Genomic DNA, 72089 nt, shown 5'->3' on the forward strand with positions numbered 1-72089 from the left:
TCTTCAGGCAAGCATATCATATTTATGTTCTACACGCATAACCCTCTGAGGCACTTATGTATTATATAGCTTCCCTTCTGGACTTGCAACTTGGTGGGACTGCTATGCTATTACTGGTGCCTGTCCTTGTGTTTCCCTCCTATGTCCCTATAGATTGTAAGCTTGCAGCAGGGCCCTCCTACCTCCAAGTCTGGCTGTTGTTACCCAGTTTGTGCTATCTCTGTCTACAATTGTAAAGCGCAACCGAATCTGCTGCGCTATATAAGAAACTGTAAATAAATAAATAAACAAACAAAAACGTAAATGACTCATGTCAACCTTTTGACTGTCAAGCCTTCCCATTGTCGACCTAATGCTTGTGTCAACCTGTTCCAGGTGCCGACCTTCAATGGTTGACGTAATGCATGTGGACCTTAACAGGGTCAACCTAATGACAGTATCCCGTAGTAACAAGACGGTAAATAATACTCCAACCTTTCTTTGTAGCAGCCAATGACCCACAGTAATTAGTCTCCATTTACAGAAAGAAGCGATGACTGAATATCTAAGTTACCCGTTAGCAACAAACTATAGGAAGGAAACTTGATTATACAGCACATTGTGGTTTTTAGAATGATTTCATAACTTTTGTTTGCAATATAATGGTTGAATTCCTGCTACATTTTGGTTTCCTTTTAATAATCAACCTGTGGGTAATAAAGTTAATGTTGGTCATGGTCTGTGACATAACATTTAATACAATTGGTGCTTGGACAGACTTAATTTAATGAAGGTTGATGGTATTTGCTCAATCCTTTTTGGTTCTCTATTAAAGTGACAGATTAATTGGCAGTTGTGACCAGGAGCTAATTACCTCTAATAGGGAACTCAGAATTTTTTTTTAGCCTCCTACAGTTAAGAGAACTCAATGAAGTAATACTTATTAGCACATTATTATAGATTTTTCTATCAACATACTTCAAGGACTTACAAAAAAAAAATAGATTTCATTTTCTGTGCTGCATCCGTTGACTAGAAGGTAAGATTTGAAATGTAACAATTTTCAAAGGAAATGAGTATTTGAAGTACAATAAAACCTTTTTCACATGTCAAGAGGGGAATGTTCAAGGTAACTACATGACGATCTCTCACAGACTTGTCGTATTTAATAACCGACTTTTCTGTTTGCCTGGAATAACTTTCTTGCAATAGTTAGTAAATAAATTGTCAGACAACTTAACACATTCAAGTGACACTGAAATGATTTGTGCAGGTAGACGTGCGTTTTCCAAGGTGGTCTTACATGGTTGACCGTAATGTATAATTTTGTACAGTGGTTCCCAAACTTTCCCTCGGTGCCGGATGACTCGTCAATAGTCGGGATCCTCATGGTCAGTGTACCAACACCGAAATCTCGACTGCTCAACTGGCGGACAATTGAGATCCCGACTGACAGGGGCTATTCTTTCTCGTGGGGGTCCAAGACCCCCCTAGAGGCAGATTAGAACTGGTGGCAAGTGAAGTGAGCCACCCAGCCCGAACCCAACCCAACCCCCCATGTCGGAGTACTGGCGGCCAGGATTCCGATGTCATACCATAACAACTGTAAGTTTCCCTAGAGCAGGGATTCTCAAGGGATTCTCACAGGTGCATTCATTACTCATCAACAAATTTTAAAAGATCCACAAGTGGAGATAATTTTTTTACTTGTGATTCTGTGAGGAGACCTGCAAAACGTGCACTGTGTGGGGTCCTGAGAACCGAATTTGAGAACCTGTGCCCTAGAATATCAGCTTTTTTTACAGGACAAAAATTCTTTATTGACAAATTTGGAAAAAATATGACATTAAATTAATTGTGATTTCCTTTTCTCCCCAGGTTCAGCTATGTGGTGGTGCACCGTTATGCTTCTCATTGTCCATGTGAATTGCTGCCACTAGCACTCGTTTTGCCCCATGGCTTTGACAATAAATGATGTGATTTGGTTCTGGACTATCAGCCAGAGGTGCCCCTGCAAGAGCCTCCTGGGACCCCAGAGGGCCTAGACACACAGTTGGAGAACCACTGATTTAGTATAATTTGGGACCAATCTCATGCCACTATCCGGCCAGGTGTCAGTGTTTAGATGTTCAGATCAACAACAGGTTTTCCTAGTCCCAAAACTTACCATCACTGGCCGAGCGTAGATACTGTCTACCGGAGTATATACATCAGTGGCATTCTACTGTCTACCGGAGTATATACTCCAATGGCATTCTACTGACACTACTAATAACATCTACATGTAAATGTATGTACAGTAAAAGTATGCACCATGCTAAGGGACCATTTATTAACAAATAACAACATCAGCAGCATATTCCTTTCAATGTCACTGTAATACCAACTGCCCCCCCCCCCCCCCCCCCCAGCGTAGCCATGCGAGGGGACACCTTATTACAGTGTTCATGTTGACATACGTCGACATACTGTAGACACACAAAAATTGAAAAACTCATTTTGACCTTACTCATGTCGACCACGTCCATGCTTACATAAATCTTGTGTTGACCTTCGGTCTATGTCGACCTAGGGCATGTTGACCAGTCTTATGTGTTGACCTAGTCACTGTCGACTATTAGCAAATGCTAAAAGAACCATGACATCATTCTGTGTCTTCATTTTTTAAAAATGACGGTAAGCAAGGAGACATTATCATTTATGGGCACATGCAAAATGTTCTTCTATAACAAGTGATGCAGCTACAGTAGCTACAAATGAGTCCCTCCCTGACAGGACACTAACAGCCAAAGCAGTATGACACCTGGGTGAGATGTATCAAACCTTGGAGAGCAAGTACCAACCAATCAGCTTCTAACTGCCATTTCAAAAGCTGTATTTGAAATATATCAGTGAGGACTTGAGTCATGAACTAATCATTGTTGGGATCTTTTTTTGCTGGAGAAACTGCTACCACTTTCTGTTGTAACCAAAAATAATATATAAGAATAATTTGTCAGTAATACCACTTTCACATAGCAAAATGCAGGGTCGCCCCGGGAATTTGAAACTGTGCAGTCCCGGTGCGACCCTGTATTTTGCACTGTTCAATCAATATTGCTGGTACACTGATGTCCTGCTGGGGCGGGGCAGAGCAGCAGAGTGGCATCGGGTGTGGAGGAGGAGGCAGCGCTTCCAGCTGGTGCTGCTACAAGCACTGCCTCCTCCATAGTGCAAACGGGAAATGGGTCGCTTGAACCGATTAACCCGCTCACACCACAAAAGCAACATGGCACCGAACCATTAAGAATCAGCTTCTAACTGCCATTTCAAAAGCTGTATTTGAAATATATCAGTGAGGACTTGAGTCATGAACTAATCATTGTTGGGATCTTTTTTGCTGGAGAAACTGCTACCACTTTCTGTTGTAACCAAAAATATTATATAAGAATAATTTGTCAGTAATACCACTTTCACATAGTAAAATGCAGGGTCGCCCCGGGAATTTGAAACTGTGCAGTCCCGGTGCGACCCTGTATTTTGCACTGTTCAATCAATATTGCTGGTACACTGATGTCCTGCTGGGGCGGGGCAGAGCAGCAGAGTGGCATCGGGTGTGGAGGAGGAGGCAGCGCTTCCAGCTGGTGCTGCTACAAGCACTGCCTCCTCCATAGTGCAAACGGGAAATGGGTCGCTTGAACCGATTAACCAGCTCACACCACAAAAGCAACATGGCACCGAACCATTAAGAACCCTCCTTTTTTACCAGTTTGGATTGCTGCGTTGCTACCGGTTTGCTGGACCCGGTAACCCCTTTTACATCACACCAATTACCGGGTCGAACTAGCATGAACCCGGTTATTAAGTGCAATGTGAAAGGGGTATTAAAGAAATCACTCTGTAAATTAGCAGTAGGAATGTGGCAACAATGTTTCAAGTTTAGTATCAACATTAACAAAAAAGTAAAAAGCAGACTTGCATTACCGTTATAATTAAAAAAAAATCCTAAATCCTGATTTATGTGCACGTTAATTTCATAGGGTAAAACAAGCTGCAAGAAACTTTAGTAAATGTCTTTTAGAGTTAGGAAAATGGGCATAATGCATTGTCCGTACTCACCGAAGCAGTGCACAATGCAGCTGTTTTCAATCTATTTGGCATGTGTGGTCTTTTAGAGCACAATAAGTTTCCTTATAAAATTACTAACTTGGGTGAAAATAGGGTAATTTATGCAGGTGTCATTATCTGAGAATATATGAAAGACTTAAAGATGTGCAAGTCAGATTGTATTCATCCCCAACCCTAATCATAAATTAGTTTATTTATAACACCCACCAGCTATTGTAAATATCTCCATTAAAGTGTACATCTGTGTGCGTTTGAAATACAGTGAAACAGCTGTGCAGATATTTCCACATAAATCAAGATAATTCAGTTCTCGGGGAATGGCACCTTTCAAAGGAGACTGCACCAGTGGAACCAGAATGCTGAGAATGAGCTTTGTTGTGTGCAAGATAGAAGCTGTAATTATTAACGAGAAGTTCTAATTTGCATTCGGGCATGAAGAATAATATATGTCTACAGTATTTGCTAGTTTGCTGCTTTCTCAAGGGAATCGAAAGTAACAATGTTTAAAACTATGGGCCTTATTTTGGTTCACTCTTTCTGACAAAATCCTTCTTAGATGGACAAAACCATGTGCACTGCAGGGGAGCATATGCAAAATGTGCAGAGATAATTAGATTTGGGTGGGGTTTTACTTCAAAGTGAGATCTATATTGAAGTGTAAAAATAAAGCAGCCAGTATTTTCCCTGCACAGAAACAAAATTACTCACCCAAATCTAATTCTCTCTGCACATGTTACATCTGCCCCCCTGCAGTGCCCATGGTTTTGTCCATCTAAGAAGTATTTTGTCAGAAAGAGTGAACCAAGGCCCTACAGTATATGTATGTATAGTGAAGTAGAGCTTTCGTTATTTTGGGAGATGACTATAATTGACACTACAGCAGGTGATCCCTACCTTGGTCCTGAAGGCAAACAAAAGGTGCCCATACACTGCCTGCAAGGTCTCGCAGCAGTGTACGGACACCCGATACCCTGCGTGCCGCCGGGACCTTCCCGGCAACAGGGACGCATGCGATCCGCTGTGATGGATCGCAAGCGTCCCTGCTTACCGCCCGCCTCGCCACATGGAGGAACGGATGGTCGGATGGCCTGTTGATCCGTCCACCTGGTCGGGTCCGATGCGCACGTCCGATGCGCACATCGGACCTGACGGCATGTCAGGGAAAGGCGATTTGGTCCGATTGTTCACAATCAGCCGGAATTGGACCAAATCGCCTCGATGTATGGGGGCCTTAAGGGCCTAATTCAGACCTGATCGCTGCTGTGCGACTTTGCAGCCGCCCAGACAGGGTGAAAACCATGCCTTGTGCAAGTCTGTAAATGTTCTGCAAATAGAACGGTGATCACCGGCCATCTGAAAATCCATTCGCAACTCACTCACCATCGTATGGGCATACGGTCACTGGGTCACCAAGCATTAGGTCGACATGCATTAAGGTCGACGTGACTGAATGTCGACGTGCAGGAAAGTCGACATGACTGAAGGTCGACATGAGTTCGGTCGGCGGGGTCATAAGGTCAAAATGGGGAAGGTCGACAGGGTCATAAGATCGACATGGGTTTTTTCACTGTTTTTGAACCATGTGCCGACAGGCGGTATTTCATGCCCTACCATCCACTAGGGCGTGGTGAGTGCAGCGAGCCATGCGAGGGGATGCGGTGCTATGTTTCAGTGTCCATGTCGACCGCGTCGTCATTCGGGTGGAAAAAACAGTAAAAAACTCCAGGTCGACCTTATGACCCTGTCCACCTTCCCCGTATCGACCTTATGACCCTGTCGACCTAATGACCAAGTCGACCTAACCCATGTCAACCTTCAGTCATGTCGACCTTAATGCATGTCAACCTAGTGGTGTCGACCTAATGCTTGTAGACCTAATGCTTGTCTGTTGAATGATTCCAGCGTCTGTACAAGTGTGTGTAACCCTGACCCCTCCACAGCTCTGTGACAGAGACAGGAGGATCAAGGCCGACGCTGACGTCACACACCCTCCCTGAAACCACCTGGGCTCACCTGTGTCTTTTTCCACACACCAAAAAAATGTCCGGGGACCACCCACAAATGCTTTTAGTCAGATTGCAAGGGGATTGCGATTAGATCATTGCTGTTTAGCCCCGTGCACGCACACTATGACCCGTACGCACGCGTTCCGTTTATAATCGATAGGATTAGGAATTCTCACAATAGCGATCGATGTGAATAGGGCCATTAAGCTGATTACACGCTAGATTTTATAAATAAAGTTGCTGATAACGACATGTTGTTATGTAAAATTCGTAAAATTTCCAGTGTCTACCCACTGGATGTGGGACCATTTGTAGACAACAATTACATAGACAGCCATTAGGTCGACACCATTAGTTCGACAACTCAATAGGTCGACATGCTTTTAGGTCGACATGCTTTTAGGTCAACATACCATTAGGTCGACATGTCATTAGGTCGACATACCATTAGGTCGACATGTCATTAGGTCAACATGTCATTAGGTTGACACTGCCATTAGGTCGACAGTGTCTAGGTCGACAGTCAAAAGGTCGACATGGTTTTTTCACAGTTTTTGGTCGAAATGTCGACACAGTCGACATGGACACAGTTTGAAGTGAACCGCAGCCCCTCGCAACGCTCGCTTCGCTCGCAATGCTTCGGGCACGGTGCCTCGCTGCGCTCGGCACACTATTTTATTCTCCCACCACGCTCTAGTGGATAGTAGGGCATGAAATACCGCCTGTCGGCACATGTCGGCTCAAAAAACAGTGGAAAAAACCATGTCGACCTTTTGACTGTCGACCTAGACACTGTCGACCTAATGGCAGTGTCGACCTAATGACATGTCGACCTAATGGCATGTCGACCTAAAAGCATGTCGACCTATTGAGTTGTCGAACTAATGGTGTCGACCTAATGGCTGTCTATCTACTTGTTGTCTACAAATAGTCCGGATACCCTACCCACTTCATCATTAGCTAGCGACATCCCCTGGCATCAGTCGCTATTGATTCCATGATGCCAAATGCCCTTGCCCCCCAACACCACATTGACTGCGCTGGAGTCTCCGCACTGCATTCAGTGACATGGAACAAACAGGCATTGTGATGGCCACCCCTTCCTTCTCTTTAAGTCATCTCCTCCCAGCCCATTACAGAGAGCCGGAACCTTTTGTTCCCTGACGGTGCCTCCTGAGGAAGCCGCTGACGTGAGAAGGCGGAGAAACACGTAGAGGGGGACGGGGACAGCTTGTGGCGACTGGAAACAAACCTGATGAGAATATAGCACTCAGACATGACCGCAGAGAATTGCTAATAATTGGGTCGGAGCAAACTTTCAGGTACCAAGAGCCGGATCCCCACTCTTCAAAAACAAACCCTCAATAAGAGTGATCCATATTCCACACTCCCTACCTCCCTGGACTTTCCCTGCTAGAATATTACCAGAAAGCATAAATATCAAAGTGCTGCCATCTAACACAATAGTACTCCTCCATAGTATTCCAGGGTTTTGAAGTAGTAGTACACATTGCCAACATGTTCATTACTTAGCCATAGTACACTATACTGCAATACAGGGGGATTGGTACGAAATCTCGACGCCGGAATCCCGACCGCCGAAATCCAGGCAAGGGGTGGACGTGGATTGCCCCCCCCTTGCGGGATCACTGTGCTCGCCACACAGCGGCCCTGGTGCCTCGCCACACTCGGCACACTAATTTATTCTCCCTCTATGGGTGTCATGGACACCCATAAAGGGACAAAGTGACGGGATTTCGGCGGTCGGGATTTCGGCGGTTGGGATTCTGGCATCGGGATTTTGACCGCCGGGATTCCAACTGCCGGGATTTCAACTGCATCCCAATACAGAAAGTCTTCATGGCTACTGCTTTTGATGTTTTTTTAGTATTTGCATTCAAATGCTCACAGTCACAGACACCTGCCCTGGCTATAAATGAAATCATATTAGGGTTGCACTGATCCACGGGATGCAGTTAAAATCCCGGCGGTCGGGATCCCGGCGTTCAGAATCCCGACCGCCGGAATCCCGACACTTTCTCCCTCCGTGGGTGTCCACGACACCCCTGGAGGGAGAATAAATTAGCGTGCCGAGCGTAGCGAGGCACCGGGCCCACTGCGTGGCGAGCGCAGCGAGCCTGCAAGGGCTGGCGATCCACGTCCCCCCCTTGTCGGGATTTCGGCGGTCGGGATTCCGGCGTCGGAATTTTGAACGCCGGGATCCCGACCGCCGGGATTTCATACTGAATCCTGATCCACAAGGGTCTACGTGTAATCATACGTGTGTTTCTGTGTCTTTGTCCGGATGTCAGCATCTGTCAGTGTGTAGCTTAACATGAATAAGGAAGACTACTGTGTGGGGTATTGTGAGTAAGAGTGTGCTAATGTGTGGTGTAATATGAAATGTCGGTACTATTGTGTGGCCAAGCTTTTTGTGAGACCAACCCCCCTTTTTGCTGCGGTATGGGACAGAGTGCATAAATGTATAGTTTGCAGGAGGGTGCCAAACACCCTAGCACCAGCCCTGCACACCCCTACACATAGGCATATGGGTCCCTTTCATTTCATCCCCCAGTGAGCTCTTCATGGACCTGTCCGACACTAAATCATATCCTCTTAAACATTAGAAATACTTGCTAATGCTCTAGGACATTTTGGTGACTGTAATAATGGATTATGGTATATGAGTCGGCAATGTCTAGGTCCACAGTCACTAGGTCAAACAATATTGGTCATCAGTGACTAGGTTGATACCTGAAAATGGTCGACATACCACAGTCCGACATTGACAGTAGTTCGACACAAGCTTAAGGTGGACAGGGACATGGTTGACACTCAAAAGCTTGACATGAGTTTCTCATGTTTTTGTGTGTCTATGTCGACATATGTTGACATGGACACCATATGAGTGTACCGCGTCCCCTCGTATGGCTTGCTGCGCTTGCCATGCTTCGGACGTACCTATATTCTCCCTCTATGCCCACATGGATAGTGAGGTATGAACTGGTCTAAAGTTGGTCTAAACAAAAAAAAAAAATAACATGAAAATCTCCTGTCGACCTTTTGAGTGTCAACCATACCCATGTCAACCTTAAGCTTGTGACAACCTTTAGCCATTGTCAAACTAAGGTATGTCGACCATTCTAAGGTGTCGACCTTGTCGCTGTCGACCTAGATATTGTCAACCCAGGGACCGGGTACCATAATAATGACACATGGGCAGGTTATTATGGGGGTTATTCTTGTTGATTCACAAGGCTTCAAATTCGCAGCCTTGCGAGTCCACCAAACCCCGCCCCGCGAATGCCAGGCCGCCTGCCCCCACCTGGCAGCATGTGCCTCCAATATAAACATCCATTTTCAGGCTGCGTGGGAACACCCAGATCATTCGATGGTCGCTGACCATCGAATGATGCGGAAGGCACACGCACATCTACGGTTGCTCTGAGGTAACCTTAGATGTGCGTGGGCATTCTGAAGGATGTGGGCACTCAGCTGATATCTAGTGAGCTGCCCGCCACCGGCACCCACGTCACCAGGCCATTTCCATGGGAACGCCCAGCATTTCCATGGGAACGCCCATGAAAGGCTGGGCGCGCATTCCCATGTGCGAGTCCCCCTCCCCACCGCCCCCTACCCAGAGCCGGCCCTAGCCTAAATGACGCCCTAGGCAAGATTTTGGCTGGTGCCCCCTAGAACCGCCACTAGTTCCGCCTCTGACCCTGCTCCCCTTTCCCAGCACCATCAACCCTCATCATAGCAGTCATCGTTTTGGTGCTCCTACCCGCAATATTTTAAATAGAAACAGCGCACACATTCGGTGTGCAGCCCAAACAGGGGTGTGTTCTTGCTGGGAAGGGGCATGGCCACACAATTTTACCTCCAATTTAAATTATGCCACACAGTAGTGCAACTTTATTCGGTACTTGTGTAGTTTAACGGCGCCAGCATGTGCTACTTCTGGCTTCTCCGCTCGCCACAACTATCTAAAATAAACTAAGTTAACTCCATGTCAACATGGATAGTTCATACCCCCACTATCCATGTTGTCATGGAATTGATTTTACATAGCGTGGCGAGCGTAGCCAGCCAACGAGCCCGCAGCATGGGCGAGCGAAGCGAGCCATGCTGGCGCCGTGAAACTACACAAATACCCTTTATTCACATTATATCATGCGATGGTGTTCCTTATTCACGTTACATCACAATGTACTACCACTTTACCTTATATACATTACTCCTCACATTATTCACATTATACCTGTGCTGGCAGAGATGAGCTGCAGCTGCTGTTGTCACTTAAGGGGAGGGGGCCCGGGGCCCCCACTGGGCCCTTCCATCAGACTTTGGCCTGGGTAATTTGTACCCCCTACCCCTTTCTCTCGGCACCCCTGATAATACCACACAGTAATGCCCCTTACACATGACACACATTATTAATGTCCTTATAACCACAATGCCCCTTACACATTATGACACACATAATGCCCCTTACACATATGTTGCACATTATTAATGCCCTTATACACATGACACACATAATGCCCATTACACATATGTTGCACATTATTAATGCCCTTATACTCATGACACACATAATGCCTGTTACACATATGTCACACATTATTAATGAATTTATACATGACACACATAATGCCCCTTACACATATGCCGAAAACTATTGCACAACCAACCCACCCGCAGACAGCACTCGCACAGCCGCTAACACTGTGACCTCTGTCTCTGCTTGGATACAGATGTTTCCTCATAGATCTTGCCTCAATACACCATGCAGCTCCTGGCCAGTTCTGCTAATGTTGGGTGCCTTTTTTGCTGAAAATTCGTCTTATTTGCATTGTTATGACCAGCACACACAAGGAGCTTCCGATGATTAAAATGATATGTGGCATGAATATATTTTGTGTGCGACTCACACACAGAATATAGGCATGCTGCATATCATTTTAATCAGCAGAAGCTACTGATGCCCTTAGGCATTCCAAATGCCCTAGGCAATTGCCTAGTTTGCCTATGCCTAAGGCCGGCCCTGCCCCTACCCCCAATGTTGGATGTGTGCTCCTAGCGAACAGTTTGTTCTCTGTGGCCGCATGCACCCCCTGCATCTGCACATGCGCAGAAATGCATCTGCGAAAACATGCGAACGAAGGGGCCGATGCAAACGAACCAGAATAAGGTCCAATGCTCTCTCCTGAATCATCTTTTTCTCTTCCTTATTAAAGAAATTAGTGGTGATTTCTTGTACCTCCAATGTATAGGCATATTTGTGCAGAACAATCAGCTGCTTTATAAAAGACCCTTATTGTGTGACCTACAGTAACTACATTTATTATGCTAATGAACCCCGATGGCGCTGTTACTTTTATAAGATATATATGCTTTCCTGATGCTCAGTTATCAGCGTTTGCTATAGCAATGCAGATATAGCCCATATACAAATGTGCTTAAAGCCTTTTACTTTTTATCATGTTACCGCTCAATGTCCCAGGACTCAATAATGTGCATTTCTGGAACATTAATTGACAAATTGGCAAAATGCTACACATGATTTCTTGTGTAACAATGAAGCCACGTCTTCGAAGAATAGAGTGCTTTTGGTTCCAGGTTCCCTGCAATGGCACTTCATTGATATAAGGCAGCTGCGTAAATCACTTGAATTGAAAACGGCATTCTATTTGGATGACTAGTCCTGAATTAAAAGCAGTTAAACAAAAATAAAGCTACAAGAGTCCTGCAAACCTAGTATTTCCTCTTTCTCTCTGTCCCCGTGGGTTCCAAGGGAGGTGATAGGGCCTCTTTCGGCTTATGATAACCTATCTTTGATTTTGCCTTGCTTCTGCCTATTATCTCTTTGCTGCAGATTGCTATTGTCAACTGAAGACAGGGCATGTTTAATTGTGTGCAGGATAAATAGTTTTTTATCTGTATTGAACATGCCTGAGCGCCGCAGATGAGGACCGGAATTCGGACTGCAAAAATGTTCTTCTGTGAAATCAAAATCGTACTAAAGAAAATAATTGTGAAGAGGAAAGAGGGAGTGGGGGATACAAAATGCAGGAACGTGTGTGGATTTTATTTATCAGGAACTTACCAGTGCTGGAATTGAAGCTAGTTTAGTCCTTGCAATTAAAATCATCCTGGACAATTTTTAAATATCATTAAATAAGTTCATTGAGAGACTGGACGGCTAGTGGTGCCTGGTTGTGTAATATTTAGTGAAAATGTGTGGAAAAGTGACATTTTGTATATACTATAATATACATATTTATTATTTCATTAATTGACATATACTCAAATACCCCTTTCACATCGCAAATGCCGGGTTGCAATCTTGGATTTGAACATGGGTCAATGACGTTATCAGGGGGCCGGGGCGACAGCGCATCATAGGGGGCGGAGAGGAGGCGGCGCTTGGAGCCAACGCTGCCTCCTCCCTATAGTGTGAACTGGACCTGGGTCACTCGACCCAGGTTACCTGCTCACACTGCCCAACAACCCGGGTCTGACTCGAATAAATCCCTTCTTTTAACCTGGGTTGGATTGCCGGTCGTCAACCAAATCAAATGATTCAGAATATTTTCTAGCAATTATCTGTGACTGTGAAAAATGATAATCCTCGCTCATACTGTATACTGAAGGATTGTTTCATCATCTGATATGACTATGATTTAGTGTATGGACAGTTTTTATCCAATATCCAAATTGGTGATGAAAGTATAATTGGTGATAAGTAAATGTAACTAATTTAAATTTGTACCTTTGTTTAATAATCCTTTAAATTGTAACCCCCTATACCGTATGTTGGTTAATTTAATATAAGTTCATTTAATACAGGATATTATAGTCAAGGATGTTTTATATAGGGATGAGTAGGTTCGGATGTCCGAGATCCGAACCCCCCTGAATTTCCCGATCCGAGGTGGGATACGAGTCTGGCTCGGGTTTTCCCCCAAAAATCAGATCCCAGATCGAGGCAAATCATCATTATCGCGCTGTCGGATTCTTGCTGGGTTTTGGATCCTATCGATCGGCGCCATCTACACTCGAGCATTGGAGATGGTAGAGGACAGACCTCTGGCTGGCTGTCTGCAGGTGGTGTGGGGAGGGCGCTGGGTACAGGGGTGCTGTATAGGGTGCTGCTGTCCTCCTGTGCTGTGTAAAGGAGTGTTGTGCTGTGCTATTCAGGGGTGCTGTAAAAATAAAGGTGCCCTGTCCTGTGTGCTGTAAAAATAAAGGGGTGCTGTCAGGAACGCGGCACATGCACGTGCATCTTACCCACACGTTGGTCTGTACTCTGCTGCAAATCCGTTGCTGGCACCCCTGGCAGTGCAGTGGGCTGGCATGATGTCCCACTGTCACCTCATCACTGTGGTCCAGCATGCAGCTTGGCATCCCATGTGGCCGTGCAGCTATATGGTGCACCGCCATGTCACCCGGGGTCAGCTGACGCATGCACTCCAATCCTCAGTGTGTGTCATGTGACTCAAGTCCAGTGAAACCTGTCTGGTCCCATGCTCCAATCCCTGCCCCTGCTGCGGTCACATAACAATCCACCAATCAGCTGCCACTGAGGGGGGATAAAAGGAGTCAGTCTTGTTCAGTCCAACACCTTCAAAATTGCTGGTTCTTTCATCATCTGCCGGATATTCTGCTAATATCATCTGAAGCTTCCTGTATAACCATCGGTCACCAGAGTGCAGCACAGGACGTCAGTACCATCGGTTCCCAGACCAAGACAGAACCATCGGTTCCCAGACCGAACTAGAATCATCAGTTCCCAGATTGACCCAAGAACCATCAGTTTCCAGACTGACAAGAACTATCGATAATCTCATAATCGATGCTCATACCATCGATACCTACCAAGTCATCCTAGGTATAGGATAGAAAGAATTTGTTACTGAGCAACCCACAGCGCAAACAGTGACACTCTGCCCAGGAAATACAAAAAAAGCTTTCACCAAAAAGCTCAAAAAGACATAGGATACAACAAAATTTCTTTGTAAATCCACTGGGGAGTTTTCACACAAAACAAATGTATAAATCACTTACACAAGGATTAATACACTCTATAATGGAGTTTTTTTGGATCTAAAAGAAAACTCAAACAGAAAAAAGACCATAGTGCAGCAATGTTTAAACGTGAGATAATGATGTTCTTTATTCAGTTCACTCACATTCCATAGGAATAAATGCGCATATCAATGGGTCTTTTTCCCTTTGTCAATCCAACGTGATCCTCCAAACACACGTTCCCTAAGGACTCGATGAGAGATATATAGTGCAACAACGTCTTTTAAAGTTTAAAATTACATTTATTTATTACACTCACATGTGGTCGATAAAAACAGGCAAAATACCCCTCAGGGTGACAGGATCTATAAACTGTGCCGCGGAGTATCACGCAAAACCCTCTAAGCAGCCGACCAGCGGTCCTCAGCAGGGATACAGCTTCCTCCACTTTATCTGGCTGGAATGGATTGAGAACGTCTCCATTATAGAGTGTATAAATCCTTGTGTAAGTGATTTATACATTTGTTTTGTGTGAAAACTCGCCAGTGGATTTACAAAGAAATTTTGTTGTATCCTACATCCTAGGTATAGTTAGGTACAGAGGACAGAGGCCTGTGAACTGCCCACCTTGGTTGCAGCGAAACCCATATTTCCTTGCAGAGGTCCATGGAGAAGACCACTGGTGGGTTTGGACTCCAAGCCTCTGATCAGAGTAACATCAACACTCTCCATAGATATGTCCTCAGTTCCAAGTGTCTTTTTGTGCAACTTTTTGTGCTTGAAGTACGCTGAACCCTCCACTGGCTCACTGCTGCCACAACTGGGGACACCCATTATCTGAACCTGACAGGCGCTGCTCTGTGTGCTGAGTAAATATAGGGGTGCTGTCCTGTGCTGTAAAGGGGTGATTTCCTATGTGCTGTAAATAATAAAATTAAAGGCGCGCTTTCCTATGTGCTGTAAATAATAAAAGTAATGGGCATTGCCCTGTGTGCTGTAAATATAAAGGGGCACTGCCCTGTCCGAAAAAAATAAAGCGGTGCTACCCTGTATGCTGAGTGATAAAGGGACGCTGTCCTGTGCTGTAAAGGGGTGAAGTCCTGTGCTGTGATGGGGTGCTGCCCTGTGTGCTGAAAAAATAAAGGGGTGCTGTTCTGTGAAATGAAGAACAAAAGGAAAATTTGAAGGAAAAATAGTGAAAGATCAGGAACCATTCCCTAGTGCTGAAGCTGCTGCCACTAGTGATGACAATGCAATTCCATCAACGTCATCTGCTAAGGCCGATGCCCAATGTCATGGAGGGCTTGTAAAATCGAAGAAGAAAACTAATAACCAAAACATGTTTTTAATTATATAATGAAAAACGTAAAATTTCACGACATGAAGTGGCAAGCCTATGTTTATGATGAGTGGTTCAGCTTCTCATGCAGATGAAAGCCCTCCTCCTTACCAAAAAGCTGGCAAAAGCACAGGAAAAAACTGCGTTATACAGAGATATCACAAATCCCCAAGGAGAGTCCAAGTGTGTCAGCGGTTGCAATGTCTAGGCCTGACCTTCCCAACACTGGATGGGAAGAGGATGCTTCTTCCACCATTTTAACACCCTTTGCAATTGCTGGAGGAACACCACCAGTTCAGTTGCTGATATTGAGGATGTCACTGTAGAAGTACAGCAGGATGAGGATATTGGTGTAGCTGGCGCTAAGGCGGAAGTTGACAAGGAGGATTCTGATGTGGTTTGTGGTTTGTTTTAACAAGGTGCAGGTGGAGACTGTTGTTGGTAGCGGGATGGGTAGAAGAAAAATACCTCCTCTTTGGTCTGGAATTATTTCTATCCAAATCCGCACAACAACTTTCTTGTCATAGGGGTAAGGATACTAGCCACCTAGGAACATTTATCCTGTATGATGAAAACTGAGATAAAAATGGAAGCCATTCAAAGTTTGTTGTGACCCTTTACTGTGTGGTCTCAAATAAACCTTATGGGAGCGATATAGCACGTATACCAGTGAGTTGGGATACGCACCATGTAACTTCTGTGGTGACAGTCCTTTGGTGGTTTTAAAGATACCTTAACATGAAAGTACAACATCTGTACATTGTGAGTTGGGGTACGAATAGATCAAAGATACCTTGATATGCTTCAATAACTTTGGGCGGTATTCAATGAGCCTGATTCGCCAGGTTTTTATGGCGAATTTGTGCTGTTTGGCGAATTTCTGACAAAAACGGTGAATCACCCTATTCAATGACCACATGGCGAATACATTTGAAGGTTTTTTTCGCCATGATTCACCGAGTAGCAATCGCTATCTTTTTATGGTGAAGTGGAATGTGAACTTTTAAAATAAAGTGTTTTGTTTTTTACATTTGGTGTCAAAAAATCAGGAATTTTATTCTGAGGAGGGGCATGCTATTTTTATTCATGTGCTGTAAGCACATGAATATATATTTAATTTTAAAAATAATATTTTTTTTTTTTTTTTTTTACACAGCAGCCAGCAGGGGGCGCCGGAGCCGAGCCGCTCATTACATAGTCATATATTCACTGCACGATCATTACGATCGTGTGTAGTGAATATACGCCCCCCTGCTGGCACCCCCGGGGGGGCAACCTGTGCTGCCTGGCACCCGGGGAGCCCACCTAACCCCCCACAAAGGTCTGGGCTAGGCAGAGAGACTACCATCTCTCTGCCTGGCACCGTCCTCAGGCTCCCTGCGGCAATCGCCGCAGGAGCTCATATTCGCCAGTCAGGGGCTCGCTGCCCCTGACTCGTTGAATACCGGAGCCCGCCGGCTCCGGAACGTGGCGAATGTTCAGCGAATCCAAAAAAGGATTCGCTGCACCTCGCAGGTATTCACATTGAATACCGCCCAAAGTTGATGTGAGTTGGGTATGAGATCCATTTTCAGAATACACCTGGTGGAAGGAAAAGCTTCACCGCCCCCATCTACCTACACAGGTGTTAACCAAATGTTCATGTGGACGTACTTCACTATATGATGTGTGTTTCTATTTTTTACATGGACAAATATATATGAACATTTGGCTGTGAGGATTCACTTACGACCACTTGATGAGCAATTTGAACATCATACATAATTAAGGGAAGTATTCTGTTCTTGTAAGCGCTGGAGAGTCTCCACTTGAATTTGTGTGTAGTGTTTGGTTATCTGGGAAGTGGTGTCTCCCCATCAAGTGTTTTGAGACAATACCAGCAGCTGCGCCCGAGGGTGATCCATTTGTTTTTTTACCTTGCACTTCTACTACATTAACTAAGCATTGACTGTCCAATAGTCTTTTGCAAGGAAGATGAAATATGACAGCAGTCACCCTGTTGCAAAGCAGATTACAGAGGCCATAAGAGCTTTGCTGGTGTTAGATGTGCAGCCGGAATCCGCCATTAGCGCCATGGGATTTAGACAGTTGATGGAGGTTGATGGAGGTACTGTGGCCATTGTACCAAATCCTATTTAGATTATATTGAGCAAGAAACACCTACCAATAAGCATGTAGGTAAGTGGCACTAATGTGGCAGAATATGTAATAGGCATTACCTTGTGTGGTATAATATGTAATGGGCATTATGGTGTGGGGTATAATGTGTTATGGGCATTATGGTGTATGGCATGATGTGTAATGGGCATTACAGTGTTTGGCACAATGTGTAATGGGCATTATGCTGTGTGTATTCCTGGCGCAGTGTGTCTAAGGGGCTCTATCTGGTACAGTGTGTCTATGGGGCGCTAGCTGGCATAATAAATTTAAGTGGAACTACTATTGGTATTATTATGTGACCACGCCCCTTCCCCACAAATCCACAATTTTGATGTGTGCCTTAAGGTGACCATACACCTAGAGATTTATCTTCAGATCTAGCTGGTTGGAACAAAACCATGGTTATGGATGAGTGACAGTTTGACAGTTTTCCAGCATTTCCAAGCAAATGGTCAACTGTCATTTGCTCTCATCCATAACCATGTTTTTGTTCCAACCTGGCAGATCTGAAGATAAATCTGTAGGTGTATGGGCAGCTTTAGACACGCACTGTCTTTATTTTTGGAGTGCCAGGTTGTTTTGCCGGTCCCAGTCAGACCTCCCCCTATCCAATAGAAAAGCAAATTATGCGGTCAAGTATTTCTATTTGCTTTTCTGTGTGAAATAATATGTGAATGCTTGGGTTTAATTATGATAAGAAGTGGATTGATGACTAAGATATTGCTAGAATCACACCCTGAGGCCGGTTCCACGCACTTTGGAGGTCGAGTCTTGATGCAAGTCATATTGGAGGTTATTCTGATCGGAGCGGCCAAACGTGCGTACGTTCACTATTAACGTACGCTCTCCGTACGCGGCCGTTGGGGTTAAGTCCACCCACAACTCAGCCGCATACGTACGGCCAGAAACAACATCGAAGGGGAGTGGTGTACAATTGAGCGTACGCCAACGTACACGGACGGACCAGCCCTTACACTCCGACAACTGGCGTACAACAGAGCGTACGCCACCGTTTACGGACGTCTCTCGTCCGTCTTCCCACCGACTTCTTGCGGCTATCTGAGCGTACGCCAGCTTGCACGGACGGGTCCATATTGTTTTCAATAGAAAACTCAGCTTATGTCACCGCTCGTGAGAGTGAGCGTACGTCCGTGCACGCTGGCATACCCTTCACATATATGGACCTGCAAATCTTGCCTTTCAACTACAATTCTGACAATTAATTAATTATTCTAATTGTTATACAATTATTGTTTTCTATTAACTCAATTGTCTACCTTAATAAAGACCCTAATAAAACAACATTTTAACCCTCATTACATGTATATTTGTTATGTTCTAATGTGGCATTTTAATCACTATCTATGTGTCCCCACATTGCTTTTACTTGTAAATAAATTTATGTTGGTGTTTGTGTGTATGTACTAAATTATGTCCCTAATTAGTTTGATCTGATTTTTTTACCATGTATACCTACCCTGATGTTATGTGTGATGTTTTAATCGAACATTCATGCATTTTCACTATGTGTTATTTAACTCAAAAACAAACACATTCACACAGCAATCGTTACCCCTCACCTCAAATTACAAATATAACTTACATTACACATCTGTATGTACCTACCCTTACAAACCCTATAACATATTTATGATTAAAAACACAGCCAACTTCTAACTCAACAAAAACTTTTATTTAGTACAAACATAATAAGGGGGGGGGGGAATAAAAATAAATTAAATGAGGGCCTCCAAACGTAAAAAAAGAATATTCAAATAAAATAACGTCAGGAATATCTCCCGCAAAATGTTGTCCACCTCCTCCTGGTGCTGTTCAGTGTCTGTAGTGAAGGGATAAAAAAATATATATATATAATATACACAAATGTTTGTTGTATTTGTACATAATAAGAAGTTGTGAGTTATGTGTGAAGGCCACATACATTTTTTAACTACATTGAAGATGGCACAAGGGGGGTGTAGATCTGCACAGACTGTAAATTTGATAATTAATAAATTATTGAAACCAACGGTTATAAACTACTTGGGAAAAAAATTTCTAGTAGTTATGGGGTTGGCGGTGCGCCCGGCGTTTTGAGATCAATGATTATACACTGGGATTTTTGTCAGAGAGAGACTGACAAAGAGAGAAAAAAACGCTTTGTGGGCGCACTCCTTTTGTAGTTTACATACAATAAATGGTGAAGTTTTCTTTAAAACATAACTTTTATTAAAGACTCTTTGTTAATATAAATGGCACATTATAATGGGAAAAAAATTACATTTTTTTGAAAAAAATCTATAATTGTATACTTTAGAATGTGGTGTGAACCTTGAATTGTAATTGTCAAGGAATATTGAATCACACGTTAATTTGTCATTCATGCACTGATTGGTCAAAGGTATGGTTTACCAGTGATCATAGGCAGATAAATGATTCAGTTCCCGATAGGAATAGTATAAAATCTTGTGCTGAAATTGCACGCTAGGTATGCCACAAATGGTTTACCGAATAGTAAAAAGGCCTCAGAAAATATGATTGGTATACAAAATATGGACTCTCTCTGACAGTCATATACACAGAAAATAGATTTGAAGTAACGATTCACCTCCCTTGTGTTTATATTGCCACACCTGGTCTTCCCCAAGGGTCTCCCACCTGGGTACTGTCCTGGCCCTCCACTGCTTGGCTTCCAAGTTCGGGGAGGGTTTGGGCAGTCCAGTGGGGTATGGTGGCAATATAGTGGGTTAATTCGGTGCACTTCAATCAATTATAACTGTTTGACTACAGATAGATATGCGCAAGATGCGCCATATCTATCTGTAGTCAAACAGTTATAATTGATTGAAGTGCACCGAATTAACCCACTATATTGCCACCATACCCCACTGGACTGCCCAAACCCTCCCCGAACTTGGAAGCCAAGCAGTGGAGGGCCAGGACAGTACCCAGGTGGGAGACCCTTGGGGAAGACCAGGTGTGGCAATATAAACACAAGGGAGGTGAATCGTTACTTCAAATCTATTTTCTGTGTATATGACTGTCAGAGAGAGTCCATATTTTGTATACCAATCATATTTTCTGAGGCCTTTTTACTATTCGGTAAACCATTTGTGGCATACCTAGCGTGCAATTTCAGCACAAGATTTTATACTATTCCTATCGGGAACTGAATCATTTATCTGCCTATGATCACTGGTAAACCATACCTTTGACCAATCAGTGCATGAATGACAAATTAACGTGTGATTCAATATTCCTTGACAATTACAATTCAAGGTTCACACCACATTCTAAAGTATACAATTATAGATTTTTTTCAAAAAAATGTAATTTTTTTCCCATTATAATGTGCCATTTATATTAACAAAGAGTCTTTAATAAAAGTTATGTTTTAAAGAAAACTTCACCATTTATTGTATGTAAACTACAAAAGGAGTGCGCCCACAAAGCGTTTTTTTCTCTCTTTGTCAGTCTCTCTCTGACAAAAATCCCAGTGTATATACATTGAAGATGGGTCTGATGTAAACACAGTACTAAAAACTACACACATACTGTACATAGTAAATAACATTAATTAAATTACTCCTTTATGGATGAATGTGTTCTGTATCCCAATTGGTAGTTTTGTTTTGGGGGACTCACCTCTAACCTCATAATTAGGCTGTGCTATTTAAGGGTTATGACATTGTTGCGGCTTAAGCACTCCTTAATATTTTAAATTTAGGACATTGCTGTACAAATTATAGGCCTAAAGCTATGTTTGTAAAGCATGCATCCGCATGGCCTCACACACTATGAACAAAACAATCTATAAATTAATGTTGCACATCATGCTGGGAAGTGGAGTTACCCAACACCTGGACCCACATAACTACAACACCACTAATGTCGGATATCTCATTGGATGTACTGTTATGTCAATTATTCAAGGGGTGAGCCATGGCCACACTCCAAAAAACCACCAAGGGGACCCTTGTTCCTGGAGAAGGACAGGCCACACCTCATGGTCGCCCTGCAGTGATATGTTGCAACTAATGTTGATGTTGGATACACATATGTGGTTGTTGTGATTGTTTATGTGTAGAAATATGTAGGTAAACATTAGACACATTATTTACTTACGGCTAGTTGAGCCATCCTGCTCGCCGCTGGTTGGGTGTGCGGTGGTTGGGGGGGTCAGGAGCAAGGGGGATGGGATAGGACTTGGGATACTGGTAGTGGGTTGGAGTGGGGATTGGAGAGGTTTGGGGGTGGGTGGTAGAGAGGTGTAGGGGGGTTGGAAATGGGGTGGGGGTAGGGGTGTGGGTGGGGGTTGGGGAGGGGGTGGGGGTTGGGGAGGGGGTGGGGGTAGGGGTGTGGGTGGGGGTTGGGGAGGGGGTGGGGGTTGGGGAGGGGGTGGGGGTTGGGGAGGGGGTTGGGGAGGGGGTGGGGGTAGGGGTGTGGGTGGGGGTAGGGGTGTTGGTGGGGGTTGGGGAGGGGGTGGGGGTTGGGGAGGGGGTGGGGGAGGGGGTAGGGGTAGGGGTGTGGGTGGGGGTAGGGGTGTGGGTGGGGGTTAATGAGGGGGTTAGGGAGGGGGTGGGGGTTGGGGAGGGGGTGGGGGTAGGGGTGTGGGTGGGGGTAGGGGTGTGGGAGGGGGTTGGGGAGGGGGTGGGGGTTGAGGAGGGGGTGGGGGTAGGGGAGTGGCTGGTGGAAGGGGATGTCGAAATTTGGTGGGCCCCAGCTGGACCCATTGTCTCCTCCTCTTCCTCCTCCTCTTCCTCCTCCTCTTCCTCTTCCTCCTCCTCGTCTGGCTGCTCCTGGGCTGCCTGCTCCCGGGCTGCCTGCTCCCGGGCTGCCTGCTCCCGGGCTGCCTGCTCCCGGGCTTATATGCGTGCCCTTGCCCGTGCTGAAATGTTCATGTTGATGGCATAGAAATCGAAGATTGGGTTTCATAAAAAAGGGGGAAAGAAAAATTCTCATTAGTCATGCTCATAACCTTCCAAATTATCATTGCTGTTATATTTCAGACATTTATCATGCAAACTAATTGATATGCTACACACAAAAACTGAGCAACTACTTAAACCCCCCCTATACACCCCATATACACCCCCTTTACACCCCATATACACCCCCTATACACCCCCTATACACCCATATACACCCCATATACACCCCCTATACACCCCTATACACCCCATATACACCCCCTATACACCCCCTATACACCCCCTATACACCCCATATACACCCCCTATACACCCATATACACCCCCTATACACCCCCTATACACCCATATACACCCCATATACACCCCCTATACACCCATATACACCCCATTTACACCCCCTATACACCCCCTATACACCCCCTATACACCCCCTATACACCCATATACACACCCTATACACCCCCTATACACCCCATATACCCCCCCTATACACCCATATACACCCCCTATACACCCCCTATACACCCATATACACCCCATATACACCCCCTATACACCCATATACACCCCATTTACACCCCCTATACACCCCCTATACACCCCCTATACACCCCCTATACACCCATATACACACCCTATACACCCCCTATACACCCCATATACCCCCCCTATACACCCATATACACCCCCTATACACCCCCTATACACCCATATACACCCCATATACACCCCCTATACACCCATATACACCCCCTATACACCCATATACACCCCCTATACACCCATATACACCCCATATACACCCCCTATACACCCATATACACCCCCTATACACCCCATATACACCCCCTATACACCCATATACACCCCCTATACACCCCCTATACACCCATATACACCCCCTATACACCCATATACACCCCATTTACACCCCCTATACACCCCCTATACACCCCCTATACACCCATATACACACCCTATACACCCCCTATACACCCCATATACCCCCCTATACACCCATATACACCCCCTATACACCCCCTATACACCCATATACACCCCATATACACCCCCTATACACCCATATACACCCCATATACACCCCCTATACACCCCATATACACCCCCTATACACCCCCTATACACCCCTATACACCCCCTATACACCCCCTATACACCCCCTATACACCCATATACACCACTATACACCCCCTATACACCCCCTATACACCCCCTATACACCCCATATACACCCCCTATACACCCCCTATACACCCACATACTCAGGAACATATTTATAAAAAGTACAGAAATCATTTGAAAAAAAACGCAGACATACTAGTTAATAAAAACTTACATCGGGCAATATGGCGGCGAATGGAACTCAGCATGACTGGCTGGCGCCGGCGCAGGTCATACCAGCGCCGCTCGACTTGGGCCAGGCTTCTGCGGACGCCGGTCCGGGTGTATATTAGGCGGCGGGCAGCATTATACGCCCGCCACTTGTCCATGTTGGAGACATATGGGCCCCTGGGCCCCAGCCGACGGTCCATGACCTCAACCAAGGCCACCAGCTCCTGGGTCGAAAACGCCCTAGCCCTGGTTGAAGTCATAGTGGCAATGGCGCAGTTATTAATTGCAGGTACATATATCAGTTTTGGTGCTTGCTGATTGGTGTAAAAAATTGTTTGTTTAGTATTAACTTTATTAATCCTTCTTACATTAACAAACTATATACGCCCCCTTGTTCATGGCGGGAGATTACCATATAAATATTCAGTCAGATGCAGGCCAGAATTGCTGCAAACATGTCTAGCTCAGAGGATTCCGCAGCTGAGGACGCTCTACAGAGAGCTACAGCAGAATCCCTGCTTGAAGCTTTGCAGAAGAGGGAACAGGAGCGGAGAAGGAGGGCCCAAGAGAGAAGTAGCCTGCAAGACCAAGCGGGCCCCTCACTAACATGCCCTGTTCAAACTGCACCAGCTCCACAAGGGCCAAGCAACCAGCCAGAACAAGAGGTTGCATCTCTCCAAACAGGTGTGACCCAGCAGGTGCATGGTGAGAGAACTGGGGCCACCAGAAAACGAGCTGCAACATCTAGGGTGAGGACTGAGCAGGATACCACCACCAAAAAGAGAAACCCTGCATTTGTAGAGGAAGAATTGCGAATTTTAGTGCCCAGGGCACGCAAATGGATAGAATTGGCAACCAGGAAGCCGGGTGCTAGTGCAAGGAGAAACCTTTGGGACAAGATCACAGAGGAAGTGAACCAGGTGTCACCAGTGGTCAGAGATTGGCTAGCGGTGAAGAAAAGGCAAGTGTGTTTGTCCCCCTGATAATGTCATATGTGTGTACATATGTTACATGTATGTTTTGAGAATAATAGAAAGGTGTGTTTGTAGATAGTGCTACACTTCAATGTCACATGTGAACACAACCATGTCTAATAACCCACATTTATATATGAAACATGCACCATTGGTGTGATGTGAGGTTATGGGCACAGTTCTGCTCATGTGAAGTATGTGAAGTATGTGATGGGACAAGAGAAAGTGTGTTTTTGAAGAGTTGTTGTAACATGTTCCATATGATGCTACTGAAACAAGAATGACCAAACTGTGCACATGTAGCTGGTGAGAAACTACACATCCCAGTATGCCATCCCATAGTTAAATTACTCCATAATAACCACACTGTCAAGCTATGGTGGAATGTGTAGTTTCACAACAGGTGGAGGTGCATAATTTGGCCATGGATGATGTCATTTCTGCATAGTGATCTATGTATGTGCATTTAGTGGCCTAATAAATGAGATGAGACACTGAAATGCCTCCTAATAGAGACATTAATGTGTGTGTGGGACACATATGGCTAAAAAACATAAGATCACCCACACTAGGAAATGTCACGTAGCACAGTGGTGCACATATCTCATGGTGATATTTGTATTTTTAAACTTGTAGGTGGACAGACTTCAAAACGACACTGAAGAGGAAGATGATTGACCGGTACAACCACAGCATGTCCACCGGGAGGGGGCCTTTGCCAGATAATTTGGAGTATACCCCCCTGGAGCAGGACGCCTTGGATGTCATTGATGTGGCCGAGGTCAGGGGGATATCCAATATGGATAGTGAGCTCCCGGCGGAGGTCTTTGCTGCTGCTTTTGATGGTAAGTCACAGTAATGCATTGTATTTTGAAAGATATTTTTTTGTGCGTATGTGATGGTGACATTGTTTTCAATTATTATCCTAGAAGAAGCAGAAACCCAGGATGAACCGGCAGCATCTTCCTCTGCAGAGCCACAGGTGGAGCAAGTGGTCCAGCCTCCACCAAGACGACACCCCCAGCCACAGGAGACATGGGATGCCAGCGTGATGGTGATGCTGGAGAGGATCGAGAAGCAAGGGGTGGATGCTGCGGTCCGTCAGCAGCAGGTTGGGGAATTTCTGGCGGATTGGAAGGCCACAAACAGGCAGCAGTGTGAGGCCTTCAACCGCATGAATGACACTCTGGCGGCTGGCATGCAAAGCATTGGCCAACACCTCAGCCGCCAGAATGAAATTCTTGCGGAGCTGCTGACCACCGCCAGGTCCCTAAGGGACAATCCCCCATCTGCTGGCCCACCCCAAGCTGCTCCCCAACCTTCCACCTCTGCTGACCCTCCTGTGTCCACTAGGGGAAGACGCCGCAAGCCATCTGAGCCAAAGGCCCCTGTCCCCAAGGCCCCATCTAAAAAGGGGAAAAAAGGGCCCAAATAATGAGACCTGGTTCACTTCCTCTGTGGTTGGACCCCAAATGTTTAAATTGCACTTGACATCCACTTCCTGAGTTGGCCATTGATCCATTTTCGTGCCATGGGCATTAAAGTTCTTATTTTGACCTCTACAAATGCAGGATACATTTTTGGTGGTGTGTATCTTGCTTAGTATTCACCCTGTTTGTTGCAGTACGTATTCTGGTGTCCCCATTTCTTTCATCATTGCATTTGCAGGGTAACACATGTTTGGAGATATGCAACCTCTTGTTCTGGCTCTTTTTTATTTTTGTGTCTATTTTATTTGTTTATTTGATTTATGACATTAAAGTGTCAAATAAGCTGTGATGCTGAACAGCAAATAAATTTATTTTACCAATTAAAACAAAATTGTTGTATGTGTAATTTCTTGTGTGAAACAAATACTACATTTATGTGTACTTACTGACCAGGGTATTTTTGAACATTTGTTGAAGTGTGGTAGAAGTTTCCCATGTGTAACCCTCTCCATGGCCATTCCCATGTTCCTATCCAACTTTTCCCTGCTAATTAGTTTGTGTCAGCACATGTGCAGAGCAACTTAATAGGTGAGAAAGCAGTTTGTGTGCAGGTGAGGTAGCTCCTACAGTAGTAGGTAAAAGCAGGTCCAGAACAATGCTTTCCTCATGGAGTGGGTGAGGCAGACAAACAAGGGTCAAAAGGTACATTTGTGTAGGAATGCATATGTGTCCTCCCTAAAAAAAGATGTGTGAATCGGCCAAACATGAGAAAATTGCTTGTGAAGAAACATGTATAACTTTTTAAATATATATGATTTTACAGTGTCATAAGCAGATGTAGGAATCCTTTGTTAGAGAGATGTGAGTGCAATAATGTGATTGGTGGCATCTTACATCCAGAGTGTAGTAAAATCCAATTCATAGCAGATCAGATAGTGGTACAGTTCTGTATTTTGGGTACTATACAAAGATTGTGTGCAAAATAGTGGGCATGGGCTTAAAACATTGCTGAAACATACTTTGTAGGTGTTAGATGTGGTTTATGTTATTGTATCATAAATACAAAACCTATGTTTGTATTAGAGTGAACACGTTGACACATGTCGACTTGTGTAGATTGAGTGTGCTACTGTGTAAAGTCTATGAAAGCACGTAGTGAATGTGTATAACTGTTTACCAAATACCTACCTTAGCATATATAAGCAGGTCTTAAAAAGATTCTTACCTTAAATTAAACAAACCTTTTAAACGTACCATCGGCAATCTTTATGCCATAACACTTTAATAACTTATCTAAACTTATCTAACTTAACACTACAAATAAAGAGACAGACACAAGTGCTGGCGTTTCAAATAATGAATGTCAAATTTATTAATTGACAACTATATATATTAATCTATAGAAGAGGGTGGCGGCCCTAAAGAACGGTCATAGAGAAAAGGAGGGGTAAGATGACATCACACCATTCATACATCATTGGTGTTCAACTCTCCCACGCTACCCACTCGGGCAAGTGGTGCATCCCACCCCTGTCCAAGGGGCATGGGCTACAAGCGTATCATTGACGGGAGAGCGCACCCCACTATCCTCATAACACTTCATTTGAACAAGGACCGTTCTTTACCGCCGCCAAGAAAGGATAGAAAAATAGGGAGGGAGGGTGGGGAAAACCAGACCAGAGTGCAGATCACCTGACCTCTGGCTATTCCTACAACAGGAAACTCCTCCCTACTCCCTAATTGGCTATAGCTGCAGCATCATAGCCTAAACATAATCCACAACCAAAGTGCAGGCATCTCAGACTCCTTCGGTAGTTTATGTCACCTCCAGCTTATTCAGCCATCGGTTTTCTTAAACGTACCATCGGCAATCTTTATGCCATAACACTTTAATAACTTATCTAAACTTATCTAACTTAACACTACAAATAAAGAGACAGACACAAGTGCTGGCGTTTCAAATAATGAATGTCAAATTTATTAATTGACAACTATATATATTAATCTATAGAAGAGGGTGGCGGCCCTAAAGAACGGTCATAGAGAAAAGGAGGGGTAAGATGACATCACACCATTCATACATCATTGGTGTTCAACTCTCCCACGCTACCCACTCGGGCAAGTGGTGCATCCCACCCCTGTCCAAGGGGCATGGGCTACAAGCGTATCATTGACGGGAGAGCGCACCCCACTATCCTCATAACACTTAATTTGAACAAGGACCGTTCTTTACCGCCACAAGCCAAGCCTTAGGCTGCAGCACCGCCACCCTAAACGCTCAGCACTTACTAAACAACAACACATCAACTAAAACCTCTAAACAAATCGTCCAGGAATATGGCCATTCCCTCAGGACTCAGATGGACACCGTCCGGCCTATACAGGGAACCCCGCTTATAGGTGATGGAGTCATGCCTGATGACTCCACCCCTATTAGCCAACAGGTATCGCTGCACCGCAGCATTGACCTTCCTCCGTGCGCTATCCAAGCGGGGCCCTGACCTAGCATTCCTCCAGACTCGCCTAGGAATCATTGAGGACCAAATCAGTTGGCAGCAAGGGAGCGCTTGAGCCACAATATGCAGGTCCCTGATGATAATCGACCTCAGTTCTAAGGCGGTGCATTGGCCTAGATCGTTTCCGCCCAGGTGCAAAATTAGCACCTCAGGGACTCCGAAGTCCCGCACCGACCTTAGCAAAAGGCCCCGTAGCGATCCCCAACGAATGCCTCGCACACCCAACCATCGCACTTTCTGAGCTTTCACTCGCATACTCTCATTCAAACTGCCACACGCCATTGATGCCCAGTGGACAAAAGAGTGTCCCATCACCCACACCGTCTTGGAGTCCCTGCGACCTGAAAGATGTAAACAGGTTAGGACACATGCCATCCAAATCACACCTCACTTAACAGACCAACCACACCGGAGAAGGCAAAGATAAAGAAACCGTAACCGACCAGACCTTGAGGCACACTGCACAGAAAACCCCCGGAGTAAACTAACCAGGACGCCATGTCAGATTGGAATTAAGCCGAATTGTGCCCCCGGGGGAAAGTGGACCACCTCAAGACTCCCGCTAAAGTGAGACGAGTACTTATGCGTCCAGTCGGTTACAGTCTTGCAGATGGAGAGACAGGCCAGGCCGAATGTATCTGCGGAACGCTGCCGAGCGCCATCGACCCAGAGACTGAATCTCTGCGTCGGATTGACCCCCAGCAGCAGCAGATGTGGCCGCCCCGATCCGAAAGGAGTGTGTACCAAACTCCCGCGGATCCAGGCCAAGAGATCCCAGGGCACGTTGCAAAACATGGCAGAACTGGTATTTTGTCAATGAAGAGCCGTCTTCATGCATTAACCATGCCCCAGGGCGGTCAGGACGCAGCAGGGCGTAGGCGCTTGCCATCACCACTGGGCAAATCCCTTCCACCAGGCACGGTTGCAGTGACAGCCATTGGCCTCTCCCAGTCTGATCCGTCTTGGAACGTCTTACCCGGCACCAAACCAAATCGCCCTGTATCAATACATCCTCTAACAACAGAGGAGAAGGTCGATGCCTCGACGGGGCTACCAGCTCGCCGACCCTGAAAGCTCCATGGAATGCCATGGCATATGCCAAGCGAAACAGTCGGACCTCATATTCAGAGTGACATACATCCCAAACCGCCCCCAATAAGGGAGGCAGCAGGGACACGTCAATGGGCCTTCTGCTATCTGGAGCCACAGGGGAAGCGCGCCGCCAGCCCCTCAGGGCCCGAGACACAAGAAAAGACCGACCGGGGTCCGATCTCCCATACAGCGATGAGAAGAACGACACGCCGGCCAACAGCCGTCTCACGGCTGACACAGTCCGCCCTCCGGAGTACAAACTCCACACAAACGCCAGCATGGCTTCGCCCGGGGCCTTACCTTGCTGTGACGCGGACATTCTGAATTGTTCCCATTCCAGCCAGCCAGCTTGGTAACAACGCAGCGTCCTGGGAGCAATAGCCCACATGGCTAGTTCCTCCATGCCGGCCTGATGACCTGCCAATCATAAGGAGGACACGGCTCACCAACCAAATCCGCTCCCGGAGCTAGGGACCGGAACCTAGCCCAGTCACGCCTGGACAGGGCGTCGGCCACCGAGTTGTCCACCCCGGGAACGTGCCTGGCCACAAAATGCAGGTTAAGCCGCAGACATACCAATACAAGGCGAGAGAGCAGGCGCACAACAGGGAGAGAAGAAGAGCTCTGTCTGTTGATGGCCTGCACCACCCCCAGGTTATCACACCAGAAGGTGATGCAGGCATCACGTAGGCGGTCGCCCCACAGTTCCAGGGCCACCACAATAGGGAACAGCTCCAGGAGAAGCATGTTCCTGGTGAGCCCTTCTTGCGCCCATTCCTCCGCCAGGTCTCCGCGCACCAAGAGCCGTGCAGGAAGGCTCCAAAGCCTATTCCCCCGGCCGCATCGGTGTATAGCTGCAATTCCTCGCTGTACCGCGGAGGGCTAGGCCACAGCAACACACCGTTGAAGTCACGGAGGAAAACATCCCAAACTCTAAGATCCCTTTTGAGCTCCGCATTCAGGCGGACAAAGAATTGGGGCCTATTTGGACCCGCCATGGCCAGTTCCAGTTTTCGACAGAAAACCCTCCCCATGGGGATAACCCGGCAGGCGAAGTGAAACAGGCCCAGTAGGGACTGTAGCTGGCGTACCCGGAGTTTGCCGGAGGCCAGGGACTGGGAGATCGCCCCCTGCAGCCGTGCAAGCTTATCAAGGGGCAACCTGCAGCACCCGGCCCGCGTGTCAATCTCAATGCCCAAGAATGAAAGGCATTCAGTCGGCCCCTCTGTCTTGTCCTCCGCGACAGGGACTCCGAAATGTAAGAACAGCTGCTGCATTGCGTTCAGGAGAGCCCCGCAACGCGGGGAATCAGCCGGGCCTACGCACAGGAAGTCGTCCAAATAATGGGCGACCCCCGGCTCGCCCGTATACTCCGTGACGCACCAATGCAGGAAGCTGCTAAAACACTCGAAGTAGGCGCAGGACACCGAGCAGCCCATAGGCAGGCAACGGTCTACATAATAACCTGAAGGCAGCTTAAAACCCATGAACCTAAAGGAGTCCGGGTGCAGGGGCAGCAGTCGGAATGCCGACTCGATGTCAACCTTGCCTAGCAGGGCCCGCGCCCCGAAGCCGCGCACAATAGCTAAAGCCTCCTCGAAGGATTGGTACCGTACATGACACAACTCCATAGGAATTGCATCATTTACAGACAATCCAGGTGGGTGGGACAGATGCTGTATCAGGCGAAACTTGCCTGTCTCTTTCTTGGGGACTACTCCAATAGGTGACAGTACCAAACCCTGAACCGGAGGTTCAGGAAATGGACCCACCATCCTACCCAATTTTACCTCCTTCTCGACCTTCTCCAGGACGACTTGGGGCATGTCGATTGCTGACTTCAGGTTTCTCGGGGACCCGGACGCCACCTCCCCTTGAATGGGGAGGAGGAATCCTTGCGAGAAACCCGCGGCCAGAAACTGCGCTTCATCCCGGAGGGGGTAACGCCCCAGCCAACTGGCTAGGCGGTCGCCCCTCACGGGGGACGGGGCCTTACTGTGGAGGAGCAGGGGCTGGGTTGGCCCCGGCATTTTGCCTGGGAGCCCCCCCAGCCTGTTTGCCACGCGTGCACTCCTTAACCGGGTGTCCTCCCCAGCACTTTGAGCATTGGTGACGAAACTTACAGCGGGAACCCGCTGCGCATCCTGCCCCGTTGTAAGCAAAGCATCTGCCCGCTGACTGCCCCCCTCCAGAGCCCCCGCGAAAGGACGAGGGGGCCCTGCGTGGGGCTGACGCGGGTGTTGAAACCACCGGAGCCGGGGCGGCGGAGGATAGAAACCGACGGTTTCTTACCCATCCACACCTCGACATCCTTAGCGCCAAGGGCCATGATCTCACAACCCGACTGCTTCCGCCGGAATTGCTCGTCATAAGCCCGCCAGACGTTCTCGCCGTCGTCCATATACATGGCGTGCATCATATGGATGTATCTAATAACATTCATATGCTCCTGGGGTCTGGTCTCCAAGTAGCATGCAGCAAACATAAACAGCCCCACTTGCCACCTCTGATACGTGCAGTAGGCTGCCTCGCCAATCCCACCTTTACGCTTTGCCTCGCGATAATCTTTCTCATCCTGCGCAGTCATAGTAAAGAAGCTGACGTATCTGCCCTCCCTTATCCTATCCCTTACGCTGCGCCTGAGGCCTCTTAGTACTGCCGTATTCTCGCAGTGGACCACCTGCCCCCTAGGAAACAACGGGGAGCCTGAGTCGCCACTGGAGGACTGCGAGCGCCTCCGGTGTCTCCTAGAGCGTCTGTGCCTGTGCCTGGATCTGCGTCCCCCCTCCTCGCCGGAGGTCACGGACTCTGACCCCGAGGAGGAGGATGTACGGGAATACCTGCGCCTGCGCTTCTTGCGTGCTCTGGCTGACCCACCTGACACAGCTCCCGCTGTAGCCGCACCTGCTGTTCCGGAGGGACCAGCCACCTCTGACGGCCCGGCAATGGCCTCCTCTGCCTGGTGCTGCGATGGTGTCGGCACGACTGCGTCTCTTGGCGGTGTGGAAGCCATATTCGCGAAAGGCGTGCCCAGAGCTGCCAGCACGTGTGCCGCAGGGTCCCGGTTAGAAGGAACAGAAGGGAGGACAGTAGTAGCTAAATTCCCAGGCCCTGACTGTACCGGTTGCTGACCCGCCCTCAGCGTCAGCATCGCTACCAGCTGCCGCACCACTGCCATATCTACCTCTGTGGAGGGTGCTTGCGCAACTCCAGGGGACACTGCCTCCGCAGCCGTGGCTGAAATAGCCTGCGCTGCCTGTGATAGCCTGACGCGCTGTGATAGCAAGCGCGCCCTAGAGAGCCACCCGCTCCTTGCCCTCCTTAAGGGAGTCATGGGGGACCCCGTGGAGGGGTGGCCCTGTGTGGGCAATGTAGGCAAGGGCTGACTGAGCAGGAGAGCCCCTGTGCTGTGTCCCAGGACCCGCAGCTCGCGTCCGGCGGCCATCTTGGATGGGCGCGGATGCACCTGTGACTGCTGCTGCGGGACCCTGAGACCGCGTGCGCCTGCCCCGCTGACTACCTCCGCCGGGGGTGCCTCCGCTACCCCGGGCGGGAGCGCTACTCGCTCTATTAGCTTGCGGCCTAGCACCGCGCGCCGCCGCGTCATCAGCCGATGACGCGGATCTCGCGCCCCGCCGCTGTGGACCCGCTCTCGCCGCCGCTCTGCCTCCCCGCCCGGCCTGCGTGACGCTAGCCGTTGGGGGATCAGAGGGGGAGCCGGGCTGTGCAAAACGGGAGGGAGGGTGGATGTTTCTCCGCGGGCGCGGCATGGCTAGGCCTGGCAGCAGCAGCGCTATCTGGCACAAAATCCCCCAAGGAGCAGCCTGACAGAAAAGAAAAGAGATATATGGCTAAGGCAAAGGGAGAGAAGTAGCTTTGACAGCAGAAGGAATAAGTAAGGATGACAGAGGAATAAGTACAGGAGAGAGTCTGAAAACCAACCTGCTCCTTGGAAAACCGGACCAGAGTGCAGATCACCTGACCTCTGGCTATTCCTACAACAGGAAACTCCTCCCTACTCCCTAATTGGCTATAGCTGCAGCATCATAGCCTAAACATAAACCACAACCAAAGTGCAGGCATCTCAGACTCCTTCGGTAGTTTATGTCACCTCCAGCTTATTCAGCCATCGGTTTTCTAAATGTAGAGAAGTATAGAAAGATAAGCTTCCAATGTGTTTGTGGGCTGTGTGTGGCTTGCAGGTAGTGAAATCATGCTTTGGACTTAATAGACTGCAGCATTGCTTATTACATTCAGGTGTATGTGTTTGAGTAGTAATCAGCGTAAATTAGCAAACCCAGGCGCACGCTGGCATGCGGTATCTGTAGGGGTGGTCTGAGGTGGCGGTTGGCGGCCGCCTGTTTTGTGTCCGAAATGAACGGTGCTTTAGGCGATCGTGCGGTAGTAGCACCGTTCATTTTTGGTTTCTTACCCCCGTGTACGCCCATATTTACGCCCATTTTCCCTCATTATTTCGGCTGCTCCCCTCAACACGCCCCTATGCCGCCCCCAATGCCCGTACTCTCGCGTACAGGTTTTTTCGCACGAAGAGACCCGTCCGTAAGCGTTGTGGAGTGTTCGCGCCTGCGCATTGGCGATTGTACGCATGCGCAGATCATGAAAAACCCCGGAACGTACGCGTACGGCCCGGCCGCACCAACCAGAATAAGGCCCTTAATCACAACCCCACCCCCTGCTGTACAATGATGTAAATCACCATCCAACCACTTAAAAGAAGGGAATGTTGGATCCAGAAGGAAGTCTGCTCTTCTAATAGCCCAACAGCACTAAGGCAATCCCAGTATGACAGGAATTTTTTGCTTGCGCAAATAATTGTGGTATAGAACGGGTTTGGCACAGTCTTATTATACAGTAAAATGCTTTGGTTGCTATGTGCTTTCTTCCAGCACAACACTGGAGAGCTGTATAGCAACAAAATCCAATCCCATCTGTAGAAAAAAAGAAATGGGTACTTGTGAGTTATCCGGGCGCCCGATGTGGTCATCGCATGCCATTATAATAAGGCATACGATGCGATGCGATGCGACGCGTTTTCCCATCGCGTCGCATCGTATGCCTTATTATAATGGCATGCGATGCGACGCGACGCGATGTTAACACTTCCCGCCCATTTTTAAACCCGCCCTCTGGCACATCTGTCAGAAAATCAGTGTGAGGTAGTTTCCAGAGGAGAGAGCAAGTGATTTACAGAGAGAGCAAGTGATTTACAGTGTTGGTGTATATTTGTGAGGTGAATTTTTGGACATTTGCCCCAATATTGCCCCATTTGGCCCCTTACACCTGCCCCATTTTGGCCCTTACACCATAATTCCCAAAATGGCTTTGGTTGATGGCATCTTCAGCCTCCCAAAAACTGAGGAAGAGACCGTCGTATTCCTGCAGGAGAAAGGGCTGCTCCCATCGTCAGCCACATGCCCAAATGGCCACCCTATGCGCCTGTCCCTAAAAGAGCGCAAATGGCGCTGCTACATTAAAAGTTGCAGCAAAAAGCAGTCTGCGGGCCTCCCTATTCTACCCTGGGTGCAGGCTGCCATTCATGACTATCCTGCGCTTCATCTACTGCTGGTGCGATGAACTTACTTCAATAGAGTTCTGTGCTAAGAACTTAAAACTATGCAACAAAAGCACCATATTTTATAACGCATTGATGCGGGAGGCATGCCAATGCGACTTGATGGCACAGCCTCAACGGCAGATTGGAGGACCAGGGCAAATGGTGGAGGTGGACGAAACACTGTTTGTGAAACGCCAAGCCAATGTTGGCAGAGTTCTCCCACAACAGTGGGTGTTCGGAGGAGTGTGCCGGGAGACAGGGGACTGTTTCATGGTCGCAGTTGCCAAGCGAGATGCTCCCACTCTCCTCAGTGCAATTGTGGAGCACGTGGCGCCTGGCAGCACCATTGTCAGTGATTGCTGGCGCGCCTACCAAACTCCTGAACTGGAGCGGGCTGGTTACAGCCACTTGCGGGTGAATCATCGGTACAATTTTGTAGACCCAGACACTGGTGCACACACCCAGAACATTGAGAGACTGTGGGGTTGTGCAAAATGGCGCAACAAACGCCAGCGGGGCACAGCCCGCCATCACCTTGATTCCTACATGCAGGAGTTCGTGTGGCGAAAGTGCCTGGCGGGAGACAGCGCATTTGACCGCATTCTGCATGCGCTCACGTTACTTGATAAATAATGATGTTCATTGATTATTGTGTGCTTTGTGATTGATTGTTATTCTAATTTATTTTGTTAATATGTTAATTACACATTTATTCCCTTTAATTCAGTTGTCCTTAATGTGTCAGATATGAATGATATTGATGAATGATATTGGATGCTCACAGCCACTCCACTATCAACGTGAACCCGAAGCGTGGCGAGCGCAGCGAGCCCGCGAGGGGCGGCGGTACGCGTCCTCCGACCTTTTCATGCCCTACTATCCACTAGGGCGTGGAGTGAGAATATAATAGTGTGGCGAGCGCAGCGAGCCACCGAGCCCGAAGCATGGCGAGCGCAGCGAGCCCCGCGAGGGGACACGGATACCTTCACAGGTAAGCGCGTCCCTTCGCGGGCTTCCCAGGTGTCCACCTGGGAAGCCCGTGGACACCTGGGAAGCCCGCGAAGGGACGCGCTTACCTGTGAAGGTATCCGTGTCCCTTCGCGGGCTTCCCAGGTGTCCACCTGGGAAGCCCGTGGACACCTGGGAAGCCCGCGAAGGGACGCGCTTACCTGTGAAGGTATCCGTGTCCCCTCGCGGGGCTCGCTGCGCTCGCCACGCTTCGGGCTCGGTGGCTCGCTGCGCTCGCCACACTATTATATTCTCACTCCACGCCCTAGTGGATAGTAGGGCATGAAAAGGTCGGAGGACGCGTACCGCCGCCCCTCGTGGGCTCGCTGCGCTCGCCACACTTCGGGTTCACGTTGATAGTGGAGTGACGGTAACAATTGGGGATGGGACTGACATTGTGTCACTTTTTGTGACACTTTATGGGGGTTTTGCCCTGCTAAAATCGGGTGCTGTCGCATCGCATCGCATCGCATGCCATGTGGTTAACATGCGATGCGACGTGATCACTGTACATGGTACCCGATGTAAAATCGGGTTCGGGTGCTGATCTCGTCGCGTCGCATCGCATGCCATTTGGTTAACATACGATGCCATGCGATGCGACGCGATGCGTATACGACCAAAAATCGGGCGCCCGGATAACTCACAAGTACCAAGAAATGTATTCTACATGGTGTCACAAATGATCCTGATATGAAAGCAGCCATGCATGAGGGTATTTGTACAGATGAGGTCCAGTTATATACATGTTGCTAAAGCGTCTGCAGTATCTGTCCAGCATTTATAGATAGTTTGACAAAGAAAAAAACCTTATGGTTCTTATACAGTTAAATACAGATTTTAAAATTTTTAAAAGACGATAGATATTTTCTTTGATCAATTGTTGACTTGGTTACAGAATAGCTCTGTTACACCCATCCAAGGCTCTGACTGTAGGGTAGCTGTAGGGGTTGGGATCATTTGGTCTACAGCATGATGGTCGTTAGTCATTAGGTCTACACCATTAAGTCGACATGGGAAAAGGTCGACCTGGGTCTAGGTCGACATAGGCAATGTCGACATGGTTCTAGTTCGACTGGTCATTAGTTCAACAGGTCATTAGTTTGACAGTATCTAGGTTGACAGTGAAAAGGTCGACATGGGTTTTTTCACTGTTTTTTAACCTGAATGTCAACATAGCCGACATGGACACAGTTTCAAGTGCACCGCATCCCCTCACATTGCTCTCTGTGCTCGCTATGCGTCGGGCACACTATTTTATTCTCCCACCACGCCCTAGTGGATGGTAAGGCATGAAATACCACCTGTCGGCACATGTCGGCTCAGAAAACAGTGAAAAACCCTATGTTGACATTTTGACTGTCGACCTAGACATTGTTGAACTAATGACCTGTCGAACTACGACCTGTCGAACTAATGACCTTTCGACCTAGAACCAGATCAACCTTCCTATGATGACCTTTTCCCATGTCGACCTTTTCCCATGTCGACCTAATGGTGTCTACCTAATGACTGTCGACCATCATGCTGTAGACCAAATGACCGTATCCCAGCTGTAGTAGGGTGCTATTTGCCAATCTCAGCTGTAGATTTAAATCAGGGATGGGGAATCTTTAGCCCTCCAGCTATTGTTGAATTAGACATCCCAGCATGCTCTGCTACAGTTTTGCTATTTGACCATGCTAAAACTGTTATAGGGCATGCTGGGATGTGCAGTTCAACAACAGCTGGAGGACCGAAGGTTCCCCATCCCTGATTTAAAGCATCAACAGTTTAAATAAGATTGGTTGTGGCTTTTTCATAATTGCATATACTCCTATATATGTCACTTTCAGCTGAGTTAAACTATTGCAATTTGCCATATTGAATAAATAATTCTGTTTTCTACAAATCCATTTATAAATCTTTTGTTACCGGTTCAAAAAAGAAGTAGCTGCAAAAAGGCTTCTTGGGGGTATAATTAATTGTTTACATTTTTACAAAACTTGCTATTTGTTTTTTTTTTATTGTATATAGAATTGATTGTTCATAAACAATATTTTTATATTTGCTCCACAGTGGCATTTGATTGAAGTTTTTATATTTTTCCCAGTTGGAGCTTCCAAATAACTTATTACCAGCTTTCAACTCAGCCTTCGCATAGTAACGATGGACCACAAACACGGCTATGTACACAATATTAAACTGCGTCTTAGCGGCCTTCACTAATAACATGTTTATAAAGAATCACATCTCTCTTACATGCTTGTCCAAAGGATATTTCACGGCTGTTCCTCTGTAGCCTGACAAGATTATGGTTGCTGTGGTTTTTTCGCCATTTGTACAGCGTTTTGCTTTTCTGAGTAGATGTATACATCCATAAAGAAACTTTTGGGCTTGATATATGTTTTCAGATAGGGTCATATTTTAAGAAAGACCATGTTCTTGCAGACTGTTTGTCTCCACTGAAATGATTAATAAACATAACTACACATAAATGCTCTCTGAACGAGCAGAAAATAGCCTCGTGGCTTTGCGGTGTGTACTGTATGGGCACAAAAGACCGAACATTATGTTAAAGTGAAAATCAGTTTGCTGTTACTGTTGTGACTATTATAGCTTGGCAGATGAAGTTGCATTGGTATAAAAAAAATACATATTTTTAAAAACATTTTTGTAAAGTTGACTTATCCATACTCACCTCCTCTCCCATCAGAGTATGATTTACCGACAATTGCAGTGGCAAATGCAGGAGTTTTAGAGGGGGTTACTAAATGTAATTCTCCCACTCTGCGGCGCATTGGAGTAAGTACGGGAGTCTGCGGGAGCGGTAACAGCCTTGAAAATTGGTCTTTTCATACACTGGAATACAGTATTAATATTTAGCAGTACAGATGGTCTATAGTATAGGCTGTTTCAAACATTTAAATAAGATAAGTGGTCAGGAAAAGGTTAAACGTATCATAATAAATAAATACCCAAACATAATAGAACCAGTACTGCAGTTTCTAAGCTCACGTTCTCCCACTTCATGGTAAGGCTCCTGTCTCTTCCTCCTGGCAGCTACACTCTGGTCCATTGTGATGTTTGAGGGCTCAGATCCACACATGCAGTAAATGTTGTAGAAGAAGCTGGTACACTAGGCATGTGCAGCAACTCTGCTCTGTCCCTTCACCATTTACGACACTTTCCAAGAGGAGCAGTGGCGTAACTATAAAAATTGTGGGTACTTGTGTATTATCACGGCTCCCACGATTTCCATCTTATGGGATCTTATACAATTTAAAATTGTATACCATTGTATATGGCATACAATGGCATACGATGAGATGAGATGAGATTTTTAATTGTATAAGCACACTAATGGATGCTCCTATAAGTTTTTTAATTGTATAAGCACCCTAATGGGTGCTTACAATGTTAAATGCACCCCCACGCCACCCCCACTATCAACGCCAAACCCAAAGCGTGGCGAGCGCAGCGAGCATGCGAGGGGCGGCGGTACACGTCCTCCGACCTTTTCATACCCCCACTATCCATGTCGGCGTGGAGTTGATTTTATATAGTGTGGCGAGCGCAGCGATCCACCAAGCCCGAAGCGTGGCGAGCGCAGCGAACCCCGCGAGGGGATGCGTAATACTTTACATGTATTACATGTCCGCTCGCCACGCTTTGGGCTCAGTGGCTCGCCACACTATATAAAGTCAACTCCACGCCGACATGGATAGTGGGGGTATGAAAAGGTCGGAGGAAGCGTACCGCCGCCCCTCGCGGGCTCGCTGCGCTCGCCACGCTTCGGGTTGGCGTTGATAGTGGGGGTGGCGTGGGGGTGCATTTAACATTGTAAGCACCCATTAGGGTGCTTATACAATTCAAAAGGTACTTGTTTCCTAGCACGGCCACAATCTTATGGATCGTGTACCTTTAAGTTAAGGTACACGATCCATACGATGGACCCGATTTCCTTTGAAATCAGGTCCATTTTGCCGGCTAGGACACAATATCGGGGGCATCGCGTCGGTCGGGACCATTAACATTGGTCCCGACGCGATGCCCCCGATTTTTCCATAGGCTTCAATGTTAAAATATTTTTTAACATTGAAATCGTGAAAAAATGTGAAAAATGTGAAATGGGCCAATATGACCCATTTCACATTATAGATGTCCCCGTCGTCACCCCACGATAGACGCCAACCCGAAGCGTGGCGAGCGCAGCGAGCCCACGAGGGGCGGCGGTGCGCGTCCTCCGACCTTTTCATTCCCCTACTATCCACGTCGGCGTGGAGTTGAGAATAGAATAGTGTGGCGAGCGCAGCGAGCCACCGAGCCCGAAGCGTGGCGAGCGCAGCGAGCCCCGCGAGGGGACGCGTATAACTTCACAGGTATACGCGTCCCCTCGCGGGGCTCGCTGCGCTCGCCACGCTTCGGGCTCGGTGGCTCGCTGCACTCGCCACACTATTCTATTCTCAACTCCACGCCGACGTGGATAGTAGGGGAATGAAAAGGTCGGAGGACGCGCACCGCCGCCCCTTGCGGGCTCGCTGCGCTCGCCACGCTTCGGGTTGGCGTCTATCGTGGGGTGGGGTTTACGGCGTTAAATTTGGGCGAGCGCAGCGAGCCCCGCGAGGGGAGGCGTATAACTTCACAGGTATACGTGGCCCCTCGCGGGGCTCGCTGAGCTCGCCACGCTTCGGGCTCGGTGGCTCGCTGCGCTCGCCACACTATTCTATTCTCAACTCCACGCCGACGTGGATAGTAGGGGAATGAAAAGGTTGGAGGACGCGCACCGCCGCCGCTCGCCACGCTTCGGGTTGGCGTCTATCGTGGGGTGGGGTTTACGGCGTTAAATTTGGGGGGGTTGGGAATATTTTACATTGAATCCAATGTAAAATCGGGTCCCAGGGACCTGATTTACATTTCATTCAATAAAAAAATCGCGCTGGGACAGGTGAGTATGGTTTCCTTCCACAGCTTCCTCCATGGATTTCGTCGGACCCGGACACCGGACGCCATCGCCGACAGGGACGTCGACTTCAAGAAGGACGTCGACATGAAGAGGAACGCCGACACAGGACCGGAGGACATCAGGACCAGGGCTACCTACGGGAAGAAGATAGGTAAGTATTAGTATGTGTGTAATGGGTGTATTAAAGTTTTATTTTAAAAGTGTGTCAGTGTGTTTTGTGCACTATTTTTTTAACTGTGGAACTACAAGTGCCAGCGGGCCCTTTAATGCCCAGCAGGCTGGGACTTGTGGTTCTCCAAGTCCCAGCTTGCTGGTGAGGCTTGCTGGCACTTGTAGTGCCACAGTAAAAAACAATAGTTTTATCTATTTTTTTACACCATTTATCAGCTCGATGCCCACCGCCCAGGGGCATCGAGGACAGCACCAGGCTTCAGCCTGGTCAGGTAAGTCCTGGAGGGGGGGGACCCCTTCATTGAGGGGGTTACCACTCCCCCAGGGCCCCTGGCCAGGCTGACTGGTCGGTAGGGAGAATGTTTTGGCCGCGGGACCTTATATTATAAGTGTCCCCCGGCTGTGACATTACCCTGCTGGCTGGTTTTGCCTGGGGCTGGTTCTTAAAATACGGGGGACCCCTAGTCATTTTGTCCCCCGTATTTTGGGAACCAGCCCCGGACCTGGAGCCTGGGGCTGGTTGTTAAAAATCGGGGAACCCCTATTTGTCGGGTTCCCTGATTTTTAATTACCGGCCCCGGCTCCTTCAGCCTGGTGCTGGTTACAGCTGTGGGGGGGGGGGGACCCCACGCCGGTTTTTTTTTTCATATTTAATTTTTTTTCTATTTTTTTACACTGAAGCCTGCACGGATCTGACTGATCCGTGCAGGCTAAAACGCAAATACGACAGGAAAATGGTGTTCTATTTTCCTGTCGTATTTGCGTGGGTGTTTTACACCACTAAGCAGCCGTATTATCAGTACGGCTGCTTAGTAAATCAGAAACCACCATTCTTTTGAATGGTGATTTCTGTCGTATCCTATCGATGGTGTAGACATTCGTATTTGTAACTACAAATACAAATGTTCCATCTTTAGGACTACGAATTGTTGTATTTTTGGGATTGTAAATCCCGAGAATACAAATTCGTAAAAAAAAGGTGTATTTCTCCCTACGAATACACCTTTTTTCTACGAATCCATTTTGGTAAATGTCCCCCTTTGTGATGGTCCATTTCAGCAGAAGCCAGGGTAGGAGGGGAGCTGGGACCGCTGCGCAGACAGGTAAACCAGGTAAATCTGCAGGTCCCGGCCGCAGCACAGCGGCATAACAATAGCCCTGCAGACCCCCTGGCGCCCACACTTAAGACCTGCAGACCTGGGCAACCAGAAACCCCTCCTGCGTTTGCCTATGGACAATTGAATACAGACAGTCACTTGGTTGACAGGGTTTAAAAACCGATGGTTGATTCAGACCTGTTCATAGGGACGCTTAAACTCACAGCCTAGCGAACAGGTCAGTTCCGGCCGCCACCCTGACAAACACCTGCTCCTTCCACCGCCTTTGCTAGAATGTGAGTATGAGAACACACTCCCTCGCATGCGGCCGAAGGAGACAGAAATCATTTGATTGTCACGGACAATAAAATAATTTCTCTCCCCTTCAGAAATAAAAGTCTGTGAAAGCTGACTTTTATTTCAGCTGGAGATGGACAAAAGGGGCGGGCTCTGACATCATGTGACATAAGTCGCCAGCCCGAGTCGGCATCAGCTGTCCTGCGTTCCCAGTTGTAATGTTGACATGGACACTGTATTAGTGTACCGTGTATTAGTGTACCATGCCCCCTTCCTGCACTTGCCATACTTCGGGTACAATGTTTTGCTGCACTTGGCACACTATAATTTTCTCCCTCTATGCCTACTGGGATGGTAAAGTATGAACAAGTCGGTGTTTGTGGAAAAATCCTGAAAAACTGTATTCTGTATTATTTGTGTCCATATTTTGGCTGTTGGCATCCAATGTCCCCTCTGCCGATCAACGAAAAGGGGGTGTGTCCGTGGAAATGGCTGTGGATCATCGAGATCTCGGCCATTGATGATCTCGACCATCAATGGTCGCTTTCTGCAAAATGGGCTCAACTGCTTTTAAAGTATGGTCCGTTCTGCCGAGATTCCTCTTCAATGCCATTGGGATAGACATCATTAAATAGGCACCCACCGCTATTTCCCCCGTCGGAAATAGCGGCGGGGGATTGAATATGGCCCTAGAGCCACGGCTAATTTTACTAAACCCTAATGGCCCTTACTGCTATTTAGAAATATAAATTAAGATAATTTGCTTCTCTAGAACCCTCGACGACTGGTGAAGGACAGGCGAAAAACACCATAACAACAGCATGTTTATAATATTAGAACTATTAGGGGGGATATTCTATTGTATTCTTGTCCCCACCGCTCTGGCCTGAATGGACTGACAAAATTCAGTTTTGTCTAGGGCTCAGGGGGCAAATGATAGAATAATATAGAATAGAATTTGATTAGCCCCCTGGTTCTGTGGTAGACAGGGATGCAGAGACGGTATTATTGATTTATTAAGTTTCTTATATAGTGCAGCAAATTCTGTTGCGCTTTACAATAGGAAACAGTGATACAACAAACTGGGTACATACAGACCATTAAAAAGGTAGGAGGGCCCTGCTCGCAAGCTTACAATCTATAGGGAATGTGGTATGCGGTCATTAGTTCAACAGGGTCTAGGTTGACAGTCAATTGGTTGACCACTATTGGTCGAAAGGTCAACATGCATTGGGTCAATAAAAATAAAAAAAACGTACTTGTTCATACTTTACTATCCCAGTGGGCATAAAACAAGGAAAAAATGATTAGTGCGCTTCTAACTGCAGCTGGTACCAGGATTTGTCAGGTCCTGAGAGTGTGGGGAGAAATAAAAGAAATATGTACCAGCGCTGGCTGAATATAAGTTAAAACAAAAATTGTGGAACGGTATCCTGTACAAAATACAATTTATTATAATAGAATTTAAAAAGCTGTAATAGCATATAGAAGTTTTTATACTTCATAAAAAAGTCTGCCTCGGATAATGAGTCCGGATGGGATGGTGCGAATGCACTGGGAGATGTCTTAATTCTGTGGATGAATTCAGGCTGTAGTGATGTGCTGGAGATGAAGTTGTCCACTTAATAAAAGGCTCAACGCGTTTCTCTGGGCTAGAACACCCAGCTTCTTCAGGAGCAAGATGTCTTGCTCCTGAAGTGGACAACTTCATCTCCAGCACATCACTACAGCCTGAATTCATCCACAGAATTAAGACATCTCCCAGTGCATTCGCACCATCCCATCCGGACTCATTATCCGAGGCAGACACGGAATATCCTCCATCCTCCAGGTTTCACCATCTTTTCCACCAGAGACACCTAATTCTACATCTGGACTCTGTTGTCGGGATCGCCATTGGCCACCTGGTCACCTGCTTATATGGGACTACATCCTAAGATGTCTATGTGGTAATATGCAAATTATATGCTTTATTCCTACTACTATTGTGCTGTGATTTGAATGTCCACATGTGTATATTTATACATTTTATATTATTGTAACCCCCTTTTTTATGAAGTATAAAAACTTCTATATGCTATTACAGCTTTTTAAATTCTATTATAATAAATTGTATTTTGTACAGGATACCGTTCCACAATTTTTGTTTTAACTTATATTTAGCCAGCGCTGGTACATATTCCTTTTATTTCATCCCAGTGGGCATAACTGTTGACCTGTCGATCAACAGATCCACACCCGCAGAGACTTTGCAATAGAGCTGGAGAAGGAGTTCTGCTCTTGATACAATTTCCTATGCCCTGTGAAATATTGACTTGCCTCTATGGCTGGCTCAAGACATCTCTCATGCCCCCTGAAAGCCCAGCCCTGGATAACCAGTAGCTATGTTACTTTGTAGATCCATGGGCACTAGGTAGAGTTCTATCACTGTTTGAGAGAACATAGTGGAGAGAATGATGGGTGAAAGAATGTAAGGGGGGCTATATTATTCAGAAGGAGCACAAAGGGTTAAGACTTTAGAACTACAGAGGTGACCTACTGTAGTTACATACAGCCCAAATCCTTATGGGACTTTACACTTGCCTGTATGAGGGATTGCACGGCACACAGCTATTACATCAATGTTATCAACACAGAACTTGGCCAAGGAGCAGAAACCATATCTGAGAAGTGATTACATAAGAAACATATGGTAAAATATCTCACTCAGGGCGGGATGCTATATAGCAGAAATGCGGTAAAAACCCCGTTTTCGGGGTTTCTACCGCATTTCTATATGCTATATGGCGCCTCCGCAGTGTCAGCGCTGCGGAGGGAATCGCCAGCTAAAGCTGGCGAATCCCTGCAGAAGCCTATGGGCTTCTTACCGCAGCGCTGTTTGAGGGATCCGTCACGGATCCCTCCCAGCGTGCCCTGCGGCCGGCGCCGGGGTCTGCGCATGCGCAGATGGACTCCCGGGTCACAGACCCGGAAGTCCAGTGCCGGCACCGCATCGCAAGGGACAGCTCTTACCGCAAGAGCTGTCCCTTGCATGAATAACGGCATATGTTATAGCATATGCCGTTATTAAAAATGCGATGTCCGGCGAAGGGGGGCCGCGGATGTTATAACATCCCGCCCTCAGGGCCAGATGTACTAAGCTTAGAAAGTGATAAAATGAAAAGTGATAAACCACCAGCCAATCATCTCTTAACTGTCATACTCCATGCTGTGTTTGAAAAATAACAGGTAGGAGCTGATTGGTTGGTGGTTTTTCACTCTCCATTTTATCACTTTTCAAGGCTTAGTACATCTCGCCCTCAGTCTGAACCGCACAGGGGTATATTACTGTGACTGGCATGCGCAAGTTCTCCTCGGAGAAAGCCTTATAATAAAGTTTAGTGAACTACATATATTATTAAATTTGCACTTTTTACCTTCTCTTTAAGGGGCCACATGGCTTCCAATAACTAAGTATCCAGCTAGATGTGAGTTGCAGTGAAGGATACTTGGGGATCTACAGTATTTACTAAACTGTGGATGGAGATACAGTGGGCGGAGTTAAAGTACCAGCCAATCAGCCCCTAAATGCCATTTTCAAAGCACATCCCTTCAGCATGACAGTTAGAAGCTGATTGGCTTGTCTCTGTCCACTTTATCGCTCTCTAAGGGGGGTATTCAATCTGGTCGGGAAATATCGGCACTCACCTATTCAATGCTGCCATTAAGGAAAGCATGGAAGGATGACTTTAAGTAGGATCTATTTTGTCGGGAATGCCCATGGATTGTCAAATTCACGGCCGTTTCCGACAATCCACAGCCGTTTACGGCAATTTACAGACTTTCCAACACTCGACAGTTGGAACATTGAATTCCGACTGTCAAGTTAGTGTTGGATCAGACAAAACAAAGACGGGATTCTGACAGTCGTAATCCTGCAGTGAATACCCTACCCAAGGCTTAGTAAATAGACCACTAAATTATCTAAGCAATTTCGTATATCTCCATTAAGCAGCTATATCTATGATCAGTAACACTGCTGTAGACTTTGCCACCAAGAGAGGGTTAGAGGAGGTACTAATAATTACCCAGGTCTGATGGAGGGGCCCATGTCTGATCCTCCGTTACCTGGCAACAACAATTGCAGCAGCTCTTATCAACCCAACATATGCTGCTGTGTGCTGGGCTGTAGTTTGGCCAGGAAGGTGCTAAAAGTGCTATTTGTTCCTGTTTTTTTTTTTATTCTAAGAGGGCATAGCCACGCCTTCCCCGATTAGGACACACCACCTAAAAAATACCTGGGCCCTGTGAAGCTCTCTACTTCCCTGGCTACAGAAGCAGCATACTTACTGGAAATAACCTGGCTGACTGATCATGCATGACCTGATGTGACCCATACAGTATGTCCAGTCCAGCCAAAGGTTGCGCAGTGCAGAGGTGGTGGGGGATCAGCTAAGATCCCTCTTCACAACCCCATAGGAAGTAGCAGGGCTCCGGTGGCCATCTCCATCTGAAGATGCTGCTAGTATATTTATTTATTTATTAACAGGTTCTTATATAGCGCACACATATTCCGCAGGGCTTTACAGAGAATATTCAACATTCACATCAGCCCTGCACCAGTGGAGCTTACAATCTATATTCCCTACCGCATAAACATGCACACACAGACATTTTAGGGTTAATTTGTTAGGAGCCAATTAGCATACCAGTATATTTTTTATTGTGGGAGGAAACCGGAGTACCCAGAGGAAACCCACTCAAGTACGGGGAGAATATACAAACTCCACACCGTTAGAGCCATGCTGGGAATGGAACTCATGACCTCAGTGCTGTAAAGGCAGTAATGCTAACCATTGCACCATCCGTACTGCCCCACGTACTGCATACACAGTATGCAGAACACTTGTAGCACAGAGATAACCAAAATATCAATATATACCAATATAAATCCACTCCCCCCTCCAGCAGAACTACAAGTCTCAACATGGCATGCAAGTATGTGGGCCTAATGACAGTAATTAATAATATGTGTTGGTACAGTATACTTTATCCCCGACAGTGTATAACTGTCTCCTGGCACATTACACCATAGCTGTACAACTGACACATGTAATCTAGATTCTCCTATCAGAGATGAAGTGTTGGAATACAGACATGCCCTGTGTTCCATCAGCACATAGATATATGAATGGTTTGGCTTCACAAATCCAACATATGCTGCCAGACTGTATCTGGATATTGTTGTGTGTGTATGATTAAACACAGATTCCTTGTGCATTATGCAACAAAACCAAACTTCCCCTATAACAGTGATGGCTAACCTTGACACTCCAGATGTTGTTGAACTACACATCCCAGCATGCCCTGCTAAAGTTTTGCTACAGTACTTTGGCCATGCTAAAACTGATGCAGGGCATGCTGGGATGTGTAGTTCAACAACAGCTGGAGTGTCAAGGTTAGCCATCACTGCCCTATATACATAGTTTTTTTTATTTATAAATAGAAAATAATTTTTGCACTTTTTTTCTTTAAATATATGTAGTTACAAGCAACTGAAACATTTCACGGTTAACCACCGCTGTAACAGGGCTCCATACCCCACTTTGCCACCCCCTAAGCGCATGACATCATGCATTGTGGGAGGCGTCTTCAAGCATCGGCATATGCAGCACCGCGCCAGGTTTGCTGTTGAGATGGCATGTCTGTAGCATACAACAGATGCGCTGGGGGACACAGCCACAGTGGTGGGGGCTGCAGAGAACAATCTTAGAAACCCTGATAGCCAGAAGCAAGGCCAGTAGTGTGGTGACAAAGCGCTTGTCACCACTGAATGTTGTGACTACAAAATTAACCAAAACCCGGTCTAGATCCCCTGAGGTTATGTGATCTGAGCAGAGTTCTGGGTTTTTGATTGGAAAAATAACATGATGTAATCTGTTTTATTTTTGTATTTATTAATCTGTCTATCTGTGTGCAGCCACAATTATATCATAGTAATTGGTATATACCCTAATAAGAGCTGAGAGGCTCCGACCCCCCCCCCCCCCGAAAGGTGGGCACATATCCTGCTTTCCCTGCCAGCCTGCCAGCTCCCCAGACCCTCTTGTACTCCCCCCCCCCCTCAGCCACCCTGCACTCCCCCCTCAGCCACCCACAGTGGGTAGTTGAAGGGGCACCCAATGATGTTATTTGTGGTAAATCGCATCATTGTAGCCCCACTACACAATGCATGCTTTTTCAGCACTGTACAGCGGAGGAACAATGACGTGATTGTGATGCCACACCCCCTGCAGCCAGCCAACCATCACGCTTCCCCCTAGCAGAGGAGAGGTCTACAAAGTCAATAATTAAGCTGTGATCTATACCTTAAGACAGGGCCGGATTGGCCATCTGGCACTTCCGGCAAATGCCAGAGGGGCCAATGGCCAGGTGGGCCAATTTGTTACCCCAAGGTGGAGGCTCTGCCTCCCGATTGACGCACAGAGCGCCGCTGGACTCGTGGCAGGTCCAGGAGAGAGTGGAGCATCACATGCAGCTATTCCCCTCTCTCCTGCATGCCGGGATAGGCAGCGCACACATGCACAAATGCCAGGGCCGATTCGGGCCAGGGCCGATTCGGCGGCCCAGTCCGTCCCTGACTTAAGATCTATTTCTATCTGCGACTCCCAAGAAATTTGTAGAAAAGGTTCTCCACCAGTTGTTTTCTAATCTATAGATCACAACTAAGCAGCTATGTTAGCCCTTGAGTAAAACGATTATACTCACAGCCAGTGTCTCTTCCCCAACAAGAAGCTGGCCTTACAGAAATGGCAGACTAATGATTTGTATTCATTTCATTTTTCCTGACAAAAATCGCAGCTGAAACTTTTGGAAACAAGATGTAACAATTTTGTCACTGAGAAACATCCCCAAGCGCAGCAGGTCTCCTGCTCAGCCGCAGCGGAGGATAAACCGCACAAAGTGATGTCAATTCAGGTGGTGTTTTATAGTCTGTCAGGCCACACCGCCGCTTCTTGTTGCGAAGCATTACTCAGCAGAAACAAGGCCTGTTCTATTTTCTGACATTTGCGCAATGAGACCACTTGTACACCGTGACCCAGTTTGATTTACTGTACGAAAATAAGAGCACTGCGATTTGTAACATACGTCTATTACGCAATTCATAAAAATGCTTAGTGTCTCTCTGTCCATCCCCATCTGGTTTTATTTTAATCTCACCCTGAGACACATATGAAATGTTTCTGGGCTGTTTTCGTTCTCAGTCGAACTTGATTAATGGCTTTGAAAGTAAAAATAATTGGCCTGCATCAGATTTCTTTTATAACTTGTTCGCGAAGAATGCGAGCGTGGAAGTGATCCTAAACAGAAGGAATGCATTACATTCGCTCTGAGAAAAAGCAGCCCACCGATTCTCTCTCTGTGTATTTTTATAACAGGCGCCTCCTTGACCGTCCGTCTTATTACCGATACTGGAAGCCAAAACCTTATGTATACGCCATAAAAGTGACCATTTAGCAATATAAAAAAACGTAAATGCCACACATGCTCAACCCATAAAATGTAGGCCGAACGTTCTAAGCCTACAAAGCTTGAAAGCTAAATTATGATGGAAACTATGAGAAAGGAAAACTGGGGTGGAAATTAGGGATTTCTAATTGTCTCTGCGTTTTACATTATTGGTCTTAAAGACACCCCAGAGAAATTAGGTTATGAATTTGTGTTTTACAGTATACGATTTCTGTGTCAGTAGTCGACAATTTGGAAAATAGATTAAGAACACGGTGACACTAATAGGAATATCATTTAAAGGTACAATGTAACATTTTATTACTCGTTTTTTATACGGAATAGGTATGGTATGGCCAGATAGTAGTACACACAGAGCAAATACACCAGTGACTTCCAGTGCTTCGACAGATCAGAAATATTCCTGGAGTCTGGAAATGAATAGAACTTGGCTTGGTTCAGAACGGAAACACCTAGGGCATACTTACTGTACTTACTGTATACCTACCCTCGGAATGGTCAGGAGAGTCCCAAAAATACAGTACCCTTCCCACCCAGGCTATGCTTTCTCTTTGCCCTATATATAAATGGGTATATCCTTTTTGAAAACCCCATTGGGAGAACTATTAATAATGGATCGGGGCGTTACACCCTGTTCTGGGTAATGCCATCCTCAGATGGTGTTACCAGAACAGCAGTATTAAAAAGACTTTACTGTTACTATAAAGTCTCATTTTGAATGCAGCACAGTTTATTATGTTTCATTTATAAAATAATGGAAGGTTCTTGTTAATTATTATATGTTAATTATATGGGCACCACTGTAGCTCACCAACACAACATAATAATAATAATAATAATAATAATAATAATAATAATAATACAGGTTGAGTATCCCGTATCCGAATATCCGTTATCCGAATTATTCCGAAAACCATACTTTCCAGAAAGTGGGAAAAAAAATTTGTTTAGCTAAAAACTCACTGAGGACATATGTAACAGCACTACTGAGGACATGATATGTAACTGGCACTATATATGTACAAGAAAATGATTGCTTGGCATTCAAATTCAATATCTGAGATAGTACACAAATTTTGTTTCATGTTTTGAAACCTTGTTTTTTGAACAAATAAAATATATTTGTGTGTATTTTATGTGGTAATAAAATATATTTGTGTTTATTTTATGTGTTTATACAGCATAAATGCAAGATACTTCAAAATACATCATTGAAATATTAAAATATTCCAAAATACGGAATAATCCGTTATCCAAAAATCTCCTGGTCCCGAGCATTTTGGATACGGGATACTCAACCTGTAATAATAATAATAATAATAATAATAATAAGAAGAAGAAGAAGAAGAAGAAGAAGAAGACGAAGAAGATGAAGAAGAAATAGAATAATAACAATAACAATTTAATTTATATTAGTAAGCCCGACTTGTTCATACTTTGCCATCCCAGTGGACATAGAAGGAGAATGTGAGTGCTGCCCGAAGCATGGCGAGCACAAGTGGTACACTAATACAGTGTACCACCTGACATGACCTATGTCGACATTGGCTGTTGACCAATAGTTGTCAACCTATTTAAATGACAATAATTTTTAAATACACAACAACATAAAAGGTATTTTGTAGCATGTAAACCACAGCCCAACATTTATACTGACATTCCTGGGACAAAATAAGACTTGTCATTGGTTCATACATAACCAATTAATGAAAAGCAAGCAGTAAAAGGGGCAATTCAGACCTGATCACTCAGGTTAGAATTTGCTACAGGTCCTGACGGTGGGGTATTTTGCAAACCCCAGGAGTGAACGCCTTTCCGGAGTTTCACATTTACTGGGGTGTTTGTTTAATGGTGGGTGGGAAAGGGGCGGGAAGAGGATGGATGAAGGGTACAGCCCAGTATGTTATGGGCGTGCCCACCAAAAAAATGCCCATGTATCCTCGGGGGCGGGAGACTGATGTCACATGACATCAGCTCCCGCCCCCAATTCAGCAGATAAGCAGATATCTGAAAACTAACTATAGACTTACTTTTCAGAGCGAAGGCTAGAGAAATCATTCGATTTTGAGCGACCATCGAATGATTTCTCTTCCTTTGCCGCCACATGCTAGTGTGTTCATGCGTGCATTGAGTGGGGCAGTGTGGCGGTGTTTACCAGCGATTATACACGCAACCTAGCGATAAGGTCTGAATGAGGCCCAATTTGTTTATAGAGTATTCATTACAGCCCAGACCCTCCAAGTTTTTGTTGGGATTTGGTTCAAATTCGTATTCATTTTTAGGATTGCATTCCTGTTTAAATCTATTTACAAAATCAATAGTAATTGATGAAAATCGATACAAAGACAAGACTTCAATTGTTGCGTTGTTGCTTTAGGTTTCCTTTTGTTTTGAAGTAGTAAATTATTCACAAGAATAAGAACAGCCGCACAAACTGTACACGTTTTATTATGCTATCACAAAATGTGTTAAAATGCAAAATTCCATTGCACTGGGATTGGGCTGATTGGCCTTTGGGCTTTGAGCAAAAGCTGTAATTTATCTCCTCCAGATTTTAGATTGCGCGGCGGAGATATAACACAGTTATTAAATATTTGAATTTATATTGCTTTAACCTTCTACAGATCTTCTCCACTCGGCCAAGTATTATTTTGTTATTTAAAGCAGCTATCATCTTTTGCATCCTTCTGGGAACAAATGCCTAAGATCTTATATATGAATTTGCAGCAAGAGTCATGAAGTGTGCGGGAAGCATTGTTGATTCAATAAGGACTTGTATTGCTATTGTTATAAAAGGTTTAGCTCTTTTCCATATGTATTATTTACAGCAGTTTTGTACTTTTGTGTCATTTTCATATTTCTGGGAAACAATGTTCTACGTTATATACCTGTGCTGGATATTACTTATTTGTTTTATTTTTACTGTTACGCATTAGTAAGATTAAGAGCAGCCTTTGATAGCGCATAGATTTTAGAACCATGAAAGAAGCCAAACATCGGACTTAAAACTAATACTTTACATAACACAGCAGAAGTAATATAACATTCATCTGTAATATTTCACTATAATGACACCTTATGTAAATGATTCAGACCTGTTTGCTGGGCTGCTGTCATGGGCTGATACAGCAGTAGCCACTGTTATTCTTGTTCTGTGTGGGTTTTATGTGTTCACAGAATCAGCACTCCAGGTTTTGGCTGATCCGTCTTGCCTTATTTCCATGCATGCCTAAAGGTGCCCATACACGCAACGATTTTCCCGGTGCGATGCTATGCGATTAGATGCGCGCTCCCGCGGCATCTCATTGAACAGTACAAAAAGTATGTGCTGCATATAATTTTTGTACTGTCGTTTGATCGCATCGCATGCACAACGCATGCAATGCGATGCGATTTAGCACAAAACGCACTGCAAAATCGGTGCGTGTATGGGCACCAGAGGCGGAACTTCTATTGGTGCAGCAGGTGCATTGCACCGGGCCCCCTGAGGAGTAAGGGGCCCATTGCTGCCCAGACCAGCAATGATTACTTGGGTTGGGGTAGAGAAGGGGCCCCACATTATATATTTGCACCTAGGCCCACCACTCACAAGTTTCACCACTGATGGGCACCGTTAGTCTTTGGGTGTGGCTGCCTCCTAAGCCACTGGTTATATAGGTTCCCAGAGATTCTCAGAGTTCCTAGCAAACTACTGTCTGAGATTATTCCAGAGTTCAGTTTATTTCAGCCTAAGAGCTCATTGCAGCAGCTGTGTCCTAGATTGCTCCAGTCTGGGTCTGAGTATTCCAGCAAGCACACCTTCCGGGTGTCCTGTGAGATCTTGCCTGTGTCAGAGAACCACTGCATTCAGTGTGTGTGTGAGCTTGTCTGTGACCAGCTTCTGCCCACAGGTGTTGTGAGTACAAGTGGTTTCCCCGCACATTGTGGTGGAAGTCGCACCTTTCATTACAATCTGCCAATGGTATTCTCACAGCGTCAGCTGGAGCCATAGCTCTTGTCCTGAGTCACGGAGGCGGTTCGGGCACAGGCCAAACCTCATGCTGACTTGTCTCGTTTATGTTTCTTGTTTGTTTGTCTCACGGCAGATGCCAGAGAAATTGGTCTTGCCTTGCAACGGTGTCACATAGTTGGTTAGGTTGCAAGCCTATCCGCAATACCTTGGTTATAGTTCATGTTTGGTTTATTGCAACGGATTCCCATTATAGTAAAGGCCTCAAATCCTGTGTTCAGTCCTTGTCTGCAAGGTTGCATATTCTAGGTTATCTTTGTATCATCTAGTCAGTTTAACCTCTTACTAGTACCCTCACTCGGTTGGGACTTTGAGTCACCACAAAAGACTAGGTGGCATCCCAGTACAGGGTGGAGATAGTCTGCCCTGGAAAGCCGTCTATAAGTTTCAAAGTTATGGCCCAAGTGCCAGCCAACTCAGGGTATAGTAATAGAGTCAGGGTCATCTCAGGTGCTGCGGTGGCTTCACCACCTCGGCCACAGAAGCACAATCCAGGCTGTAATCAACATCTTGCAGACCTGCCTGTCAGAGCAAGGGATTATTACCCCAGATTATAATAACAGCTGTGTATACTCACAGCCTAGCAACAGGTCAGCACTACCCTGCTGGATGCCACCTCCCAATGCCCACGTCATAAATTTCTGAGCAAACCTGAATCTTTTTAGGCTTTGGATTGCATGATAGGACCGCCATTGTGATTTCACACTAGAAATGAAGGCAGATAAATGTTATTGATGTCAATAATACTGTAGGAACAAAAACAGGTCCACATGACATCATTTTTTTTTTTTTACATTTTTAGCCATTGGTGAGAAGGGATTTTGGGGTCTATGTACTAAACCTTGGGGAAAGACTTCCCTCCCAGCTGCCATTTTTCCTACACTGCCTGTAACATGGCAGTTAGGAGCTGATTGGCTGGTACTTTATTTCTCTCCAATGCTTATTAAATTGACCCTAAGATGTTTAAATCTCAGATTCATCGATGCTGTAAGTTGTGTATTTACAGTATGACAGAATAAGATGCAGAATTGTGTGCAGTTCAGCATCAGGACCACTTACCCGTATTGTAAAGAGTGAGAAGTTTAAAGATCCACTGGTGTCGTTTCGTACACTGTATGGTGATTATCTGTTACACTGGAAGTTTTAACCACTGAAGATTACACACTGTAGCTGTCACTTTTGTCATTTCCAAGGTAATTATAGATGGGATAAAAGGTGTCAGATTATGTTCTCATTAGAGAAGTAAAAACATAACTCTAAGGAGTTGGTCTTAAGGTGCCCATACACTGCTGCGATATCTCGCAGCAGTGTACAGACACCCGATACCCTGTAAGCCACCCGGGACCTTCCCAGCAGCAGGGACGCATGCGATCTATCACAATTTGTTGTGACGGATCACATGCATCCCTGCTTCCGACCCGACTCACCGCCAGGTTGGAGGTCCCAGGATGGGTGGTCGGACGTGCACCGTGCACATGTCAGGGACAGCCGATTTGGTCCGATTAACGGCCCGATTGGTCGCAATCGGCCGAAATCTGACAAAATCGGCTCAGGGTATGGGGGCATTTGAACAATCACATATTTTATAACTGGACACAATTTCTATTGTGCATGCTGTATTATGCCCCTGTGACTTTTACGTATACTAGAAAGGGCATCTGACAGTGTAGTAGCACAAGGAATTGATCATAGGTAAAGGGTTCTCCAGATTGAATACATACCTCCACAGTTGCCATGACAGACAGTTATCCAGATCTGTTGTCTCTTTTGGGGCTGGATTATGTATTGTTCTTGGGATACCATGCTTGGTCTTAGGGGCAGATTTTTAAAAATTATTTGGTGATCGTGTCGGAAAAATTGCGTTGGTCGCATCACATGCGACCAAATCGCATGCGATGCGACCGATGCGATCAACCCAATTTTTACATTGAATCAAATGTGGATAGGGCCCCTGGGACCCTATTTTACATTGGATTCAATGTAAAGTATTCCCCAGACCCCCAATTTTACCCCATCAATGGCACCCCACGATTGACGCCAACCCGAAGCGTGTCGAGCGCAGCGAGCCCGCGAGGGGCGGTGGTGCGCGTCCTCCAACCTTTTCATACCCCTATTATCCACGTCAGCGTGGAGTTGAGAATATAAAGTGTGGCGAGCGCAGCGAGCCATCGAGCCCGAAGCGTGGCGAGCGCACGCGTATAACTTCATAGGTATACGCGTCCCCTCGCGGGGTTCGCTAACTTTTGAACCATGACGGGGCCATATACAATGTGAAATGGGTCATATTGGCCCATTTCACATTGTTTCCTATGTAAAATGGACTTAATCAAGAACATCTCATCTTGTGCCATAATGGCACAAGACCGACGCGATGCTCCCGATTTCAATGTTAAAAATATTGTTGTGTTGAAGCCTATGGCAATGTTGAAGCCTATGGCAAAATCACGTCCATCGTCGGGGGCCATGTTAATGCACGCGACCGACGCGATGCCCCCGATTTTGCCTTTGCCGGCAAAATGGACCTGATTTCAAAGGAAATCGGGTCCATCGCGTCCATCGTGTACCTTAACTTTAAGGTACACGATGGACGCGATTGTGGCCGTGCTAGGAAACAAGTACCAATTATTTTTACTAAAATAATGTGAAAACGGGTGTTCTAATTTCACAACAAATGTATATCTTCAATCGTAACTGTACACCTGCACTGATTCCAATAGAAAATTACTTGGGGGAAGGGCTCCTGCAAAAGTGGGTGTGGCTTCAAAACAATGACCGTGGTCTTGAAGGGAATGCTGTATCCAAAGGCTAGTGGGTGACAGAAACGGGTGACAGGGAAAGGCAGTTCTATATAAGTGGGCACTGGGCTGTATGTGAAGAAGGCAATGACATGATGGGGTGGGGGGTCCCATTAATAATACATACCCTCCTACAGAGGCAGAACTACCATTGGTGCAGAAGGTGCTGAATGGGTCTCCTGTCCACCAGAGAATTCAGAAAGCCTCTGCTCCGACACCACTGACCTTTTATACTAAACCAGCGCCAACCAGTATTTGTTGCCAAAAGCACAACGGTATATCTGTCTTTAATGTACAGTAGGAAGAACTATAGCAACTTTCTGAATACAAAAAAGGATAACAAATGCTATCAGCATATTCAGGATATTGGTTTATTGCAGTGGTTCCCAATCTTTTTTGAGTCACAACAATTGATTGCCGCGTAATGAAAACACATTCCCTCGCATATCTCTGCAGCAGGAGAAATAATTCTACGGTCGCCGACCAACTAATGATTTCTCCTGCCTTTACAAATAAAAGTCGGGACGGGCAGTTGACATCCTGTGACGTCAGCCGGCTGCCCCCAGCAGGTGTCGGCCCGCCTATGTAGCCATGGGAATGCCCGGCATTTTCATGAGGATGCCCATAAAACCCTGGGTGTTCCCATGGCCGTCCCCAGTCCCCACCGCTGTCCGCCTTGATCCCTGCGAATGAATCGGCGACTATGCAGGTCACCAAAACCGTTTGCAAAGAGGAGCTGCACATGCGCATAACATACCATGCGTAGAGCCTCAAACATCGGTACGGGGCCAAATTTGCTTGTGACCGCTGTCACCAGGGAGAGGAGGAGGGGGAGAATAAAGCCTCCCTGTATGGTCCAGGCATATAGCAAAAATCTAAACGGTCCAGACCACCTATGGAGGCTGTAATCTCCCCTTTCCCATGTCCCTGGTAAAAAGCTATCCCAGGTTTCCCCCCGGACAAGACACCCCCGGACGGGACACTATGTGATGTCCGGTCCAAAGTTCTGCGGTGTTGTCCAGGTCCGGTTTTTACTTAGTCCGGAATTATTAGTATTAAAAAAACTACATACAACTTTTGTATTTATTATGGACAATCTCATATACAGTAAGTAGCCTGCCCAGAGGCAGAACTCTGGGAGGCAATGGAGTAATCTGCCACCGGACTCCTGCTCCCATGGGGGCACCTCTCCTCCCCTTCAAGTTTGAATCAGTTAATTCAGGGGTGTCAAACTCAAATTCATCGGAGGCCGCATCAGCAGTTTGGTCGCTGTATAATAATAATGCCATGACACCACAGGCTGCTCCCGCTGTATAATAATAATGCAATGACACCACAGGCTGCTCCCGCTGTATAATAATAATGCAATGACAGCAAAGGCTGCTCCCACTGTATAATATAACAATAGTAATGCCATGACACAAATTATTATACAGGGGGAGCAGCCTGTGGTGTCATTGCATTATCATTATACAGAGGGAGCAGCCTGTGGTGTCATGGCATTACTTTTATATTATACAGGGGAAGCAGCCTGTGGTGTCATGGCATAATGCCATGACACCACAGGCTGCTCCCCCTGTACAATAATAATGACACCACAGGCTGCTCCCCCTGTATAATATAAAAGTAATGCCATGACACCACCACCAGATATATTGTTTTTTTTATGTAACTTACTGTATTTCAGGGTTGCCGACTTATAAATGCTCCTCTCCGGGAGAAGCCCGGAGAGGAGACTTTCCTTATCCGATCGGGGGGCGGGGCTTGACTGTGACGTAATTAAGCCCCGCCCCCATTACGGGAAACAGGAAAAATGACTGATCTCTATGGAGGGGGCGGGGCTAAAATTACGTGATTGTGCCATTTTAGCCCCGCCCCCTCCTCTGAGACCCGCGGATTGCGGCATTTACATGCCGCGATTCGGGGGGCTCAGGGGGGTCCCCCAGATTCCGGGAGGGTTGCCCACCCTTCCGGGGGGCTGGGAGGAGGACCCAATTTTCGGGAGACTCCCGGGAATTCTGGGAGGGTCGGCAACCCTGCTGTATTTTATCCCTCAGGCTCCTTTACTGCTGCTGCAGCTCCAGTAATTTTAATTCCACTCTCTGCGCCGCGGCCTGTCCTGCTGCGGCCCCCCGACTCGGCCTGCCTTCCTTCCTCTCTGCAGACGCGTGGGTGGGAGGCTTCATCGTCATGACGTCCCCACCCAGCATCTGCCACTGCCTCGATAAGAGGGAACACGCTGCCGGGCCCTACTCCACATAGCCGTGGAGGCCGGCGGCCATGTTCCTGTGGCCACAGACATCTTAAAAGACCACAGGAACATGGCCGCCGGCAGTGCAAAAAAAACCTCTCAAAAAAGATCTCAAAAAAGAGAATAAAAGGTGAAGGCTGGCGGCGGCTGCGCGGGCCACATGACGAGGTCTGTCGGCCCGTGAGTTAGTTGAAAGCAGTTGATATTGCTAATGTGGCTGACTCCCCCTTCTAACAGCATTTTTGCAAGTGTTGATAGTATTAGATAGATTCCATGACCTTACTGGAGACAGGCACCTTACTGATTGAGCTATTTGGGGGGGGCACCAATACTTATCTTGCCTCCGGGCAACTGGGATGAACTTTCGCCACTGAGCCTGCCTATGTGAGCAACTACACGGCTCGGTGCTGTCCCTAGTTCATAGTTCATTAGGGCACTAAATGATTTGTCAGCCTACAAAATACCTCCCTTGCCATTATTAGGTGTCGGGTGCCCTTTAAGAAGGCTTTGGAAATATACAGTAGCTATAAACATCCCTGGTACAGATTGCACTGTACAGATCTGCTGTGAGAGCAGAGCATATAACACATTCTCTGCTGTAGGTCCGGGCAATAATAACACTGCAACATCATTACAAGCAGCATTCTTAATCCTATTGGTACCAAACCACACACGCTCGTCGTTTACACCAGCGATTGCATGGATCTATGCAATTTCCACAACTTCAAACGTGTTTCCATGTAGAGTTCTCTCCCAGAATTAGCTTTTACATAGTCTGGAGACTGTTGAGTGTTCTACAGTACATCAACACACCGCTTCTGCCTGCCTTGATTTATTGCTCATTCTTCTCACCAGTTACCAGCAGCCTATTCCAGAAAGAATAATTATCTTGTTTCTTTCCAGATCCCATTCATGTTATTTATTTGACTTGTCCACTTATCCATCTCATGAATCTGTGAGTGTAGTAGTGGAAAGGTCTGAGTCATTGTGCTCCACATTCAACTCAATTCTAAAGCGAACGGGATGCAAACAAAACAAAAAAAAATCCATATGTTTTTAATGGCGAACCAAGAAAACAGAGGAAGAGAGTGGTCAGCTGTATACACTGCAATTACATATGAGCAATACAGAATCCAGAGACCGCACCAGATAAGAGAACAGGCAGCACATATGTCAAAATATTATCTCAAATGAGAATTCAAAGCTTGTGCAGACGTTCGCAGAGACGCACCTCTTACCCCAACGCCTTACTCCCAGTGTTTGGTAGCTAGTTCTGGCTGGGGGTCTGTTCCCCATCTGCTAATGCCAGTTCAGTGATCTTTATGTAGAAGCATTGCAAAGTACTGTAGTCATTTTAATTGTGTTTAGCATACAAGTGGTATTTATTATTTGTTTTAGAGCAGTGAATCTTAAACACAAGTACTTATACTACTGAAACAGGTATTGTTATGCAAAGAGTGACAGAAAGTTGGGGAAGAGCCATCCATTATTATTTGATGTTGTGGGTTCTGCTCCTTATTCACATTTTACCAAACAGTATTGCTCCTTATTCACATTTTACCAAACAGTATTGCTCCTTATTCAAATTTTACCAAACAGTATTGCTCCTTATTCACAGTGCACCAAACAGTAGTGCCCTTATACAAATAATGCTACACAGTAATAGTGGCACTTATACACATACTGTCACACAGTAATGCACCTGGCAAATTATAACAAACATAAGAAATGCCCTTACACACAATGCCACACAGTAATGCCCCTTACACATTATAAAGCACATTACTAATACCCTATTTCACACATTGCCACACAGTAAGTCCACATTATGCTTCAAATTAGTAATGTCCTTATATTCATAATGCCATGCAGTAATTCTGCTTACACCTATGCCACGCATTAGTACAACACAATGCGCAGCTCACACAACCTGGAATCTAGATATGTTGAAGCCTGGGTTGGCCGCAGGGAGTCAGTCAGTGCAAGCTCATTCTTCTGGACCCAGTAAAGGACCATGGAAGGAGAAGCTGCTGCGGTTGAGCATGCATAGTAGCGGAAGCGCCAGTGTCGGTAACAGAGCTAGTAGGGGCAGCATCAGGAAGTAACAAAAACGGCCACTTTCCTTGGAGCGGAATGCCTCTAGGCATTCTAAATTCCATAGGTATTTGCGTTGTTTGGTTATGCTTAGGGCCGGATCTGTGTTGGGGGTTATTCAGACCTGTTTGCTATTGTGTAAATTTGCATGCGTACAAATCACAGTACATATGCGCAATGCCAAACAGTGACAACATTCTGCAATTTTTTTTAATTGCAAGGCGGCTGCTGTTTGACCTGACAGGAAGCCGGCATTTGGGGTGGGGACCAGCCATTTTCTGTGAGCGTCAGAAAAATGCAGACGTACCAAAGTGTTTTCTGGGAGGGTGAATGCCATAAGCTCTGCCTCAATCTGCCTGTTTCTATCACACAGTTAGAGTGGGTTCTGAGTTATGCACAGACTGCACACACTAGGTGATGATCAGCAACATTTTCACAAGCCATTTGCAGAATTGCATGTGGCAGGTTTTCACTCTGGCGGGGCAGTGGATATCTATTCTCAGGGATATGCAAATTCACAGAACAGCGATCGGCTCTAAATATCCCCTACTAGCTGTTAGACCACCCTTAGACATACATACCTACCGTCCCAGAATGGCCGGGAGGCTCCGGCAAATTGTATAGCCCTCCTGACCCCCAGGTAAGTCTATTGCATCCTCCCTGGACCCCAGAATCACCTTCGGCTACAAAGATGAATACCAGCAATCGGGGGGGGGGGGGGGGGGGGGGTCCAAAAATGAAAACGATGCAAGTCACATATACCATACGGATGGCCAGACCCAGGGAGTTAGATTTGGGTGAGTTTTGTTGAAACGGGAATCTAAATTGCAGTTTACAAATAAAGCAGCCAGTATTTACCCTGCACAGAAACAAAATAACTCGCCCAAATCTGACTCTCTCTGCACATGTTTAATTTGCCCCACCAGCAGGGCACATGGTTTTGCCCATTTTAAGAACAAATTTGTCCTGTGATCAGGTCTGAATTAGGCCCTAAATTTGCTTCACATTGTGTCTCCCCCTTGCAGTGGGCATCTTGGTGAAGCACTATACCCATTGTGAAGTCTTAAACTCCAACATTCCCACAGCTACCGGAGGGATCCAAAGATCCTTCTGCATCAATACTGTAACAATGGCTAATGTTAGCTATTAATCAACTAAAATGGCTTACAATTAACTGATGAAACTCTAAGCTTAATTGCAAACCCATAAAAAAAAATGGGAAGTGCCATCGGCAGCATTACTTTGCTCAATGCAGGACAAGGGGCTAGCAAGCTGCCTAGGCTGTGGCAGAGATGGAAACTGTGATGTTGTGTGCCACGTAATTAGTGATGTTTCTGCACAATGAACTACTAGGCTTCCAGTGGGTAACAGCCATATGACATTGATTTGCCCTTCATTGTCTCTCCATTCATTGCCTCTCCATTATCTTCTCATGGATGTCTGAGCACTTTCTGAAGCTCAATATGAGCTCATCATCTTTCCCCATCTAGAGATACCCATCCCCCCAATAACATTAAATGTCAGCTAGAATTATCTTCCTCTGGCACCGCTCCACTTATGCCCAGCCCCTTCAACAAAACCTGCCCTTTCTCCCATTCCCCTGAAGAATCCACTTCAAACTCCTCACCATCAAATATGAGGCCCTCACTGCTCCCTACATCTCCAACCTCATCTCACTGCATACTGCCTCCCACCCTCTCTGGTCAGCCAATGACTGTCTTCTTTCCTTTACCTTGGTCATGGCATCCCATGCGCGTAACCAAGATTTAATCTGTGCTGCCCCCTTCACTTGAACAAACTCCCTTACTCTATTTGACTCCCCCAAAACCTTGCAAGCCTTCAAACTAGCACTGAAAACCCATCTGTTCATCAAAGTGTACTTTCCCGCATAACCAAGGTTGCTCTTCCTACCCTATGGATCATATGTTAGCCATCCCTGCCTTGCTTACCATCTGCTTGTGCCTCATGTCTCCTGTCTGTCACCCCTTCTCTTTAGATTGTAAGCTCATTGGAGCAGGGTCCTCTTCCCTCCTGTTCTCGCATGCCCTCTCTCCTACTCAGCAACCCGCTATACGTGCAACTCTTCTCGCTCATAAACGTTAATCCTCACCGACATCAACTCACCCCTAGTAGCATGCACACAACTCCATTGCTTCCCTACATCTCAGCTCTAAATTGTGTATGAAAATTGTGGTGCTTATTGTTACATGTGCTCTGTTTTAGTTTTCAGTTACTGTAATGTTAAGTTTGGTTGTTCCCTGTATTGTTCTAGTGTGTGTAGTATGTACGACGACGCCGCCAACCACTTGTGGTGCCTTATAAATAAAATAGTAATAATAATCTCTGCTCCAGGCACACCGTTTTTTCTGGCATAGCTCTTCCCATGCTGGATACTGTTGGAAGTGCGATGGCACCATCGCCTCTTCTTCTTTGCTACTCTGCCGGGAAAAGGGTGTCATTGAGGGGGAATCACCCCAAGCACCCCAGACTGGATCTGCCGCTGTTAAGGGTAATGGAGCAATAGATATCTGAATCAAAACTCCAAGTGTACAGTTAGAATCCTATGTAACGCATTTGCCTGGGAGAGACACAAGACCTGCCAATTGAAAGCACTGAAAGAGCAAGCAGCTTCCCATCAAAAACTGCTCGGCAATGCTATTGCATGAACTATCATATGCTCTTTATACCTTTTTAATAGAAAGTGTTCCCACCGGGGCTTTCTCCAACACTTCCCTAACAAAAGCCTATCCCAGTTTATTAAAAAATCATATACAACAATGCTGCTTGCCAGTTTTTATAGTACTAATGAAAATTTGGTCCAAAGCACTAAAACTATTTGGAAAACTGCCTAAAATTTCCCTGTCGCAGATGTTTAAACAGAAGGTTCTTGCAAGCCATTTGTTAATACAGTACCATACGGGACACAGTAAGACCACTGCAATAACCAGTAAGTAACAGACTCAGTGTGTGCATCACTGCGCCAAATATGCCGTATGCTGGATGTGAAGTGAATATTGTGGATGGAGATGTACCTTGGACAAAAATGAGAGATAATATCTGTATATTGGGATATAAAATACCGTCTACACATTCTCTTATGCACTGTGACACAAGATACCAATAAATGAGACGGAGGAGAGAACGACCGGCAATGTATAACAAGGAATAGAGGATGCTATAAAATATAAAATTGTATATTATCCAATATAGTGCATTATCATTTTTTCTATATACCTATTGGGGTATAGTGAGTCAACAATGTCTAATGGTCGACACCTATAAATGGTTGACATACCCTTGGTTGACATTGGCAGAAGATCGACACAAGCAAAAGGTTGACATGGTCGACCCTGAAAAAAACGTTATCACAGGTTTTTCATATTTTTTGGTGCCTATTTCAACATATGTCGACATGGACACTGTAGAAGTGTACCGTGTCCCCTCGCACGGCTCTCTGGGTTTGACGCACTATTTTAATCAAATTCTATGCCCACTTGGATGGTAAAGTATGATCCAAAGAGGTCTAAACAAAAAAAAAACCATGAAAAACGTTTGATGACATTTCCATTGTTGGCCACGTCAATGTCTACCTTTTGCTTGTGTCGACCACCTGTCAATGTCGACCTAGTAAATGTCGACCATTCGTGGTCGACCAAGTGAATGTTGACCTAGATATTGTCGACCTAGGGACCGGATACCACTTATTGGTGCTAAAGGGCAAAATTTAGTTTGCCGTCGATTGACGGCGGTTTCAATGTCAGATTGGTATCAATGGTTAAATGTCTGTTTGATGTATAATCTGGAACCGCCATAGATCCCTGGCAGTTTCTAAGTGACAAGCCGTGGCGTGTTCTGTTTGGCAGCGGTTTCTATATAACTATGCTATTATTCAGAGGCATCACATGAGGGGTGTGGATCGCATAGAGTTTCGCCCTTCCAGTGTGTAACACCAAAATGCTGGCTCCTGGCGCTGCACTGTGACTTTGACACACGCAGGGCTAGTTGCGGAACCGGATGTCACTGACCATAGTTCCGCTACCAGTGTTAAACTTTCCATCAGGCACGTAAGGTGCACACTTGGATGATTGTGTTGGTACTGTCTGTTTGAAATATACAGTACCAATAATTGCGAGATGTGTCCACTCTACTGTACCATGTGCCACCTCGAATGTAGTGTAAATTAAATTGGCTATCATCAAAAGAAGGGTTTACGACCAATTAATGAACATTATAAAATTAGGCAAGGGGGGTGGTCATTACTGTTGTGCCTAGTGGCACACTCACCACTCAATCCACCCCTGGCCACTACTGCTTCTATTGAAACAAGATAAACTCACCACCGGGTATCTTTCATACATGACGTTTCAAAATAACTTAACATTTTAATAACTTAACCACTAAAAAGAAGACATGGACACAAGTGTTTCAAAGTTTATTGATTGACCAGTTGAGTCTTATATCTCACTATAAATGGTGGCGGAACTAAAGAACGGTCAAGGTGAACATAAACACACACACATACCGAACAGCCACTGGTGAACAACTCTCTAACTGGCAACCCATCCATGCAGGTGGTGTAACCCATCTCCCATCCAGGAAGATGGGTTTAATGACATATATCAATGCCGGGAGAGTGAACCCACTAGCTACTTAAAACAAATACATATAAACAAGCTACCGCTCTGTACCGCCGTCCAACGTAACACATAGGGATGGAAGGGAGGGGAAACGCACAAAGAGGGCTGTTAGATCACTTCCTGCCACGTTCTAACTCCCGACTCTGCCCCCTTGCACCCTATTGGCCAATACCCCATCATCAGATCTCACAGTAAACTAACTACCTACTTAAAGTGACAGCATCTCCAGGACCCTTTAGTGGTTTATGTAACCTCTGTGCTATAATCAGCCATTAGTTTTCCCTTAAATTACTTCACAGATTCAGATCACTGTGAAATAGAAGCTATTCTATATATTGTGTATTCATTTACTTGGGCTCCTCTGTTCTAGAAAGTACCATTTAACTGGCATCATAGAAACAGTCTGCAGTGGATTAGAAGCTGTTCTATACCATATTCATATTTATATATATATATATATATATATATATATATATATATACAGCCTGATGAAAATGCACCTGCATTGAAACGTTGCTGTTTGTCTCAATAAAGAATTGGAAATTTACAAGTTTGGAGTGCCGCGTCATTACCCCACAGAAGTCTACATTACCCTAAGGACGAAGGCACCCAACCAGCAGTTTATTTGGAGGTTGTGCCCGGCTAAACAGACAAGTCTATATATATATATATATATATATATATATATATATATATATATATATATATGTGTGTGTGTGTGTGTGTGTGTGTGTGCTGCAATGTTATTGAGCTTAAGTGTAGTGTGTTTGTGTGTATACCAGTTTTGTCTTGTTTTATATATTTGTTTATTACTGTTAAAGACCAGCGGTATCTTGTGAATGACATCAAAATACTCTATTAGCCCAATGATGCTCTCAATCAGTTTCTTTGGCCGGTTTCCCGGGTGGATTAATGGTGGTTTTCAAAACCTCCTGTTCAGAGTTTCTATTGTATTCTATTCTTTCTATGGTCTAAAACATAGATAGTGCTTTGATATTCAAATCTATTGTATTCTAAATGTTGTTTTCTCTGTGGATTTTGTCTTCGCAAAACCACCTCCAAACCGCCACACAACAGCTGGGATTTACACTCTGCTCTTTAACAAGTTTAGGGTAGAATTCAATTTGCAATTTAAAATACTGTGGGTTAATTGGCCCCAGTTATGACAGGGTACTGGTACATAGAACCCTTAAGTGAGAGATTTTTGGAGGTTTTTCCCATTTTTTTAAAGCGCCAATCAATTACATGGCAAAATCCACTTGGTTTTCCCAGTGATAATAATTGCCGCTGTAAAAAGTGGGAAAACTCCCAAAATCTCATACTTTATGATTTTTACACCCTATTACATTTGGACCAAAATCTTCGGGTGTTTTCTAAAAAATGTCAGTGGAGGCAGACTGTCGTACACTCATGTACACATTGTATTTACTACAGTACAGTACGTACATAGTTGTGTATATATTGCTACAGCATTGCCTGTCTGATGTCAATCTTTCCCTTGCACATTTTCCACTCTCAGAACAATGCACTGACTTCCTAAAGAAGTTTCTCTACTTGTCATTGACCCCATTAGCAGCCTATGTGAATTTATTGCTATCTAGCCTGCTACATTTTTTTATTTCCATAATATTTGCATATTCATATGACACTGTGACATATTGTCAAACAATGCAAATATATTCTATATACAGTATGTATGAATGATGCATTGTGAGCGCATATTTATTATTTTTGCTGTTATTCATATTATTCTTTATTTTAATAGTATATCTGCTAGAGGGCTGTATAGGTAGATGTACTTGGAGGACACCGACTGACACCAATAGCTATGGACCGATACCTTAAGGTAAATATTTAGTTTGATTTTATGCCAATAATTCTGCACCGTGCTCAAATGAATTGGCAGTGCATATGGCATCTTTTATTCCTTATGTTATTAGTGCTATTGCCTGCTTTGTTATATCATTACCTGTGTCAGTGACATCATTTGGGGTATTTACTAAAGCACTAGAAATGGAAAACCGTCACATCTTTTACCACATCTGAAAGAGACTCTGAGGGAAATTTACTAAGAATACGAATACGAAAATTCGTATTCTAAATACGAATGAATACAACTGTTATAGTCGTATTTACATATATTCTGGAGGTTAATTTACTAACCTTCCGTATTTGTAGTTTTCCTATGGTTTGTATTTTTACCGATACATATTCCTATTTTAAATACAAATTCGTATTGGCTTCAGCTGACTGATCCGTGGAGGCTTCCGTGTAAAACACTGCTATAAAAGAGCCGGGCCTGGTTTTAAAAAATCAGGAAAACGTTCAAATAGGGATTCCCTGATTTTTTAAAACCAGCCCCAGGGCCAGAGCTGGTTCCCAAAATACAGGGGACAAAATGACCAGGGGTCCCTCGTATTTTTAAAACCCAGCCCCAGGCCCAACCAGCCAGCAGGGTAATACCACAGCCGGGGGGAGACTTTTTATACAAGCGTCCCCCCAGACAAAGCATTCACCCTACCAACCAGTCAGCCTGGGCAGGGGTCCTGGGGAGGTGGGGACCCCCCCAATACAGGGGTCCCCCCTCCAGAACTTACCTGCCCAGGCTGAAGTCTGGTGCTGTCCCTGGTACCAGGCTGATAAATGTTAAAAAAAAAAAGAAAAAAACAATTGTGTATTGCTGTGGCACTACAAGTCCCTGCAAACCTCCCATGCATGCAGGGACTTGGAGAACTACAAGTCCCAGCATTCAAGGCAATAAAGGGCCCGCTGGGACTAGTAGTGCCCCAGCAGTACAAATAGTTAAATAAAAAGACACAAACACTTACAGTACAAGTTTAATACACACAGACCAGTTTTTGTTTTTATTTATTTATTTTTTCCTTTTTTTTATGGTGTGTACACACGGCAGATATGCCGTGCTATGCGAGACCCCATACGATCAGATGGTATCAGGACTCGCATAGTACAGCATGCTCAGGGCCGGATTTAGGGGTCAGGCCATCCCTAGGCACACATTTTTGTGCCACCCCCTGGACCTGGTGGGAGGACCCTTTTGAAATTTTTTAAATAGGTCAGAGTGGAGGGAGCTCAGGAGGGCTGCTCCACTGGGTTACCTCATCCACTTGTCCAGGACACCGCGCTCCCCCTGTGCAGCAGCAGTTGTCACCGGCGGGCAGGGAGAGGGCTAAGACACCCGGGCGGCAGCAGCAGTGGCAATAGCAGTGGTGGCAGGCACCGGTAGCCTGGGCACCGCACTCCTCCTCCTCCTCCACAGCAGTCACCAGCAGGCAGGGAGAGGGCAGAAATATCCGGGCGGCAGCAGGCACCAGCAGCCCTGACACCGTACTCCTCCTCCGCAGTCATCGGAGGGCAGGGAGACGGCTGAGACATCCTGGCAGTGGCAGTAGTGTCAGCAATAGCGGGAGCTAAGAGCCGGTTAACACACCCTACCAGGGCTGAGGGAGGACGCTGCAGCCCATAGTGCGCCCAGGCCGACACTCAGGGAGCACCGCAGCCTGCTGACGCCGAGGTGTTGGAGACTGACGGGATGATGCTGCTGTGGGATGATGAGCCGTGTGGCGCTCCGTGCAGCTGCACAACCCCCGTTAAAACGTCCCTGCTGGCTGCCGCCCTTAATATGTGCCGCCCCTAGGCCCGTGCCTCACGTGATCTGCACTATATAGTCTTGCCTGCCCTCACTATACCGCTGCCGATTTGCGCTCACTCGGGAGCACGCATCGGCAGCGCATCAGGCTTGTTAGCCCTAAAAAGCCAACAATTAATATACGATATGGCTTCCGATGTTCACTATATCGGGAACATCGGAAGCCATATCGCCCCCGTGTGTACACACCAATACACTGAAGCCAGCACAGATCTGACTGATCCGTGCAGGCTAAAGCCAAATACGCCTGGAAAATGAAGTGTATTTCGCTAAATCTTCTGAATGGTGATTCCTATTCGTATTCTTCCGATGGCGTATACATTTGTATTTGTAAATACTAGAGATGAGCGGGTCCGGATCCCCGAGATCCGACAGATCCGAATATCCGGGATCCGGGCCAGATCCGAGCCGGCTCGGGTGTTCCCGCCTGAATTCCGGACCAATAACGAGGCCGAACGTCATCATCGCGGATTCTCGCGGGAGCGGGATCTTATAAAAGACGCACGCGCGCCCACCATCTTCACTCCAATCTTGGAGAGGGAAGAGGGTGGTTGGGAAGCTCCGTGTGCTCCGTGCTGTGCTCTGTGCCATGTGCTCCGTGACCTGACCTGTGCCCTCACTGCCCTGTGCTGTGCTCCGTGCCATGTGCTCCGTGCTGTGCTGTGCTCCGTGACCTGCCCTCACTGCCCTGTGCTGTGCTCCGTGCCATGTGCTCCGTGCTGTGCTGTGCTCCGTGACCTGCCCTCACTGCCCTGTGTTGTAGACTTGTGGCCTGAGCCCTGTAGTGTGATTTAACTAACTAGGTGCTGCAGTGCTCACACGCAGGGGCTGCAGTGTCCACTGTCCAGGGGCTGTCCTGTGGCCCGTGCCCTGATGTGATTTATTTAGCCCTAAGCCCTGTGTTGTGATTTATTTTATTTAGCCCTGAACCCTGTGTTTTTTTTGTGATTTAACTAACTCAGTGCTGCAGTGCTCACACACAGGGGCTGCAGTGCTGCTGAGTAGTACACTGTGTACAGGGGCAGCATTAATACAAGGGGCTGTGTCCAGTGTGACGGCCTATATCTTATCCATTGTCCAGTGTCACAAGTCACTCACAACATATATCCTGTGTCCTGTCCTGTGTGACGACTGACGACATATCCTGTGTCCAGTGTGACGACATATATCCTGTGTCCAGTGTGACGACATATATCCTGTGTCGTGCTGCAGTGCTCACACGCAGGGGCTGCAGTGTCCACTGTCCAGGGGCTGTCCTGTGGCCCGTGCCCTGATGTGATTTATTTAGCCCTAAGCCCTGTGTTGTGATATATTTTATTTAGCCCTGAACCCTGTGTTTTTTTTGTGATTTAACTAACTCAGTGCTGCAGTGCTCACACACAGGGGCTGCAGTGCTGCTGAGTAGTACACTGTGTACAGGGGCAGCATTAATACAAGGGGCTGTGTCCAGTGTGACGGCCTATATCTTATCCATTGTCCAGTGTCACAAGTCACTCACGACATATATCCTGTGTCCTGTCCTGTGTGACGACTGACGACATATCCTGTGTCCAGTGTGACGACATATATCCTGTGTCATGTGTGACGACATATATCCTGTGTCCAGTGTGACGACATATATCCTGTGTCCAGTGTGACGACATATATCCTGTGTCCAGTGTGACATGTAATGTGTGCCGGCATATATCCTGTGTCCAGCGTGACCTATATCCATTGTCCAGTGTGACGACATATATCCTGTGTCCAGTGTGACGACATATATCCTGTGTCCAGTGTGACGACATATATCCTGTGTCCAGTGTGACGACATATATCCTGTGTCCAGTGTGATTATTATTAAACTGCCACCCTGTCTGCCCCTGTAGTGCTGCTCTGCTTCCAACATGTGCCAGGTTGGAAGTGTAAGGTCCACATGTATGTGATGCCCACTGCTGTCGCCTAGCTTAGTCATCCAGCTACCTCGGGATAACCTTATGGCCCTACTACAGTATATGAAAACGATTTTGTGAGCTGTGAAGTGATCAAAATTGTCTAGAAATGAGTGGAAACTAATGTTATTGAGCTTAATAACACTTTAGGGGCAAAAACAGGCCCGAAAACTATTATTTTAGCA

The 72089-nt window shown here is 46.2% G+C and overlaps 2 pseudogenes; one reads left to right on the forward strand and one right to left on the reverse strand.

The window, feature by feature from the left end:
• Positions 1-20243: 20243 nt before the first annotated feature.
• On the reverse strand, positions 20244-20362 carry LOC146005927 (5S ribosomal RNA; annotated as a pseudogene).
• A 130-nt stretch (positions 20363-20492) lies between these two features.
• On the forward strand, positions 20493-20611 carry LOC146005928 (5S ribosomal RNA; annotated as a pseudogene).
• The last annotated feature ends 51478 nt before the right edge of the window (positions 20612-72089 follow it).

Source organism: Crinia signifera, chromosome 5, assembly GCF_055691185.1.
Source record: "Crinia signifera chromosome 5, ASM5569118v1, whole genome shotgun sequence".
NCBI lineage: Eukaryota > Metazoa > Chordata > Amphibia > Anura > Myobatrachidae > Crinia > Crinia signifera.